The 72,089-nt window shown below is 40.4% G+C and overlaps 3 protein-coding genes across 3 annotated transcripts; 1 reads left to right on the top strand and 2 right to left on the bottom strand.

Moving 5' to 3' along the window:
* Positions 1–10,634: 10,634 nt before the first annotated feature.
* Positions 10,635–11,990, bottom strand: LOC114510243 (olfactory receptor 149-like). Its single transcript, XM_028528903.2, has one exon. The coding sequence runs from the start codon at positions 11,988–11,990 to the stop codon at positions 11,055–11,057; it is 936 nt and encodes a 311-aa protein (XP_028384704.2). The 3' UTR covers positions 10,635–11,054.
* Positions 11,991–21,282: 9,292 nt separating this feature from the next.
* On the bottom strand, positions 21,283–52,484 carry VWA5A (von Willebrand factor A domain containing 5A). Its single transcript, XM_028528744.2, has 18 exons — positions 52,458–52,484; positions 49,826–49,883; positions 49,504–49,718; positions 48,981–49,203; positions 48,690–48,862; positions 48,389–48,503; positions 44,625–44,794; positions 44,282–44,370; positions 43,938–44,082; positions 43,411–43,490; positions 33,868–33,982; positions 32,938–33,102; positions 32,598–32,698; positions 32,029–32,279; positions 28,832–28,960; positions 27,026–27,156; positions 23,146–23,272; positions 21,283–22,614 (listed from the first exon to the last, which is right to left on the bottom strand). Exons 2-18 carry the CDS (start codon positions 49,866–49,868, stop codon positions 22,535–22,537), a joined length of 2,352 nt encoding a protein of 783 aa, XP_028384545.1. The 5' UTR covers positions 49,869–49,883; positions 52,458–52,484; the 3' UTR covers positions 21,283–22,534.
* Positions 52,485–68,050: 15,566 nt separating this feature from the next.
* LOC114510242 (olfactory receptor 148-like) lies at positions 68,051–69,055 on the top strand. The gene has a single exon (XM_028528902.2). It carries the CDS (start codon positions 68,097–68,099, stop codon positions 69,027–69,029), a length of 933 nt encoding a protein of 310 aa, XP_028384703.1. The 5' UTR covers positions 68,051–68,096; the 3' UTR covers positions 69,030–69,055.
* The last annotated feature ends 3,034 nt before the right edge of the window (positions 69,056–72,089 follow it).

The raw sequence follows: 72,089 nt of genomic DNA, 5'->3' as shown, positions 1-72,089 counted from the left end.
AACATACAAGCTCAAATGGAAAAATAAAACCATGTAATTCTAAAACTGTAGCTGAGCTCTGGCTTGTGTAGTTCAGTGTATTAAGTTGTGGCCTGTGAACCAAAGGGTCTCTGGTTGGATTCCCAGCCAGTGCACATGCTTGGGGGGTTGTAGGCCAAGTCCCCAATTGGGGGTGTGCAACAGGCAACCATACATTTATGTTTGTCTCCTCTCTTACTCCTTCCCTTTCCCTCCCTCTAATGAATAAATAAATAAAAGCTTTCAAAAAAACCTGTCATTGATTCCACATTACATAGAAGACAGACTCAAGACTGTTCTTGTTGTTTTTTGTTTTTTGTTTTTTTGTTTTTTGGTTTAGAAATTCCTGAACCCAACCTCAGTCTGGAAGCTAAAGGGTCACAAAAGAAGAGGTAAATGATGTAATAATACTTGCTCTGAATAGTAAATGTAAAGGACTATCTTTTGTGGGCAGAGGGTAGTTCTACACATTTCATAGTCCTGAGGAATCTCTCTTGTCATTACATCAGTGTGGCCTATCAATGTGGTACACTTAGATACAGCCTATTTCGTGAAAAGTCTTCATTTGTATATGCATATACATTATCTGGAGACTTTGTTAAAGTGAACACTTTAACACAGTGGTTTCTGTGGTTGCCTGAAAGCCTGCCTTTCTAAGAAGCCCTATACAGGTCACTCTTAGCCACAGGCAAACTACAAAGAAAGTCCAGGGAGATCAGCCTCCACTATGAAACCTGGGCCAATCTTTCTAATACCAGTTGAGTCTACAATTTCAGAGAACTCAAGTCTTGGCCATCATCTACCTTAGTGAACAAATAGCAAGGTCCTGTCAGAGTTCTTGTGTATTCAAGGTGAAGAGTCACAAGAGTTCTTTTTTTTTTTTCATTTTATCTTAATTTTTGTTGCAGTACAATTTTCTATCTTTTACTCCCATCCCAGCCCACCCACTCAGCTCTCCCCTCCTCCAACCCATTTCCACCCACCTCTAGTTTTTTTTAGCCATGTGTCCTTTATGCTTGTTCCTGTAAACCCTTCCCCTTTCCCCTGTAATTTCCTTTCCTCTCCCCTCTGAACACTGTCTGACTGTTCTCTATTTCAGTGTCTCTGACTATATTTTGCTTGCTTCTTTGTTTTGTTGTTTAGGTTCCTGTAAAAGGTGAGATCATATGGTATTTGTCTTTCAGATGCCTGGCTTATTTCGCTTAGCATAATGCTTTCCAGTTACATCCATGCTGTTGCAAAGGGCAGGAGCTCCTTCCTTCTCTCTGCTGCATAGAATTCCATTGTGTAAATGTACCAGTTTTTAGATCCATTCATTTACTGATGAGCACTGAGGTTCTTTCCAGCACTTGACTATTGTAAATTGTGCTGCTATGAACATTGGGGTCCATAGGTTCTTTTGGATTGGTGTTTCAGGATTCTTAGGATATAATCCTAACAGTGGAATTGCTGGCTCAAAAGGCAGATCTATTTTTAGTTTTCTGAGAAAATTCCATACTGTTTTCCATAGTGGTTGTACCAGTCTGGGATCCCACCAACAGTGCACTAAGGTCCCCTTTTCTCCACAACCTCTTCAACACTTGTTGTTTGTTGCTTTCTTTATGATGGCCATTCTGACTGGTGTAAGGTAGTATCTCACTGTAGTTTTAATTTGCATCTCTCTGATGGCTAGCCATACTGCACATCTTTTCATGTGTCTCTGGATCCTCTGTATGTCCTCCTTGGAGAAGTGTCTGTTCAAGTCCTTTGCGCATTTTTTAGTTGGGTTGCTTGTCTTCTTAGAGTGGAGTCATATGAGTTCTTTATATATTTTGGAGATTAAACCCTTGTCTGAGGTATCATTGGAAAACATGTTTTCTCATACAGTTGGTTCTCTTTTTATTTTAATACTGTTTTTCTTTAGCTGTGAAGAAGCTTTTTATTTTCATGAGATCTAGTTTGTTTCTTCTTTCCTTTATGTCCCTTGCTCTGGGGGACATATAAGTAAAAATGTTGCTGTGTGAAATATTTGAGATTTTCCTGCCTATATTCTCCTCTAGGACTTTAAAAGTGACATGTCTTATATTTAAGTCTTTTATCCACCTTAAATTTATTTTTGTGTATGGTGTAATTTGGTGCTCAGGTTTCATTCTTTTGCACCTGGCTGTCCAGTTCTCCCAACACCATTTGTTGAAGAGACTGTTTTTACTCCATTTTATGTTGCTGTCCCTTTTGTCAAATATTAATTGACTGTAGAGACTTGGATTTATTTCTGGGTTCTCTGTTCTGTTCCATTGGTCCATTTGTCTATTTTTATGCCAATGTCAGGCTGTTTTGATTAGAGTGGTCTTGTAATACAGTTTTATATATGGTATTGTCATCCCTCCTACTTTACTATTCTTTCTAAAAATTGCAGCAACTATTCGAGGTCGTTTATGGTTCCATATAAATTTTTGAAGTGTTTGTTCTATGTCTGTGAAATATGTCATTGGTACTTTAATAGGTATTGCATTGAATGTGTAAATTGCTTTGGGTAGTATGGACATTTTGATGATGTTAATTCTTCCGACCCATAAACACGGTATATGTTCCCATTTGTTTGTGCCTTCCCTGATTTCTTTCTTCAGTGTTGTGTAGTTTTCTGCATACAGGTCTATTTCCTCCTTAGTTAGGTTTATTCCTAGGTATTTTACTTTCCTTTTTGCTATTTCAAATGGGATTTTTTCCTTGATCTCTGCTCCTGCTGATTCATTGTTGGTATACAAAAATGCCTTTGATTTCTGGGTATTGACTTTGTATGCTGCTGTTTTGCCAAATTCATTTATTAGGTGGAGCAGTTTTTTGGTGGGGTCTATAGGATTTTCTATGTACACTATCATGTCATCTGCAAAGAGTGACAGTTTTGTTTCCTCCTTTCTGATTTGGATGCCTTTTATTTCCTTTTCTTGTCTGATTGCTGTGGCTAAACCTTCCAATACTATATTGAATACAAGTGGTGAAAGTGGACAGCCTTGTCTTGTTCCTGATCTTAGTGGAAAAGATTTTAGTTATTGCCCATTGAGTATGATGTTGGCTGTAGGTCTCTCCTCTATGGTCTTTATTATGTTGAGGAATGCTCCCTGTGTTCCCACTTTGCTGAGTGTTTTTATCATAAACAGGTGCTGTACCTATCAAATGCTTTTTCTGCATCTATTGATATGATCATGTGATTTTTGTCTTTGCTTTTTTTATGTGATGTATTACATTTACTGATTTGCGAATATTGAACCATCCTTGCATCCCTGGGGTGAATCCCATTTGGTCATGGTGTATGATCTTTTTAATGTATTGTTGGATGTGGTTTGCCAATATTTTGTTGAGAATTTTAGCATCTATGTTCATCAGTGATATTGGCCTGAAGTTTTCTTTCTTTGTTGTGTCTTTATCTGGTTTTGGGATTGGAACGATGCTGGCTTCATTCTGGATTTTTTGGAATAGTCTGTGAAGGATAAGGGTTAGTTCTTCCTTAAATGCTTTGTACAATTCTCCTGTGAAACCATCTGGTCCAGGGCATTTGTGTGTTGTGAGTGTTTTCATTACTGCTTCAGTTTCTTTTGCTGTTATTGGTCTGTTCAGACTTTTTGCTTCTTTTTTACTGAGTTTTGGAAGACTATATTTTTCTAGATAAATATAATCTATTTCTAGAAATTTGTCCATTTCACCTAGGTTTTCAAATTTCTTGGCATACAGTTCTTCATAGTAATTTCTTACAATCTTTCGTATTTCTGTTGTGTCAGTTGTAATCTTTCCTCTTCCATTTCTGATTGTTTTTATTTGGATCCTTTCTCTTTTTTTCTTGATGAGCCTGCTTAAAGGCTTGTTGATTTTGTATATCTTTTCAAAGAACCATCTCCTGGATTCATTCATCCTTAGAATTTTGCTTCTCTATGTCATTTAATTCTGCTCTGACCTTGGTTATTTCCTTTCTTCTTCTTGCTCTGAGCTGTCTTTGTTGTTGTTCCTCAAGTCCTTGTAGATGTAGGTTTAGGTTGTTTGTTGAAATGTTTCTAACTTTTTTAGGTGGGCCTGTATCATTATGAACTTCCCTCTCAGGACTGCCTTTGCTGTGTCCCATAAGTTTTGGGTTATTTTGAGTTCATATTCATTTGTTTCCAGAAACTTTTTGATTTCTTCCCTAATTTCATTCTTGACCCATTCATTATTTAATGGCATGTTATTCAATCTTTATGATTTTGAGTGTTTCAGGTTTCTTCCCTTGGGGGTTGGTTTCTAGTTTCAGTCCCTTGTGGTTGGAGAAAATGCTTGGTATGATTTTAATTTTCTTAAATTTGTTGAGGCTACCTTTGTGGCCTATCATGTGGTCTACCTTTGAAAATATTCCATGTGCATTTGAAAAGAATCTGTCTTTTTCTTCTTTGGGATGAAGGGCTCTCTCTCTCATATACATATATATATCAGTTAAGTCCACTTACTCTAGGGCGTTGTTGAACACCACAATATTTTCATTGATAATTTGTTTGGAAAAATCTGTCCATTTTTGACAGTGGAGTGTTAAAATCCCCTACTATATTTGTGTTGATGTCAATATCTTTCTTGAAGTCCTCTAAGATTTTCTTTATGTATTTCGGTGCTCCTATGTTGGGTGCATATATATTTACAATGTTTATGTCTTCTTGGTGGATTCTTCCCTTGAGTATTATAAAGTGACATTCTGGGTCTCTTACCATGGTCCCCTTTTTTTTTTTTTTGAAGTCTATTTTGTTTTATATGAGTATTGCTACCCCGGCATTTTTTTTTTCCTCTCCATTTGCTTGGAAAATTTGTTTCCAACCCTTCACTTTGAGTCTGTGTATATCTTTTGTCCTGAGGTGGGTCTCTTGTAGGCAACATATGTGTGGGTCATGCTTTCTTATCCATTCAGCTATTCTATGTCTTTTGATTGGAGCATTTAATCCATTTACATTTAAGGTTATTACTGATAGGCACTTATTCATTGCCATTTTTGTACCTGTGTTCCTTTCTCTCCCCCTCTCTCTCTCTCTCTCTCTCTCTCTCTCTCTCTCTCTCTCTCTTCCTTCCTTTCCTTAAAGCAGGCCCTTTAGCATCTCTTGCAGACCTGGTTTGGTGGGGGTGTATTCTTTTAGACTTCTTTTGTCTGGGAAGTTTCTTATTTGGCCTTCTGTCTTGATTGAGAGCCTTGCTGGATAAAGTAGCCTTGGTTGCAGAGCTCTGGTTCTCATTATTTGCAATATTTCTTGCCATTCTCTTCTGGCTTGAAGTGTTTCCATTGAGAAGTCATCTGCTAACCTTATTGGGGCTCCCTTGTATGTTACTTCCTGTTTTTCCCTTGCTGCATTTAATATTCTCTCTTTGTCTTGAAATTTTGCCATTTTAATTATGATGTGTCTTGAGGTGGACCTCTTTGGGTTCCTCTTGATTGGGACTCTGTGTTTCCTGGATTTGTGTGACTTTTTCTCTCATCAAATTAGGGAAGTTTTCCTTCATTACTTTTTCAACTAGGTTTTCTATCCCTTGCTCTTCTTCTTCTCCCCCTTCTGGTATCCCTATTATACGGATATTATTATGTTTCATATTGTCTTGCATTTCTCTTAATCCTTCTTCATTCTTTCTGAGCCTCTTTTCCTTTTCTTGCCCCTTCTGGGTGTTTTCTTCCACTTTGTCTTCTAGCTCGCTGATCCGATCTTCTGTTTCATTGATCCTGCTTTTCATTCTTTCTACTGTGTTCTTCAGTTCAGAAATTGTATTCTTCATTTCCTCTTGATCCTTGTTGATAGCTTCTATTTCCTTTTTCATGTTCATATAGTTTTCAGTGAGTTCATTGTAGCTTTCCTGTTGTTTCTGGTAGTTCATTGTGAGCTCATTGAGCTTCCTGACAACCATTGCTTTGAACTCAATATCTGATAGTTGAGTTGCCTCTATTTCATTTAGCATTCTTCCTGAGGCTTCCTCCTTCCCTTTCATTTGGGGATTGTTTCTTTGTCTTCCCATTGTTTGTGAGACTCTTCTTGTTAGCCTCAGATTCTTAAATTGATCTATTCTGGCTCCCTGGGTATGATGTGAACTTCTGTGGTAGAATACCAGCGAGTTTCAGTTGTGCAGTTTCCTTGATCTCCCAAGCTCACTGGTCTTGAGCTGTCATTTAAGTTGGCTGTGTGGTTATTTTTGGGTTTTGATTGTTGTTTGGTTTTTCTTTGGTGTTTCCTTCCCACCTGCTGGTTAAATGAGGGTCACTCTGTCCACCACCTCTTGTATTTTGTTGTGCTGGTGAGGACAGGTTGTGTTGACGCTGGTTCTTCCGTGTGTATAAGGTTTTGAGGATTTTCTCTTACTCTTGTTCATTTTTTTGTTCTTTTTTTATGAAGGTTTTTTGTGCAAGTCACTTGACTAATACAATTTTTTTAAGATTTTATTTATTTATTTTTAGAGAGGGGAGGGAAAGAGAGAGAGAAAGAGAAACATCAATGTGCGGTTGCTGGGGGTCATGGCCTGTAACCTAGGCATATGCCCTGACTGGGAATCGAGCCTGTGATGCCTAGTTTGCAGCCCGCACTCAATCCACTGAGCTACGCCAGCCAGGGCTCTTGTTCATTTTTTTTTGTATTGGGTAGTGTCTCTACTGTTTAGTTGTATTTCCAGATAGGTCCTGGATTGAGGTTTGTGAGGTTTCCACCACCTCCTTCACCTTCTTCTGTTGTTATCTGTTAGTGGTTCCTTTGTAGTTGGGTTTCCTCTTCCAGTGGGTATCCTGGTGTTCACCGCTTCCATCTACTCTTTTTTGTGCTCAGTTGCAGGGGAAGGCAAAATGGTTTAAGACAGCAAGAGAGTATTCTATGGTATTTACATTAGCAGCCAGTAGAGAAGAGATAGGAGATCCTTTGGCTATTTATAGTGTTAACTGTGATATTCCACCCAGCTAGCTGGTTTTTAGAAAGGATGGAAAGAAGATAAGACTCTTGTTGGGGAAGGAAGGATTGAGAGTTGGATCTAGAAAGCAGTGTAGTTGTGGGAGGTCAGATTCTGAGGTAAGGTGAGAGTAAAGGATAGTAAATAGGTGTAGCGTGTGAGAGAATAGAGCTATCCACTACAGTAATAGAGTTCAGGAAACTGTGAAGTGGGCTAAGATTTGGGAGGGGTGTTGTGAAGTATTTACAATAGCATGGAACAGCAATTATTTACAATAATATTAGAGCAACAATCATATGACAGAATCTATGAGATCTAGATAACAAGAATAGGGAGTATAGAACCTTGAGTAGGGTGCTAATGGGACACAGGTGAGATGAAGGACAGTAAATTAGCAATACACTGTGAAAGAGACATCAGGGGAAATGTGCTAAGTGATACAATATCACCAGCCTAGCAAAGCAGACTATACAGAAAGAAGAGGAATACAAAAATACTATTAAAAAAGATGTAAGGATAATGGAAAAATAATAATAATACAAATATGCAATAACTTGCAGGTTCTCTGTAATAGCAGAGTGAAATTTGTCTTACTGTCTCAGCTGTTGTGATGCCCCTTCTTTGGGTTCAACTCTGATATTTTCACAGTTCCAGGTTTTTGTCTCACTTGTAGGTATTTAAAAAAAGCAGACGAAGGAAGGAAGAAGAGATAAAATTAGAGGAAAGAAAGGAGGAAGGAATAAAACAAGAAAGCAGGGAAGAGAAGAAAAAGAAATTGAAAGAGAATAAATACAATAAAAATTAAAAATTAAGAATTGTTTTAAAAAGATAGAATAATGTTAAAAAGCCTCTTGGTTTCAAAGTGGCAAAACTGGTTTTTCTGGTCTTGCTGGCTGTAGCAGTCTGAGGGGTGCTTGATACACTTCTCCTTCCCACTCTACACTCAGTCAGCCGAGGGCACTGTCTGGGGAGCTATCATGGCACCTCTCCCCTGCACCCTGGGTGTGGGAACCAGGCCTTTTCCCAGGGTTACCGCTGTGGGCTGGGATGTGGGGGTGCAGTCTGGCACACGCACCCTCAGCCAGACTGCCTCACCCTTCCCAGCGCTATGGGAGTGCACAGGGTCCTCCTCACAAGCACAACCTTTTATGCAACCTCGGGATCACTACCTGACTGGGTGGCAGAGAGGCCAGAGCAATTGCTGTAGGAGAATTCCCCAAACAGTGTCTTTCTTTACACTCCTTCCTTTTGAGTAATTCCTCCTACTCAAGCCTGCCACTCCATACCGTGGCCTGGCTTCTCCTGCAGCCCAATTCTCCAGCCAGACTGTTGACCATGGGGGTCAGAGCCCATATACAGTAGCCTGGCTTCTCCCTCAGCCCAACTCTCAAGCCAGACCAGTGACTGTGGGTGGTCAGGGCCCACTGCAGGACCCAAACCCGCCGGCGTCCACAGACTCCAAGGGTGCCCACAGCCCTTGTGTATTTGCTAGCAACTGGGTTCCTCCCAGTGCCACTCAGACCTTGTTTGGTTGGGGAGGGAGCAGTTGTCCCGGCTCTCTCATGAGGACTCTGTGGCAAACCCGGCAGTGGGCGCTGGGCCTGGGACTGCAGCACCCCTGGACCCTGCGCTGGTCACGGAGACCCTACAGTCTTGCAGCACTGCTCTCACTGCCTGGTTTTTCGGCTCCGCCATAATTCTTCATCCCCTATTTTCATATATATTGAGTCATATTGACTGCTTGCTCCTCCACTCTATAGATCACCCAGAATTTTCTCCCCTGTGTACAGGGAATGAAATCTGCTCCCTCCTACCCTGACACCATCTTCCTTCCTGACAAGAGTTCTAATTTAATCATTTAGTTTCACAAATGGAGACATTAAGTTGCTAAGGCATTGTATCATCTGTTTATTATCCCATAACCATATACGTGTATGGTCAGGATTCTAACAGTGCATTTCTACGTAGGCCCCTTTATCTGCTGCATCTAAGAAAGGAAGAGAACCTACAACAGAAGATATGAGGACAGGACTCCATGTGAAGTGTGGAGGCATCAGAAAAGTTGTGAGGGAACACAAGGAACTCAAAAACCAATGCAGATTCAATGATGACAACATAAAAGATCAGATACAACAAAGTACAGTGTAGAGAGAGTCATTTTATTATTGGCATAATAGTACTTTAGGAAACAATGCATCAAGTAGGGTCATTTCCATTGAAATACAGCATGTGGGACTGAGGTGAAACAGGATATGTAAAACATAAAATAAAGGAATGATAAATGATAGATTATTTCTCACCAATCTTTTCTTGTAATATCACAGTCATTATTTTCTTCAACAAAAAAATGCAAACCAAGTGACTAAAACACTAATTCTGATTAATTATTTATTTCAATTAATTTGATTTGGGACAAATCAGCAGGGTGCCAGGGAGAGCACGAAATGAACAAACAGATGGCTTCAGTGAACATTCCTTGGAAATATTTATCCACACCCCTGCAGTGCAGCTGAGCAGCCGTTAGCTTGGCAACACTTTCAGGTTTTGAGGTCAGCTGCGCTCACCGAACATATCTGTCTGGGGAATGTAGGTAAAACACAACACATGGGTGAACTTCAGCAACTCCACTTGCTGAATGAGAGACGACAGTGGCATGTTGCAGGATGTGCTGGAGGGAGCAGAGAAGCCTTTTAAAGAAATTGGGATCTCTGACTGGCATAGCTCAGTGGGAGTGAAAAAGGATGAGAATTGGATCACAGCTTTCATTCTTACATATTGTTGTGTTCTGACCATCTGAGTAGCCCCTACCAGGACACTGGGGAGTGAGAAGATGTCCTCAAGTGGACTTGGAGAAGCTTCAGCAGGGATGTACTAAATTTGAAATAATCTCAGGTATATTTCCACATTCTTCTGTAAGCTCCTGTTTCCTGGGAAATGAGAAGAATCAGCACAGAGAGGGCTCCTAGGCTTTAAGGGAAGTGACATGAGAGTGTGTCCCCACTGCAGATGCATGTGCTGGCTCAGCTGCATGGCTGGAAGTAGACATGCAATACTGGCTTGGTCTAGCAGGTTCCTTGGTTGCTCTCTTATTCTGAGAAGCACAAACTGGTCTCCACCTCTGACTCTTGCTTTTCCATCATCTTCTTCTCAGTTTCCTTTCCACTCTACTTCACTGTTAGAATAAACTTCATAGTGACTATATGCCCCAACTGCAATAGGATTCTCACTGCATTCAGTCATAAAGCTCACTGCAATGAAATAGCTCATTTTATTCTCCTTAGCTTATTTCAGAAATAAAAAAGGAATGGAGAACAATACCAAACACTTTAAAAGTAATAGACAAACCATAGACACAAAACAGTGACAGTTTGAACCCAGAATCATCCTCTGGCTATACTGAGAAATGAAAAGCCATGTCCAAATTTTCTAATCAGGCATCAGACCAAACTAACCCCTCCATGGATTTTCCAGCTTCCTTTTCTACATTCTCACTCACCTGCTGCATTGATTCCAGGTACAAGACCAGCAGATGGGGTTTGTGAGTGACAACAGTACACCAGTATCTTTGCTTCATTCATAAGAAACCTGCCTCCAGTCCCTGCTATATGTCCTTCTCTTTACAAAACTTCATTTTTAGAGTGTTACTGAAAACCATGGGGATGCACCTCTACCATGTTTCAACAACCTCTGGACCAATACAATGAAGGTTTATGCAATTCAGGCATTTGATGAAGCAATCAATGCAGCCAAGATAAAGAAGCGTCAGGATGAGGGGAAAAGAAAAGGAGAAGGGCATGTAGGTGGGTGAAAAAAATGAAGATTCAGAAGCAGAAAGTGCAGATCCTCCTGCCAACTGTGGCAAACCCCTTTCTTTCCTCAACAGCAACATGATGCCTCCAGAGAGCACAGGTCCCAGCATCAGGAAATCAGCCCTAGGGTCTTCATTCTGCCAGCACTCCTTATGTACCCTTTGAGAAGCCACTTTAGCTATTTGAATCTTAGTCCCTACACTGTGAAATGGAGACAATTATAATAACACCTGCACACTCAAATACAAAAATATTTCTGAGAACCATATAAAAATATTTCATAAGCTACAAAGTGGAAGTAAAATGTGAGCCACTGTTCTCTGTCTACGACTGCTCAGTAAGAAAGCCCAGTTGATGTAAGACTTTCCTCAGAGAGGATTTTACCTCCTTATTCCTGAGGCTGTAGATCAACGGATTCAGCAGAGGGGTGACCAGGTTATGCAGGACCTGAACAGTTGCATCCAGCCAGGGGCTTGGGTTTGGCCTCAAGTAGATGAGAGCCACAGGCATGTAGAACACCAAGATGGCAGTGAGGTGGGCACAGCAAGTGGAGAACGCACGATGTCGGCCCTCTGCAGAGTGGATCTGCAGGACAGAGTAGACAATGCGACTGTAGGAGGTGCAGATGAGAAGAAAGCAGCTGAAGGGCATGAGACCCACACTGATGAACCCCACCATCTCCAGGGCTGAGGTATCTGCACAAGCCAGCTTCAGCATCACGGGGATGTCACAGAAGAAATAGTCTACCTCATTGGGGCCACAGTAGGGCAACTGAAAGGTGAGAGTGGTCAGAAAGGTGGCATGAATACAGCCAAAAAATGAGGTACCCATGGCCAGGATGGCACACACTCTGTGGCTCATGATGACCTTGTAGCGTAGAGGGTGGTATATGGCAACAAAGCGGTCATACGCCATCACTGTATACAGGAAACACTCAGTACAGCCCAGGAAATGGTAGAAGAAGAGCTGGGATGCACAACCTGCATAGGAGATGGCTCGGCTATGCCCTGAGAGGTAGAAGAGCATCTTGGGGGAACTCACAGAAGGGAAGAATATGTCACACACAGACAGTTTACACAAGAAGAAGTACATGGGCGTGTGAAGTTGGGTGGAGGAGATGATTGCCAGTAGGATGAGCAGGTTTCCCACAAGGGTGAAGATGTAGAAGGACAAAAACAGGACAAAGAGCTCAGTCTCCAGGTCCTCTGTGTACGGGATGCCCAGCAGGATAAACTCGCTCACCTCAGAGGAATTGATCATGGCTCTGATGAGATCAGACCTTGCAAGAAGACTCAAGACACCAAAGTCTGAACACCAGTATTGAAGTATCAAGCTCTTTGCAGCTGAGGGTTTGGCTGTGTTTTTAACAAGCCACAACCAGCCCACTCATGAATGGCAACATCTGTATAAAAATATCAGTTACTAAGAAATGCTAATTTGGGAGTACAGTCTATCCAACTCCTAGAAGAAATGGTTTTGTGGAAGCAGGTAATCGTCTTCAATGAGAAGATCAGAAATGTAAAAGTGTATTCAAAACATTCTTATGTTAAGTTAAAAAAAATTTCCACAGTTGTTTAGTTGCTGGATTTACTTTCTTTAGAGAAGTTTATATTTTCAACTCTCATGATATCTTAGAGTAACAAACTCCCACTATGTATTACTCTCTGAAAAACATCAGGAAAAAACATCACATTAGACATTAGGACAGTTAATTTAAGTCCTGATTTTGCCACATATCAGCCATACTAGTTTAAGTAATTTATACAATATTTTTAATAGACATAGTTCCATTATCTACAGAATAAAAACCATAATGATTATAACAACTACAACTTCAACACCTAAAACACCCTAGTACATAGTAAAGTTTATGAAATGTCTGAAATTTGGCAAAAACATAAATCCCAATGAAAAGTGTTCCCTTCCTTTATGTATCTGAAATTTATCTCTTTAAGTGCCTTTCTTTAATGTACCATGTAACTATCTACAAATAAATGTTTCAGTAAACAACATTGTTGAGTAACCTTAGACCATATCCTTTTCAAACTCCATCCTTCTGGACTTGGGAGGCGCAATATCCCCAAATCCCTCAGGAGCTGCTGCTCTGGTTCTTCTGCTCCTTCTAACCTTTCCTATGTGGACTTGAGGCCACTCTGAAATGCTAAGCAAAACAAATGATAATAGCAGCAAGGAAAACATCAAATTCATGTTACTGTGATGAAGAAGGGAATATAGTGACCCATACAGCAGAAGGGCAAAGAACAGCTCTGATGAGGAAGGTTAAACAAGTCAAGAGCAGGACATAGTGTCAGAACAACAGAGACCTCCTTCTCTCATAATGCAGGCTAATTCTAACACTAATACTAACAGTAATACTAACACTAACAAGACATAAGTGCATGCCTACATATGCATTCCATTTAATGAATATTTACTATGTTCTGAAACTGGGCGTAACACTTTAAAACTATGATTAATTTTTCAAATAAAGCTACAAGAAGAAACCCATTACTATGTGCATCTACAGATCAGGAATCTGAAACTTGGAAAAAATAAACAAGTAGCCCAAATTTACAAAGCAAGTTTTTAACCCAGCCAAGGCTCAAACCTTTTTTGGACCATTGCCCATGCCCTTAGCCATGAAGAGAACTTTCCTATATGGCCTCTGCTTTCTGAAGAGAGCCCTTTTCATTCTCAGGCACTGTCCTTTTCCAGATGAGCTCACATCATCATTTTATGCTGAGGTGGGAAAGCATTCTTGTTTTACCTCTTGCTGGTCATTTCCAGTCCTGACTTTAGACTACATCCAGTTAGCATCTAATTTAGCTTAAAAGATCAGACAGCAAGCTTATGCCTTACCTTTGACACTATACCTTAATACAGACTCCATTATAGGAGCTTTGAAGTTATAGAGACCCATTTACCACAGGAATTCAAATCATTAACTGTGGCAAGTGCCACTTAAAAACATACCTAAAGAGAATGGCCACACCAAAATGAGTGATTCACATATCACCCTCGAACTGAACAAGAGTGGAGATGGCAAGGAGAGAAACAGTGACATTATGGGGGAGAAATGCTGCTGATGACTTGCTTCTTGTGACTCATTTTAGCCAAACCTGAGTATCATCTCTGAGCCATGCACATTTCTGTGAGATCTGGATCACCTCTCCCTGGTTGGCAAACACCTAGGATCAGACACCATGATAATGTATGATTCCACAATCCTATTTTATTTTTAAATCTATTTTAGAAAAAGAAACCCACAGGGACCAGAAATGACCCTGTGTGAGGCCTTTCACATGTGAGGAGAAGAGGCTCACAGTGAGACATGAGCAGGAGTTTCAACACTCACACAGTCCACTGAGAGCACAGTCAGGCTTTCCACAGGGTTGTCACGCCACATTAGCTGTTTCTGAGCAGAGCCTGAACTGCTCCACCAAAGGCACCTCCATTCTCCTCCTTATAAAGAATTCAGTCTCCTAGGGTTTGTACAACAGAGACCTGGGCACACTCACTCTCCCTGGATTGCTGCCTTGGAGGCTTTTTCAGGACCCCTTAGGCCCTGCTTTGGATTCACTGATGGCTCTGAGGGAGCAACTAGATGGTCAGACTAATGTATCATCTAGTTATAAAGAAACAGAAATGAGATCATCAGAAAGGGGTGCTGTAAAGTGGGAAATGTCTCCCCAAGATTGTTTGCATAGCAGAAAGAGCTCCAATTCTAAACTTTCATCACATGCATTGGTATGCCTTTTTTTGGTTCATTTGTTGTTTTTTTTTTACATCTTCAAGGCTTCACTTGTGATAGCATGTGTCTCACTGCTTTTCAAATTATCTGTATATCCATATGACTCTACAGCTATTTCTAATAATTATCACTATTTAAAACAGAAACCTAATCATTTAGTAAGTATTCATTATGATCAGCTTTTATTATGTGCATCTTAATTCATTTTTAAAGAGGAGGAGTCACATACTAGGCACATTCATAGGGTTAAGGAGGTGTAAATGACCTCAAAAGAAAAATATGAAAATATAGTTAATAATCAGTTATTTACTGTGAGCCAGGTGTGTCAAACTCATTATCACAGGTGGCCACATCAGCCTCACGGTTGCCTTCAAAGGGCTGAAATAAGTTTAGGACTATATAAATGTAACTACTGCTTAACTGTTAAAGACTTGAAATTACATTTGGCCCTTTACAGCCCCTGCTGTAAGCACTTACCATGTTCCAAGTATTTTGATAAATTTTAAAGTTATTATCTTTAATCTCCAAAAGAAACTTTATAAAATGTGTGGTATTGTTTTACAAAAAAGCTGAAAATAGATTAGATAACTTGATGATGACATAACTAGAAAGTGACTCTTTAATTTCAAACCCAATGCTTTCAAGCTTTATCTGGTAAATTTCAGAGATCTGGTTTTATACTCAAAAAGCAGCAGGGATATATTATGGTCTTGAAATGCCTGAAGGGCTGGTAGAAATTTGATAAGCACTATTCTATGTGGTGCTTTGGAACTATGGGCAGACATGGTAGAAAGACATTTATTTTCAATCTAGACACAAAGTGCTTAATTATTAGATGTACATCTAAATGGATATCAATGAAATGAGCAACCCTGTCAAGTAGTTAGCTCTTTGTCACTGGAAATAGCCAGTGTTTGTATACTGTGTTCATGCACTGGAAGAATTAACATTGTCATAGTTTCCACACTACCCAAAGCAACTAAGAGATTGAATGCAAACATTAAAATACCAATGACATACTTCACAGAAATAGAACAAACATTCCAAAAATTTATATGGAACCATAAATGACCCCAAACACTACAGCAATTCTGAGGAAAAAGAGCAAAATAGGGAGGATCACAATACTTGATAACAAACTGTATTACAAGGTCACTGTAATCAAAACAGCCTGGTACTGACATAAGAACAAACATGTGGACCAATGGAACAGATTAGACAGCCCAGAAATAAAACCAAGTCTCTATGCTCAATTAGTATTCAACAAAGGGGGCAGAAACATAAAAGGGAGTAAAAATAGCCTCTTCAACAAATAGTGTTGGGAGAACTGGACATCTACATACAAAAAAATGAAACTTGATCACCATCTTACACCATACACAAAAATAAATTCAAGGTGGACAAAAGACTTAAATATAAGTTGTGACAGCATAAAAGTCCTAGAGGAGAGCACAGGCAGGAACATCTCAGCTATTCCACGGACCAATATTTTCACCAATATGTCCCCTAGAGCAAGGGACATAAAGGAGGAATAAACAAAAGGGATCTCATCAAAATAAAAAGCTTCTGAATGGCTAAGAAAATAGCCTTAAAATGAAAAAGAACCAACCATATTGGAAAACATTTGCTAATGACATGTTAGACAATGATTTGATCTTCAAAATATATAAAGAACTCACATAACTCCACTCTAGGAAGACAAGGAACCCAATTAAAAAATGGGCAAAGGACTTGCAATGAAGCTTCTCCAAGGAGGATATACAGAGGATTCAGAGACATATGAAAAGATGGCTCACTATGGCTAGCCATGAGAGAGATGCAAATTAAAATCACCATACGGTATCACCTCACACTGTTCACAATGGCCAACATAAACAAAGCAACAAACAACAAGTGTTGAAGAGGTTGTGGAGAAAAGGGAACCCTAATACACTGTTGGTGGGATTGCAGACTGGTACAACCACTATGGAAAACAGGATGGGATTTCCTCAGAAAACTAAAAATGGAACTGCATTTTGATCCCTCAATTCCACTGCTGGGATTATATCCTAAGAACCCTGAAACATTATCCAAAACAATCTATGCACCCCAATATTCCTAGCAGCACAATTTACAATAGTCAAGTGCTGGAAGCAACCTAAGTGCCCATCAGCAAATGAGTGGACCAAAAAACTATGGGACATTTACACAATAGAATTCTATGCAGCAGAAAGAAAGAAGGAACTCCTACCTTTTCTGACAGCATGGATGTAACAACAGCATTATGCTAAGTGGAAAGAGCCAGGCAGTGAGGGACAAATATCATATGATGTCACTTTTCACTGGAACATAATCAACCAAACAAACAGGCAACCAGAATATAACCAAAGACATTGAAATTGAGAATAGGCTGACACTGACCAGAAGAGAGAGGGTAGGGAATAATGAGGGAATAAGGTGAAAGGTTTCTAGGAACAATTATAAGGACACATGGAATAACAAGGGCGGGTGGAAACAAGGGAAGGATGTAGAGAGGGCTGGAGTGGTGGGGAAGAGGGGGAAGGCAGAAAACTATACTTGAACAACAGTAAAATATATAAATAAATAAATACATAATACATAAATAAATAAATTCCAAACCAGCAGATCTATAAAAAACTCATAAATACAGAGAACATTTTGATGATTGCCAGATAAAATAAAGGTTGGGGGTGGGTGAGTGAAGAATGTGGAGGGATTAAGAAGTACAATGTGGCAGTTATAGAATAGTCATGGGGCTATAAGGTACAGCATGGGGAATACAGTCACTGACATTATAACTATATGTGATGTCAGGTGGATACTAGCTTTATCAGGATGTTCACTTCATAAAAGGTATCAATGTCTAACCACTCTCTTGTATGCCTGAAAATAATATAACACGGTATGTCAATTATGATTAAAGTACTTAAAAATTTAAAAATCTAAATGGATGGAGAATTATATACCTTGCTAATGCTAATCAAAGAAAGCTAGAGTGGCTATATTCATTTTAGACAAAGCCGATTTCAGAACAAGGAAAATCATCAGGGTAAACGTGAGTATTACATAACAATAAGTGTCAAATTCTCTAAGCAGATACCAGAATTTTATATTTGTATATCATTAACATGAGAACATCAAAATACTGAGCCAAAAACTGACAGAACAAAACAAAAAACAAACAGAATATAGAGTTAACTCCTTGCATGGGCTTTTTTCTTGGTTTTCATCTGGACAATCAGAATCAGAATCAGATGGACTGTTTGTACAATGGCTGGGAGTTGGGAGAGGAACAGCACCTGCTATTTGATTCACAGTGTGGCTGGGTTGGAATTGGGGAAAACAGGCAATGGGTTTCATTCCTACATGTATGTGATACATGAAACTGGACTGGAAGCCTGGGGCTCAGTTTGGGCAGGAGGACCCTGAGGCAATGCTGTCTGACATTATCCTAGCAGTGAAGCCTGAGGAAGCCAGGAATAACTGCAGGGTGGGGACAGCCAATGGGAGAAATGAAAAAGCTTCTCCTTTCGGCTCCTTGTCCAGATGATTACATAGTTTCCAAAAGCACAGGTGTTGCTTCATGTGTTCTTAACACATGAAGCACCAAGCCCTGAAAGTGGCCTTCAATAAATGCGCCTGTTGATTATGAAGCCTGACACTTGTTTACATTTAAGGAATTTGCAGTTGGTAGATTTTATAAAATAAGGGCTCAAATGGAAAACTAAAACCATGTAATTCTAAAACGGTAGCTGTGCTCATGCTGGTGTAGTTCAGTGGATTGAGTGTGGGCCTGTGAACCAAGGGGTTGCTGGTTCAATTCCCAGCCAGTGCACATGTTTGGTAGGTTGTAGGCCAGCTCCCCAACTGGGGGTGTGCAACAGGCAATCACACATTGATGTTTCTCTTTTCTCTTTCACCTTCCCTTCCCCTCCCTCTAAAAAATAAAATATATAAAAAAAAAAAACTGTCATTTTCATTACATAGAAGACAGAATCAAGACTGTTCTTGATGGTTTTTGTTTGTTTTTGATTTAGAAATCCCCGAACCCAGCCTCAGTCTGGAAGCTGAAGGATAAGAAAAGAGGAGGCAAACAATGTAATAATACTTGCTCTAAATAGTAAATGTAAAGGACTATCTTTTGTGGGCAGAGGGTAGTTCTACACTTTATAGCCCTTAGGAAACTGTCTCTTGTCATTACATCAGTGTGGCCTATCAATGTGGTAGACTTAGATACAGCCTATTTCATGAAAAGTCTTCACTTCAACTCTGATGTGAATATACATTACCTGGAGACTTTGTCAAAGTGAACACATTAACACAGTAGTTCTTGTGGTTGCCTGAAAGCCTGCCTTTCTAACAAGCCCTACACAGGTCACTCTCAGCCACAGGCAAACTATGAAGAAAGTCCAGGGAGATCAGCCTCCACTATGAAAGTTGGGCCAATCTTCCTAATACCAGTTTAGCCCGTAATTTCATGGAACTCGGGCCTTGGCCATCCTCTGCCTTAGAGAACAGATAGCAAGGTCCTGTCGGAGTTCTTGTGTACTCAAGGTGAAGAGTCATAAGAGTTCTAATTTAATCATTTAGTTTCACAAATGGAGACACTAAGTTGCTAAGGGGTTGAATCATCTGTTTATTATCCCATAACCATACACGTGTATGGTCAGGATTCTAATGGTGTGTTTCTAGATAGGGCCCCTTATCTGCTGCATCTAAGACAGGAAGAGAACATGCAACAGAAGGTATGAGGACAGGACTCTATGTGAAGTGTGGTGGCATCAGAAAAATTGGGAGGGAACCGACTTCCGGCAAGATGGCGGAATAGGTGGATGCCCCGTACCTCCTCACACAACCAAGAATAGAACAACAATAATTTACAGACAGAATAACACTCAGAACTGACAGAGGATTTATCTGAATGGAAGTCAGACAGACAAGAAGTTGAAGTAGACCCGTACATCCAGACTGGTAGGGGACGACGAACCGGGCGGGCGCAGGGCTGGCGCGGGTCGGCAGCACATGGAGGTCGGGGAAAATTTGGCGCAAAATCCGTGCCACAGCCATCTGGGACGCAAGAACGCAGCGGTGATCCTTGAGTACGCAAGCTGCGGCTGGCGGACCCAGTGAGGCAGCGATTGTGGACCAGGGCAGAGCTCGCAGCCCAGGATCCCAAAGAAGGGTCTGAGCCCAGGAGAACAGAACTACCGCCATTGTTCCCTCCCGTCCCCGCTCCCGCCCCCGCCCCCACATATAACATCACAATCTAGCAACTGGGGTGCCCAGCCCCAGTGAACACCTAAGGCTCTGCCCCCCACCGTAACAAGAGAGACCAGACCGGGGGAAAAAAAAAAAGGAGAGACAGGGAAAGACATAAGATATGTTTCCAACAGGACAGATCAGTCCCCCAGGACTCATCCTTTTGAGCGACCGAGAAATAGCCAATCTATCAGATGCACAGTTTAAAACACTGGTAATCAGAAAGCTCACGGAATTGGTTGACTTTAGGTGCAATTTAGATGAAAGGATGCAGGTTACCATAAAAGAGATGCAGGAAGATACTCGGAGGAGAGCCAATAGTGAAAAGAAGGAATCTGAGTCTCAAAACAATACAGTGTACCAGAAGGAAGATAGAATCAACCAAGCAGGAAAGCATGATGAAATAAGAATTCAAAAAATCAAGGAAAAGCTTAAGAGCATCCAGGACACCTTTAAACGTTCCAACATCCGAATTATAGGGGTACCAGAAAGGGAGGAGCAACAAATGGAAAAGGAGAACTTCCCCAATCTGGCAAAGGGAACAGTCTTCCAAGAAATCCAAGAAGCTCAGAGGGCCCCAAAGAAGTTGGACCCAAGAAGAAACACACCAAGGCACATCATAATTACATTAGCCAAGGTAAAAACGAAGGAGAGAATCCTAGAAGCAGCAAGAGATAAGGGGACAGTCACCTACAAAGGAGTTCCCATCAGACTGTCAGCTGATTTCTCCAAAGAGACCTTGCAGGCAAGAAGGGGCTGGAAAGAAATATTCCAAGTCATGAAAGACAAGGACCTAGATCCCAGATTGCTCTATCCAGCAAAGCTCTCATTTAGAATGGAAGGGAAGATAAAGTGCTTCTCAGATAAGGTCAAATTTAAGGAGTTCATCATCACCAAGCCCTTATTTTATGAAATGCTAAAGGGACTTATCTAAGAAAAGAAGATAAAGAAAAGATATGTATAGTAAAAGGACAACAAACTCACAATTATTAACAACCACACCTAAAGCAAAACCAAAAGAAACTAAGTAAACAACTAGAACAGGAACAGAACCACAGAAAAGGAGGGCATATGGAGGGTTAGCAACAGGGGAGTGGGAGGAGGAGAGAGGGGGGAAAAGGTACAGAGAATAAGTAGCATAGAATGTAGGTTGAAAATAGATAGGGGAGGGTAAGAATAGTATGGGAAATGTAGAAGCTATAAAAATTATAAGTATGACACATGGACATGACTAAAGGGGGGGATATGGGTAGAAGAGTGTGTACAGGGTGGAGGGGGGTGAAGGGGGAAATGGGACAACTGTAATAGCATAATCAATAAAATATATTAAAAAAAAGAAAAGTTGGGAGGGAACACAAGGAACTCAAAAACCAATGCAGATTCAATGATGAAAACATAAAAGATCAGATACAACAAAGTACAGTATAGAGATAGTCATTTTATTATTGACATAACAGTATTTTCAGAAACAATGCATCAAGTACAGTTCCATTGAAATAGGGTATGTGGGGAAGAATTAGCTCCTTTTTTTCTCTTAGAGTGAGTGATCCAGGCTTCAGGTCTTAGGCAAAGCTGTCATTTAAGCTGCTTTTTTAGTATACCAGATCACAGCCTGACTAGAGCCCTCACGGGTCCATGCTAGGACCGGATTCCATTATTGCACTCTTACTAAAATGTTTCCTATAGGGAACCTATCTGAGTGGCTAGGAGAATGTCACCCAGACCCTGATTCGGAAAACTGACGGGGAGTGAGTCAGCACATAGGAGCCGAGCCCCTGATCGGTTTTCCCATGGGGAATCAGGCCTGCATTGTACCTAGGCTGCTTTGAGGCTTGCTTTTTGCTAAAACTCCCACACCCTGATTTGAGACAGCAAGTGCTTACTGCATATCTTTAAAGTAACTTCCTAAAATCTGTGCTAAACCTCCCAAGTATGGAGTGTAACCAGTTCAACCACTTTTCCCCTTGCACCTGAAACATCTTTTCTTTGAAGTGATTAGCAGCATTCTTAACTTCATTATCTGTAAAGGGTAACCACCTAAAGCAAACCTGTGCATAGTAAATGAGGACCATACTCAGTGTAATGTACCCAGAAAAGCAGTAAAAGCCTGTCCAGGCAGGGGTTGGGGCCTTCTCTCACTTAGAGAGCAGCCATGCTGTCCCTTTTTCTCCACAGGACTTCTGCAGTCCGTGTGGATTTGTTTGTCGCAGCCACAACACACAGACCCTACTGGCTGGAGTCCACATCAGTTCCCTAATCAAGAACATCGGTCTCTATCAAGTATGACTCAACCCTTAGGCATGCAGTAAAGGCTAGTAAAGCCCAAGCAGAATTCATCTGGAAGTTCACCAATAGTGCCCACTCTCACAGTGGACCCTTGCAGTTCTCTCTATCATCCTGAGGTTATAAATCCCAGTGTCGGCTTTCAAACTCCCTCCAACCTCTCATCCTATCTAAGAATAGAAACCTGTATAGCACACCAGTCTTGTCGCATAACTTCGTAAAATCAAAAGCAAATAGACAAAAATGATACAGAATTTTCCAGTTCAGGCATTTCCTAACATCAATGCTGCAACCTTTAGTCTGGAGTCCCTGTTACCTGTTTTTCATGTTGTCACTCTGAGGGCATGAGCTAGGGAAAGGAGAATGACATCCATAGGGAACCTGGGACACAGAGGCCAGGTGGGCTGGGCACCCTTTACTTTTATGACAAGAAATGGCCACATGACAGCAGAAAAAAATAGTAAAGGAAAGGACACTAGCATAAAAGAGGAACTTGTTCTGGTTGGTATCCTCAGAGGGAAAAGACAGCAGGATCAACAGAGGATTTCAGAAGAGCAGTAGCAGCTTCAATGAGCACATGCCGGATGGAGCCTATTAAAAAGAGAAAACAAAAACGAGGACTGAGGGGCAATAATAAGAATGCATGCCTTTCCCCCAGTCCCCCCTAACCTCCCTGCTCATCTCTCGAGTCCTGCTTTTGACTCTTTGCAGTACCCCTGGCTTCTGGTCATCCAGACTCCTATCACTCTCCTCTGGCCCAGAAATAGTCAGCAGTAGTGGGACAATAAACTCTCAGGAGTGCAGTCTCACACTCAGCATAGTACTGACTTGTGAGGAGAGTCAATGCCACTCCATGTCCTTTTCACAATTCACGCTTCCCATCCACAGCCCTTTCCCTCTTCACATACTTCCCCACCGGCCCCAGTGTCACACTGCACCCCCTCCTGCCAAGGGGCGCAGTAGCTGGGAGAACAGAAAAGGCCTGGACCAGGATGGTCAGGGGGATGGACAATGGTGTTTCTCTCCTGGACACATTCTTTCAGACTTGGAGGCCATCTGTCTGGGAAGATGCCCAGCTTCCTAAGGAGGGAAGGAGGTGAGGACTGAGGATTGGGCTCATACCTGCATGGATGTGAATCCAAGTCACAGCTTTCCTTTCCAGAAGTTCCCACTCACATTTCAGATCCTTATAGTTGTCATGGATCCAGATCACTGCCAGGACTGTGGCCCAGCCTGAGGAATCCTCACCCTGCAACAGACAGAGACTCCCCTGAAGCCCCCACTCCCTCCTCACTTTCCATGCCCCCACATTGCTACTAAATGAGACTACCTGGCCTCCCTAAACCTCATTTATGACTTGCAAGGCATAACTCCAGGCCATAAACCTCAGGGCAAGGATACATTGCATCTTAGGATACAAAGGTCTTAAATTTTAAAGCCAGTGTAACCACCAGGACAGTGCTCGAAACTCCTAAACACATTCGTAATGAGAATTAGCCAGCTGTGATCAAAGAAACACATGCAGCCCTGGCTGGGTGGCTCAGTTGGTTGGAGCATCATCCCATACACCAAAAGGTTACATGTTCGGTTCCCAGACAGGGCATGTATGGGAAGCAACCAATCAATGTGTCTTTGCTGGCCCCTCTAAAATTGATCCTGGGGTGAGGACTAAAAAACAAAAAGAAGCACAAGAGTACAGTTACTTTATATTTTCTAAAGCATCTTCAGGCTGTTTTTTTTATTTGAACCCTCACTAAAACAAAAAATGAGGAATCATCAATAGCCAAATTTTTAAGAGAGAAAACTGATTCATACCAAAGTGAAAAGAGTTGCCCAAAGCTTGCCTTCTAAAACATGACGGAGGTGGTACTAGAAACCAAATATTCTGGTTTAAGTCACATTGCTCATAAAACTCAATTTAAGTCTCATGCATAAAAACAGAAAACCGGTTCCTGTGAGTTCTCACACACGACCCTGCAATTTCAGTGTTTAGAGACAACAGATCCTCTTTTATCATGAGCTTTAAAATTTGGAAACAGCTCTCATGTCCTCTGAGTAGTCTTGTTTCACATCAAAATTCTCAGTTCCTTTCATCCTCTCTTAAGAGGATTTATGTCAAAGCAGTAAGAATCCCCATGTTTGTTCTCCTAGCCTAGAAACAAACACAGTGATTTCTAAAGTATATCTCTTTAAGTGGTCACATCTGGAGGTATATGTACTTATAAAATTCTGTGACTCCAGCCCAAACTGTAAAATACACATAGCTTTTCTGGCAACTCTGTTGCCCTCAACAAGTCATGTTTGTAGTCATCTAAGTCTCCAATTTTCACATGCAGCAGCTGTTAAGTTACTTGGCATCTATTCTCTACCTGTAGAGTTGAGAATTTAGAATGAAAAACAGTATGTTTATTTCAGCTAATTTTTTTTTAATTCAAGCCATTGTTCAAGTCTTTTGGGATCCTGGTTTTCTTGTCTAATACTCTATCTCCCAGTTTGGTCACACACAAATAGGAAAGCATTGGTTCACATCTCCATCTAAAGTTCATGGAAAATATGGTCCTCCAGAGAGTTCAGAGCCTGGTGGGTCTAAACATCGGTTTCAAGTTGAATAAATTCATTATTCAGTATTATGGGTTTTCAACTAGTTTGTAATCAGTCCATATACTCATCATTAAAGACTCCCTACCCTTTGCAACAGCTCCAGATGGAACTGGAGAATATTATGCTAAGTGAAATAAGCCAGTTGGTGAAAGACAAATACTATATGATCTTACTTATAAGAGGAATCTAATGAACAAAATAAACTAACAAACAGAATAGAACCACAGGCACTGAAACATATAAGAGACTGACAGCTGCCAGGGGAAAGGGGAAAGAGAGTGGTGGAGAGAAGGGGAAGGGACTAGTCAAAGAACATGTAGGAATGACCTGTGGACAGGGACAATGGTGTGGAGATCGACTGTGGGAGCAGGGGGCGGGTTGGGTAAAGGAGGGAAAAGGGGGAAAAATTTGGAAAACTGTAATGTAATAAATGAGAAAAAAGAAATATAATTTACAAAAAAGAAATATAAATTACAAAAATAAGAGTACCAATGCATAAAAATATATATATTGTCTTTTAAAATTAACATAGTACATAAACATAAAAAAGTAACAAATAATAAAAAGTAAAAATATAACTAGTTAAAATATTTTTTAAAAAGGAAAAAAATCAAATACCTTACTGAAATTATAATATACCAGGGCCCTTTTATTATTTTAAAGATTTTACTTATTTTTAGAGAGAGGGGGAGCAAAAAAGAAAGAGAAGAGAAACAACGATGTGAGAGAGAAACATCAGCCGGTTGCCTCTCATAACCACCCCAACTGGAGACCAAACCCACAACACAGGCATGTGCCCTGACAGAAAATCAAACCACAGCCTTTCACTTTGTGGGATGATGCCCAAAACAGAGTCACGCCAGTCAGGGCCAGGGCCAAGGCTCTTGATTCCCTTGATTTCTTGGCCAAGTTCCCATGTCGAAGAAGGAAATGTTAGTCTAACATGTTTTGTTCTCAGTGAAACCAAGTTAGAACTTCATGATCCTTAAGATTTTCATTTATTTATAAATTAATTATATTATTAATCAAATGTGTGATTGTTCAATATTATCCTTCTTAATTATGTTTTAGAAGAGTACTTTTCAATAGAAATATAGTGCTGGATGCACATACAATTTTAAGTATACTAGAAGCCATTGTAAAAAGGTAAAGATAAAAAGGTACAATTATTTTATTAATATATTTTATTTAACTTAATATATTTAAAATATTCTTGATTGATCAAACTTTTTTTACAGAGGGAGAAAGGGAAGGAGGGAGGGAGAGGGAGATGTCAATTTGTTGTTTCAGTTATCTATGCATTTTTGCTTGATTCTTATATGTACCCTGACCAGGAATCAGATCTGCAACCTTGACATATGGGGACAATGCTCTAACAAACTGAGCTGCCCAGAAAGGGTTTAAAATATCAACTTAACATGTAATCAGTATAAAAATAATTATTGATGAAATACTTTACATTCTTTTTTATATTGTCTTTAAAATGAGAATGTATTTCACAATTATAGCACACCTCAATTCAATTAAAAATGTAGTTCCTCATTTGCATTTGCCCTATTTTAAGAGCTTTATAGCCACATCTGACTAGTAGATGCTGTGTTGGATGTTGTACTTATAGGATATCTGAAGTTTTTTAATCACCTTCACATTTGGCAGATTCAAAGTGACACTTGTCCTTTTCAGGCTTTTGGCATTTGTCTTCTATTTAACAACATCTCAGTTACAAGATTTAGTAAGTTACCCTGAAATCCTGGAGCATAATTTATCCTCATCAGCAGACTTGAACACATTTGAAATATTTGGGCCATCCCTATAAACACTTCACCTTCCTGAACTTCAGTAAAATTCTGCTAATTTCTGGACCACTTCCTTTAGTAAGAACAGGAGCAATAATGTGGGTCCTGAAGATAGACAGTCCCAGAACTGAACCTAACTCTGCCACTAACTGGTTAGGTAACTCAAACAAATTGTTACAGTTCTCTGGGCTTCAGTTTCTTCATCTACAAACAGCAACACGAATAGGATTTATTTTACTTAATTGTTGTGATGAATAAGTAAGATCATGAATGTTAAGTGCTTAGCGCAGTGCTTGGCACAGAGTAATTGCTCAATAAACAGTTGTTATTATAATCACGATGCTTGGCAGAGAATTAAAGTAGAAGAGAATTTTTGCTTTCCCTTTGTCATCCATCAACTCCTACTAACTAGACCATTAGTTCCTTGTTCTTTCTTTTCTAACCTACCCAGAAAAAACCCTTCTACCTCTACTTATTAGAAATTTACCTAGTCTATGGCCTTCTATATTTCCTTCCTCAGGTGACTCACAATTCACCCCAATTCTCTTTTACTGACTCCAACCACTCAAGTACATACACATTCCTTTTTGTTCTCTGAATCTCACCTTGGCAGGGAGTGCAGCCAGAATATCCTCCACACTCATACCTAGGATCTTGGCCAGACCTTCATTCAGATCCCAGGAACCATCTGCCTTTTGGAGGGAAATCAGCTGTACAAGATTATTATCTTCAGAGACTTTGGGAAGAAAAAAAGAAAGAGGGTGAGAAATTAAGAAGCTTCTCACCTGCAGCATACTTGAAAAAGAAGTCTGAACTCAGGCTGTAAAGTGTGCAGAACTCTGCAGAGCCCACCAAGATCCCATTTCTTCCTTCCCTGGGGGACACGCATTCTCTCTGTGACAGGGTAAGGTCACCCCAGGGCTGCACTGCACTTAAAAACTCAGCAAAAAGAGAAATTTATGGGGAACTAAAGGGTCCACATGATGGTGCTATTTAAAGCTTTCTCCAGTCTTGTTTAAATAACCATTAAAATGTTAGGCATATTTTAAAAATTCTAGGCAAGCACAGCTTGAATTTTAATTATCAAAAATTTCAAAAGAAAGCATATTTAAGGAAGCAGTTAGTAGTCCACCTCAAAGAGTAGTCTAGTGTCTAAGCCTAGTGGTATGAAACTTGCTTCAAAACCACAAAATTTTTATAGAAAGTATCTCACATCTAGCTATATGGGATGTATACACTTAGATGGGATATATACACTGGATATATACACTTAGAGCAACTTAAAAATTAGTAGGCAAGAAAAACAGATCTACTCTAATAGGAAAGCAAATCTAAGACTCTGGATTTCAAAAGTCTGAGTTTGATTCTCAGCTCTGCTAACGTACAAAATCTAATAGCTACTTAACCTACAGGAATCTCAGCCTTCTCTGTAAACTGGAGATAATAATGCCTGATTCATGAGAAAAAAGGGAAAGTACCTGGAAGGCCCATAAATGGCTCCCTATAAACAGTAGTTGCCAATTAATTCACAAAAACCAGCAAGACACCACTGGGGAACTTTTCTTTCTACTTTAATAAGAGGACCCATAGTAGAGAAAGCTAGAGTGGAGATAGGACAGCACAGGAAACCAATGCAAACTGGGAATCTGCTCCATGGACAACATAAAGAAAGTTCTCATGACAGCCCTAGGAGATGAACAGTACGACAGCTGAGGAAACCAAGACTCTAAAAAGTGAATTAATTTTCCTAAAACCCCACAGGAACTGCTAGTACAGAGATCAGAATTCACCCAGACCTCCAAGCCCTCTGTTTATAGAAGCCTAAGAAGAATGAATACATAGAGTATGTGGCAAAGATGTTTCAACAATTAAACAATTGCATGCCATAAACCCTAGCTACAAAAATTGGAGAAATGAGACAGAAGTCACCTGTGAGCCTGTTTAAGTAGAATAGGCACCACTTAGCAGCGAACTGTACTTTGACTTGATGTATCAGGTACTTGAGAAGCCTAGCTGCTTGGAACACAAGGCAATGAAATGATTGAGGAACACTGGTGACAGAACATCATCAGACATCATTAGAGAAATCTATCTTCAAATCCAACTTCTAAAAAAAATGACTAATGCAGCTTGGGCCCAGACAGGTCTGCAAGGTTTTCAAGCTGAGATGGCAAAGGGGGTAAGTTTAAGGCTCATCTCAAATGGCACTGGGGTAGGTTTCAGTGTCCTATACTATAGACTACTGAAGCAGGGCTGACCCTGGCAAATACAGGGACTGGACAAATTTTACCATCTGCCTGACACTTTTCGAAGAGATTACCTCCCTGGGAAAGAGAGCCACAAGATAGCAGAGCAACAAGGATTAGTTCCACAGTTCCTACGGATCAGAAGAGACCTGAGGCCCACCTCACCTATGCAGTGACTTTCCACACTAGTCCTCATGGTAGAAGAACAAGCCCTTATCTTCAGAGGGGAAGCCGCTTTGGGAGACATGGCTTTACTCCTTGGTCCGCGATTAAGAACTCGGCCTCTGTCTAGTCCTGTATGTATGACAGACAAACATTGGTGAGAAAAAGTCCCTGGAAAGATGCACACCAAAAGGATACGGGCTCTTATTCATTGTGGACCTATAGGGATCATAACCATTCTTCTGGTATGATACACTTAAATTGAAAAAAGCACTCAGTGGGCTGAGATGCAGGCAGATGGTTAGAAAAAGGAGGCCTTCGTATGAGCTGAGAAATTCCAGCACAGACACCAACACCAAGGCCCCCGTGCTCTCTGCTGTGGGCAACAGGCCCTGATAATTTGAGACACATTCAAGTATGTCCTACCCAATGTCGACCTCAGTTACCTTCTTTTTTTTTCCTCCTAAGATTTTATTTATTTTACATTTTAGAGAGGAGAAGGGAGAAAGAGAGGGAAACATCAATGTGTGGTTTCCTCTCACGTGCCCCCTACTGGGAACCTGTCCCTCAACCCAAGCATGTGCCCTAGACTGGGAATCAAACCAGCAACGCTTTGATTTGCAGGCCGGCGCTCAACCACTGGGCCACACCAGCCAGGGCTCAGTCACCTTCTTTATTGTGCGCTTTTTCTTCTCCCACAAGCCCAGATCCTGCACACACCTGCCCACTCCGATACATGACAATGGCCTTTTATGCATCTTTACTTTCAGTATGGCAGGCTTCCTCCAACTATGTCACTTAAAACTACATTCTCCTTCTAAAAATCTCTTCTCCCTCTCTCCTTCTGAAATGGTAGTGGATCCAGGTACCCAAGCAGCCAGGTTTGAGAGGTGGGATCAGTGCAGTCGGCAACCTCTTCAGTTCCAAATGCCACATCCATATCATTCCTCTTCATCCTCACCTGGATTACCTTCCTCATATCCTCACTGCTGTCAACCTCCAACCTCTCTGGCCTTTTCCATCATTCACTAAAGTATTTGAAAATCAGTCAAAGACTTCCACTTTAGGACAAAGCCTGCCATCATCTTGAGAGATTATGGATCCATGTAGATAATTTATCTGATACCCAAATTTAAAAGCTTCTTACCTTCCTCAAATCAAAAGGCTTCAGCCTCCATTCTACTCCAGCCCGATCCCTCCCAAGTCAGTATCTGATTATCAAACAGAACCGTTCCCACTGTAAAAAAGTAATTAAAAAGAACTCTACTTTTAAGATACAATATCCAATTTTTCCAGCTTTCTAACTCAGAGATTTTTATTTTACCTGGCCTTTGACTTCATCTGGACCTTTAAGTCTTTGTCTCCTCTGTTTGTTGCTACATAAAAATTTCCTTGTATCTTTACTCTCTTTTCCATTTAGCCTAAATCTCAGGTTCAACACTCTTCAACTCTCTTATTACTATCTTCAATTCCTTGTCCCTAACTTTCTTTTTATCACATCCATTGTTCAAAACCCAACCTCATTGAGTGGGTGGGCTGGAATGGGAGTAAAAGGGCAGAAAACTGTACTTGAACAATGATTAAAATAAAAAATTAAAAGAATATAAAAAACAAAATAAAACAAACAACCAAAAAACCCAACCTCAGAATTAAGCCAACACTCTACTCTCTTCATTCTTATACCAAAGTTGTTGCACACTGCTGAACTGAATCACAAAAACGGATTTCCTTTAGTAGTTTGGTACCACTGAAAACGTCAACGTTTCAAAACTAAACCGGACCTTCAACATTCCTTGACAAATGCTCTATTTCTCCTTGAGCATTTCACTCTCTGGATTTCCACAAGGCTATTTCCAACCCTTAGCCCAAATTCTCTGTTCTGCAAACTCCAGTCTCATACTCATTAGGTAACCTTGCTGTTTCTCACTAATGTAACAGAAAATGATCAGACAGAAACTCCAAAAGCTTGCCTCTCAGCCTCTGAACTGAAAGCTAATTCCATCCCTTTTCTTCCACATCCTGGCAATAAGGGAAGAATGTCCTAACACTTGTCCTATTAAAGGCTAACCCCTCCTCTGCTGTTCTAGATCACATCCTCCCTCACTTCCTCAAACACCCTTCTCAATTGGTTACCCTCCCCACACCCAATGATGTCAAGCATCTCTAGGGGCATTTCCCTGTTAGCATTATAACATTCTCAAATCTCTTCCATTCTGAAATCATGAAAAGATGTAACACACACACACACACAACAAATCAACATTTTTATAGGTATCACTCCTTATTCCCTCTCCTTTTCAACATTTATAAAAAGTGCATGTACAAGCTGCTTCTCATTTCCCACCTCTCATTTGCTCTTTAACATTGTGAATATAGATTCTTTCCTCATCTACACCAGTGGAACTGTTCTTGATTAGATTAGCAAGACTTTCTTTGATATTAACACAATATACTACTCTTTTTTTCCCATTAACATTTATCCCTCCTATAACTTCTGCCACCTCCATCCACCCCAATCCTTCTAGCAATCACCATGCTATTGTCCATGTCCATGAGTTCTTTATCTTCTGCTTTTTATTTTTTGGTTCTATCCTTCTTCCCTGCCCCACAACCTCCCTAGACTTTCCAGTTTTACTTTGACTCCTCTGCACTCATTTCTTTTCTTCCTACTTTACTCCTTTTTCACATGGTTTGGGGAATCTATCCCTAGATATTCTTCAGTGTTACAATCTTATCCCCCTTTTCATCTCATTTTATACCTGCCCTCTGAATAATCACATCCATCCCCATGACTTTCGCTATTACCTAGATGGCTTATGGCTGAGACAGTCCCAGCAGTTAGCAGCCCTGTCCAAACACTGCCAGGTTGTTCCTCAGCCATCTGTGTAATCCTTAATCATCTAATTATCAATACAATTGATCAGCTTCAGATTTAGACAGTGCTTAAGTCTGAACACCCAGTGTTTATGTGCACTTTTGTTTAATTTTCCTCATTTTTTCCCTTGGATTGCTTTAAATTTTTTTTGCTAATGGGATATTTTCCAGGTTTCTAGGACAGAAAGGTTTCACACCAGTCTGAAATCCAAGATGTGGAGACATAAGCAGGGAAAAAAGACCTTTCATAGGCATTTACTTTAATTGATGGATCCAGACATCCAGAGCCCCTTGTTTTATATGAGTTTAAATAGAATAAAACTCACCAACTGCAGGAGAGCAAAATGCTGCAAAAGAACACAACAGCATTGGCCTTGGAATGTCACGCTGGGCCAGGGGTCCCTGAACTGGCTTTTCGAGATCCTTGTTAATGGCAATGAAAGCTGTGTGGGAGCTTATCACTCCACACTCAAGGCTGACTTTCAGCACATCTTTCTTATCATTTGCTGGAGTCTCCCCATAGCCCATGTCCTTGGTCTGGAGAAAGGACTTGGCAGCAAGGCGGTGGATGGTGAGACTGAAAGAGAACAATTCCTGTGACACAGGGGAAAGCCTGTGTGCCAGCTCAGAGCCTCAGAAGTCAGGGATGGCCCAGGAGAAAAAAATCAGATGGGGAGAGAGAAAATCTGAGTGGCTTAAAAAAGAAAAGTGGTTTTAGGGAAATAATCGAGCCCAAAATTAAGAGCAGGAAACCAACCCCCCAGAATGGCAAAGACAAGAAGGAAGGGAAGGGAAGAGAAAGAGAAGAGAGGGGAGGGGTGGGGAGGGGAGGGAGGGAGGGAGGAAGGAAGGAAGGAAGGGGAGAAAGAAAATAAAAAGAAAACTAAAATCTCACTTGGCATCAAACTTGGGTTGTAGAGAAAATGTCACTTTATTCTCAAAATTCTTGCTCTGGAGGGTGTACCTGAGGCAAACTTCCCCTGTTGCCTCTGCTGGCTAGAATTAGAGAAGAGCAGAAATGATGGAAGGGAAGATAGCGCCAAGAGAAAGTCTGCATTGGGGCAGCTCCCCAACCCCACACATTAACACTTCTGACTGGAAAGCAGGTGGTGCAGGAAACCGGGGACTCAACATGATGGAGAAGGGGGCAGGCTGAATCTGTCCGGCAAGTGTCCAGAGCAAGTTCAGGGCAGCAGCTACTCTGAATGGAGAAACAAACAGGAATGGACTCTCACCGGCATCATCCCAGTCAACTGGGCATAGATGATTAACCTCTGACCCCTAAAGATGACAGTCTGTTCTGGGGAAAGCATTGTAGCGGACAGACCAGGCGGCAACTCCCAGCGCACAGAAATGTCCTCCACTACAGGCTGCAGAGAACGTTTCAGGGCCCTAAGAACCTGATGGAAGAAAGAGAACAGAATAATAACCCAAAATAATAATGGTAATGAATACTCCTACTAACTGAATGTTCATTGTGCACAGATGCTATGCAACACAATACATATTATGCCTATTCCTTAATATACATTAGGAAATGGGCATTGTTACTTTTGCTTTACACATGAGGAAGCTAAAGCAGAGAAATTTCATAAATGTGAATGAAGGAAATGTCTGGGAAAAGAGACTCTAGAGAAGTAGCCATTAGATAAGAAACAGCATCAACTGGGAAAGAGGAACTTAGAAATATAACCAGAAGTGGAAGATGCCTTCCCTTGTGCATACTAATCAAACGGAGTATCGATGCATCACCTTCTCCAATCTACCAGACATATTATAATTGTCCTTCTTATTTTCTTCATGTCATTAGCATGGAGGATAGAACATAAGACAGAAAAAGGTTCTAACGTGCACACCTGGAATGTCCATCATGACGGTCAGAATTCTTAGTTTCTGTTTCTTGTCTTAAACACAAAGCCCTAACCTTGTCCAGCCTTTTGCTTCTGGGCTTCCAGCTGCTGGGACTAGATGCCATTTCTCCAGAAATTACAGTGGATGCTTTTAACATAAAGCCAAAAGTAGCCCATCAGGTAACTAGCCCAAGGCCTCAGGGACAGAAGGCAAGGAGCTGCAGAGGCAGTGTGTTGCTTCCACTCTTGCAGCAGGGCAGCCCTGCTCCACACTCACTCCAGAGCGCCACCTCTGGATGCCATCCTGTGCCTCACCTTCGGCTGCATCCTCTCCTTGCCTGTGATGAATTCTGCTGTGCCTGCTGCTGCCCGGGCAATGCCTTTTATTAGGCTGGTGGAGGCTCCTTCTCCAATACCAAAGGAGAAACATCTGCAATTGTGAAATAGATAGACATCAGAGACAGGAACTAAATGGTGACATTATAAAATTAATACATGATGGTCGAAAATACATAGAGAGAGTATACCTCCTTGATCAAAGGCATTATAACTACCACTTATTGAGCATATTCTATGTTTTAGAAGGCCAAATGCCTTAAATTAATGATGCAATTTAATCATCCCCAGACTCCTAAGACGCAAGCTAATGTTACATTTTGCAGATAATCTGTGGCCCAAAGGGTTTTAGAACTCTCTCCAGATACAGACCAACTGGTACAGATAGAATTTGAGTACTGATCTGCTTGACTACATGATTCCCCTAGCAAGCCCTTATTATTATACTGATTCTAGAAGCAGAAAAAACAAAGTAATAGGATTATATCATCATCAATTATTTTAATAATTAGGCCACAGAAAATGGGAGAGTTAGGAAAAAATAGACACCGTGCTCAGTGCTGGACTAACATTGTTCTGCGACCATATCTGCCCAAGCGAGGCTAGCCTTGGGTTGGACACTGTACTTCCTGCTCTTCTGCCTAGAGAGCTCCCACCTGCCCTTGCTCCTGGGTAGCTTTTTAATCACAGCATGACTCCCGAACTAGAACTGCCTATAAACAGAGAATATATTGGTAATACTGGTACCAGCAATTTTAGAAGGCATGACAAGTATAGTTCTCATTGTAAATTAATACGCTGCTATTTTGGCTTACGTGTCAGCCTCTTTTGAACTTAGGTAGTGTGAATCATCATCCCCATGTCTAGGGACGTCAGCACCAGGATTAATGCTCTAAACCTGTAAGGCTAACCCAGACTTCTAATTACTGTGACTTAACTGTGACAATGTTCCCTACAGATCACAGCCTGCCAGCATCTTGAAATTATCATCTTTAAATTATCAACAAGCTTTTAAACTGTAGCCTAAACTGTAACCATAAAGAACCTAGGCTACAGGTTCTTTATGGCTTATAAAGTGCTTGAATGTTGAAGTGTTTTTATCTATAAAGCTAAAGCTGAACAGTATTTCTTGATGGCTAACTATATGCCTACAACGGCTTCATGAGATGGTAAAAATAATTACAATAATGGCAAAAATTTATATAGCACTTACTTTGTATCAAGCACAGTTCCTAATGCATTCCTTGGGCATACTGTTTTTCAACCCTTACAGTAAACCTATAAGAACAATTATTATCTGCATTTTCAAGTGAGGAACCTGAGGCTTAGAGAATTTTGCCCAAATAGCTGAGAAACAGGAAAACTGGAACTTAAATATATGGCTTTTGATTTAAAGTATAACACCCTAGGAGAGTTCTGCTCACAGCAGTGCCAGGTGAAGTTGCTCCAAGACAGTAGGGAACCAGAAAGGCTGTACACAATATTTTTAATAATCTCTTTGAAAACTTCAGATGGCTGCCAAGACAATAATAACCTATGCACTGAGAAGAGGGAGGGGAGGGAAGCCAAGAGTCATGAGCTTGGTATCTGCTATTCCTTTACATCCTGAAGTAAGAGCCAAGTTCAAGCTGATAACAGAATGATTAGAAAGCTAAGCAGTTTCAGTTTGGGGCTTTCCAAAAAAGTGCCTTGGTAGACACTGAGTTGTTTTACTATAAGCCTGTAGAACTATATTCTATAGAGAGGTGGATCTAAAATAAACCAGCCATCAATGACTGATGCCCATTCAACTCTATTTAGACTAAGATTATCTGCTTCTGGTCTAGCAACCTGTCAGAAGCAAAGAGTAAATCTTCTTAGAGGAAAGATAACATCATCTAGAGGCCTAAAGTATCTCCAGAATTATATATACATAATATTTGATAGTTAATAAAATTTAAAAAACCCAAATATTGGGAAAGTATATACTATACTTCCAAATAATATAGGACTTAAAAAGAAATCATAACGATAATTAGAAAATATTCTCAAGTGACTACCAATAGAAAATGACATATCAAAATTTAGGATTCAGCTACAGATATGTTTAAATGTGTAGTTCTAAATACATATATTAGAAAAAGAAGTTTAAACTTCAACCACCTGAGTGTCCATCTCCAGATCTTAGGAAAAAAACAACCAGTAAACCAAAAAAATTTAAAGAAAAGAAAATAACAAAGATAGGAGCAAATATTATTCATATAGAACCAATCATATAATAGAGAAGATACAGAAACTCGAAAGTACTATTTTTTTAAATAAGTTTTTTTTAAGATTTTATTTATTTATTTTTAGAGAGGGGAAGGGAGGGAGAAAGAGAGAGAAACATCAATGTGTGGTTGCCTCTCACGTGCTGGCCCCCACTGGGGACGTGGCCTGCAATCCAAGCATGTGCCCTGACTGGGAATTGAACCTGCGACGCTTTGGTTTGTAGCCCGCACTCAACCCACTGAGCTACGCCAGTCAGGGCAAAAGTGCTATTTAAAAAAAAAAAAAAAAAAGATTAGCAGCCCTGGCTGGCGTAGCTCAGTGGATTGAGCACGGGCTGTGAACTAAAGTGTCGCAGGTTCAATTCCCAGTCAGGGCACATGCCTGGGTTGCAGGCCATGGCCCCCAGCAACCGCACATAGATGTTTCTCTCTGTCTCTATCTCCCTCCCTTCCCTCTCTAAAAATATAAATAAAGTCTAAAAAAAATACTTCTAAAACACTAAAAAAAAAAGATTAGCAAAACAGCTGGATACAATGTCAATACTCAGATATCAAAGGCATTTTGGTACACCAGCAATGAAACATCAGAAACAGAAATCAGGAAAAAAAATCCCATTTGATAGAGCAAAAAGAAAAATAAAGTACCTAGGAATAAACCTAACCAAGGAAGTAAAAGATCTGTACTCAGAAAACTACACAACACTGAAGAAAGAAGTTAAGGAAGACACAAACAAATGGAAGCATGTACCAAGCTCATAAATTGAAAGAATTAACATCACCAAAATGGCCATACTACCCAAAGCAATGTATAGATTCAATGCAATCCCTACTAAAGTACCCATGACACATTTAACAGATATAGACCAAATATTTCAGAAATTTATGGAACATAAACGACCCCAATAGCTGCAGCAATTTTGAGAAAGATGAACAAAGCAGGAGGGATCATAATACATGATATCAAACTGTATTACAAGGCCACTATAATCAAAACAGCCTGGTACTAGCATAAAAACAGGCACATAGGCCAGTGGAACAGAACAGAGAGCCCAGAAATAAACCCAAGTCTCTACGGTCAATTAATATTTGACAAAGGGGGAAGAAGCATAAAAGGGAGCAAAAATAGCCTCTTCAACAAATGGTGTTGGGAGATCTGGGCAACTATATGCAAAAAAAAAATGAAACTCGATCACCAACTTACACCATACACAAAAATAAATTCAAGGTGGATAAAAGACTTAAATATAAGGCGTAACACCACAAAAGTCCTAGAGAAAAACATTGGCAGGAAAATCTCAGACATTCCACTTAGCAACATCTTCATGGATATGTTCCCTAAAGCAAGGGACATAAAGAAAAGAATAAACAAATGTGACATCATCAAATTAAAAAGCTTCCACATGGCTAAAGAAAACAGCATTAAAATGAAAAGAGAACCAACTGTATGGGAAAACATATTTGCCAATAACACCTTGGACGAGAGCTTGATCTCCAAAATATATAAAGAACTCACACAACTCCACTCCAGGAGGACAAAAAACCCAATTAAAAAATAGGCAAAAGACTTGAACAGACACTTCTTTAAGGACAGACAAAGGGCCCAGAGACACATGAAAAGAAGTTCAGCATCACTAGCCATCAGAGAGATGCAAATGAAAAGCACCTCACACCAGTCAGAATGGCCATCATAAAGAAATTAACAAACAAGTGTTGGAGAGGATGTAGAGAACGGGGAACCTAGTGCACTGTTGGTGGGAATGCAGACTGGTGCAGCCACTGTGGAAAACAGTATGGAATTTCCTCAGAAAACTAAAAATGGATCTGCCTTTTGACCCAGCAATTCTGCTGCTGGGATTATACCCTAAAAGCCCTGAAATACCAATCCAAAAGCACCTATGCATCCCAATATTCATAGCAGCACAGTTTACAATAGCCAAGAGCTGGAAGCCGCCTAAGTGCTCATCAGCAAATGAGTAGATCAAAAAACTATAGTACATTTACACAATGGAATTCTATGCAGCAGAAAGAAAGGAGCTCCTACCCTTTGTGACAGTGTGGATAGGACTAGAGAACATTTTGCTAAGTGAAATAAGCCAGGTGGTGAGGAACAAATACCATATGATCTCACCTTTAACTGGAACATAACCAACAAAGGAAAAAAGCAAACAAAATGTAACCAGAGTTATTGAAATTAAAAAGAATCTAACAATAGCCAGAGGGGAGCGGGGAGGGGACAGAGAGGAGAAGGGCTTTCAGGAACTATTTACTATAAAGGACACATGGACAAAACCAAGGGGGAGAGTGGAAGCAAGGGAGGGAGACAGGTTTGGAGGGGGTGCAGGGTATAGGTGGGGAGAAAATACAGATAACTGTAATTGAACAACAATAAAATAATTTAAATAAAAAAAGATTATCAAAATTGACAAACATTTAGGGCAAGAAAAAAAATAGAGAAGGCACAAAGAACCAACATAAGAAATGAAAAGAAAACACTACCACTATTTCTGCAAAACTTAGTAACATCATCTGGCAACATCTGAAACAATTTCATGCAAAGAAATTTGAAAATTTAGATAAAATATACAAACTCCCATAAGAATCAACAACATATAAAAATATAAATAACTGTATTTCAATGAGATTTAAAAACCTTTCCACAGAAAAATTCTCCTGGCAACATCTAGTAAGCATGAAAAAAAACCTTTCAGATAATAGAAAAACAGGGAATTATTCTTAGTCCATTATATGATGCCAGTGTAACACTGATATTAAAACCAAACAAGAAATCACACACACAAAAAATCAGTATGTCTCATGAAAATAGATTTGAAAATCCTCAACAATCATTAGCCAACAGAATCAAAAATGTATGATAAATATTAATAGAGTACAACTAATTTGGGATTATTTAAAAAATGCAAGGTTGGTCTAACATTGAACAAAAGTCATTATTATTCACGCACTAAAAGGATAAAGGACAAAATCATGCACTCATCTCACCAGACACATAAAATGCATTTGATTAACTTCAACAACCATTAGTCACTGTTTTCTTAAATGTAAAGAAAGAGATAAAGAATTCTCCTAACAGAAATATAAGGGAAATTCCTTAATCTGATACAGGACATCTACAAAAAGACCTATAACACACAAGCACACTATTAATGCAATGTTAATCATGTTCCTTCTGAAATCCAAAATAAGGTAAGGATATCAGCTATGACCACTGCTACTCAGGTTTGTATTAGAGGTTCTTTCTAGGGCAATACAGGAGGGAAGAAAATTAAAGATATAAGGATTAGAAAGGAAAAACTGAAATTATTTGCAAACATAATAATACAGAAAAATCTAAAAAAATCTATGACTATATCCTATTTTTTGGACTACAAGACGAACCCCCCCGCCAGTTTGGGAGGGATAATGGTTGTTAATGCTGCTGTTGAGTTCTGTTTACATTTACATTGGTAAAATATTATGTTATTAAATATTTTACCACATTTTTTGCTTCGAGATTTTTTTCCCTATTTTCCTCCTCTAAAACCTAGGTGCATCTTATGGTCTGAAAAATATGGTACTATTGAAATGAATATCTCGCTTAGGCAAGGTCATTGAATACAAGGTCAACATAAATTTAAAAAGCCATTGTAATCCATTTCTATGTAGAAATAATCATCCAGTAGATTAAATGTTTTTAAAAATACTATTTAGCCCTGGCCAGTGTAGCTCAGTTGATTGGAGCATTATCCCGTAAACCAAAGGGTTGCAGTTCAATTCTCCAGCAGGGCATGTGCCTAAGTTGCAGGTTTGGTTCTGATTGGGGTGCCTATAAGTGGCAACCAATTCATGTTTCTCTTTTACATCGATGTTTCTCCCTGCCTCTCTCCCTCCCTTCCCCACTCTAAAATCAATAAGCACGTTCTCAGGTGAGGTTAAGAAATATATATACTATTTAAATTAGCACCAAACACCTAGGGAAAAAATCTAATGAAAAACTCATGAAGACCTCTATACAGAGAATTATAAAATATTACAGAGAGATTTTATACACTGTTAAATTAAGGTAATAGGTAAATTTTGTGGGGAACCAGGTTTCTCATTATCGAGAAAAGAAGACACAAATATAGAATGGAAGAAAAAAAGAATGTAATGTTGTTACCTTAGAAGTAGGAGTATTAGTAAAAAATGTGTTTTTCTTAATCATTTGCTAGTTCTGTCTTCTGAAAATGCCTTTATTAAATAACAGGCCAGTGGCAAAGAGTTACACCTAACACTCAATATTGACTTTTGCTTATTGTTTGCACTAAAAGGAACAGGGTCATTCTAGAAATGACTAGCTACACAAATGGAAATATATAGGTGAGTATGAATCATTTTTTAAAGAAAATATGCATAAACCAAAGAGACATGTGAAAAAGGCATGGGAGCAAGAAAAGGGGCTCCCACTGGCCAAATCTGGAAATTTTGAGAATCTAAATGCATGATGAGAGTAATGAATCTTAACAAATTGAAAACTTGTTAGATGCAAGAATTCAAAGTATATGTTGATAACAAAAGGGAGAGGAGAAGGACAAAGCTCTTCTTTACAGTAGGATGACAATTAATAAATATGGAAAAGTCAACAGATTAAACATCACCACTTCATAACCACTGGTAGTAATAATACTTGAGCAATAGCCATCAGCAAATGCTAAAATTGCTGAGAACAGGACGTTTACAAAATGGCAATGTTATCTGTCAGATACTACCTTTAAGTGGTCAAATTTATCACCAGGCACAGTGACTTCTGGAATATTTCTTCTAAAATATTTAATATTAACTTAAACAGGGTTTTAAACAATTGAACATAAATTGAAATTCTATAAAAACCACGAGCTAGAATTCTCAAAATGTCAGTCATGAAAGATAATAGAACGCTGGGAAATTATCCCAGAGGAGACTAAAGAGACATAAAAATAAAATAAAATACTTGCCCAGAGATTTGCTCCTGGAACAAAATGCAAACAAACAAAAATCTATATAGGGCATTATTTAAAAAATCGGCACATATGGCCTATATTTAGATAATGGTGCTATCTCAACATTAAATATCCTGAATGTAGTAGTTTTATTGTGGTTATTTATCAAAATGCCCTGTCCTTAAAAAATCAGTGCATCATTATTTGCATATGAAAGATCATGATACCTGTGGCAAAACAAAACAAAATAAAACAAAACAGTAAGAGGTGAAGCACGGCTGGTAAAATGTTGCTAACTGCAGACCTGGATGAAAGGTATATGAGTGTCTATCATTCTACTTTTATAATTTCTATATAGGTTTAAATTTTTGAAATAAAATATTGGAAACACACATTTAGGAGGATCAAGAAGACCTAAATAAATGGAAATTTATTTACATATACAATTTAAATAAATTGGAAAACTAATAGAGGTAATACTAAATTCTCCCAAGGCTGATCTAAAAAGGCAATGTAATTCTAATCAATGTCCCAAGGCTTTCTTTTTTGGTAAAAATTGACAAGCTAATTCTAAAATACATACACAAAATGTCAAGAAGAGCTAAAACAATCTTGAAAAAGAACAAAGTTGAGGACTTTATTAGAAATTAATATTTGTCAGAAAGCTGCATTAATTTACATGGTGTAGTACCAGCACACGTCTAAATACATAAACCAAGGAAAGGGAACAGAAGCGCCAGAAACAATCCACAGGTGTAAGTGCTTATCTGTGACAAAAGTGGCATTGCAGGTCAGTGAGGAAAGAAAAAACTTTTCAGTAAATGGTACAAAATCAATTCATTTCATGTGCCACATAAAAAAAAGGCAACCTGACCCCACTTCACATACTGCACAAAAATACTTTCAGCTGAACTACAGGCCTAACCATAAAATGAAAAATAACAAAACTTCTAGAAAATAACAAAGGAAAATACCTTCATGATCTTGGGTAGGTAAAGACTTTTTAACAGGACACACCCAAAAAAATAAAGTGTAAAGAAAAAGACTAAAAAATTAAACTATTTTAAATCTAAGAAAAACAATCAATCAAAAGATAACATTTTGAGAGTGAAAAGGAAAGCTATAGAATAGAAAAAATCAGGTCTAAATATATTAACAAAGTACTTATATCTAGAGCACGGAATGAACTAAAAATGAATAGAAAACTATAAAAGAAATTGTAATATACATCACAAAAGAGAACATACAAGTGGTCAATAAAAATATAAAAGGGTGCTCAACTTCATTAGTCATCAGAAAAATGCAAATTAAAATCATAATGAGACTCTACTACAAACCCACAAAATTAGCTAAAATCTAAAAAAAAAAAAAAACCATACCAAATTTTATGTAGAAAATGGGGTGACTGTAACCTCATACAATGCTGGTGTGAATGAAATTAGTATAACTTGGAAAACTGTCATTCCCAATAAATTCCACAACTATGTCAACTCAAAAAAATGTGTGTGTACATATGTGAAAATAAATATGTATACATGTACATATATGTGCACATGCAAGTGCTTTGTGCAAAAAAATACATGTACAATACAAGGATATTCACAAAAGCATTATTTTTAACAGTGAAACTGATGTCCATCAGCAATAGAATAAATTATGGTTTAACCACCCTATTGTATACTGTATGACCATGAAAATTAATTATGTTTCCATGCAAAATATGTGGGAATGTCAATATGCTGCTGATGGAAGAAGCAAAATATACAGAATAAAAACATAGTATATAACATTTATTTTTATTCGAAAACAAGAAAAATAATCCATGATGTTATAACTCAGGAAAGCTATTTCTCTGGAGAAGTAAAAGTGGGTAGTAAACTTAGGACATGATGGAAAAGAAGAGAAAAGGAGAAGCCCCAGTAACGTTCCAGTCCTTGACCTGTGGGATGATTATACGTGTGGCCACTCTGATGACTCATCCAGCTATGTACTTCTGATTTGTGTATCTTTCTATCTGTTTTAATTTGATAAAAATGTTCATATTCTTAAAAGTCTTACTATTCAATACTTTTTTCCATTGTGGTTTAGAGAGAATACGGGACAAAGAAAGCATTGTTACTATGTTATTTAGAAAGCTGTTTTTATTATTTAGTAGAGAGGAAAAAAAATGATGTACAAAAAAATTTTGTCAGCTGGCAAAACTAAAAATCTTGAATCATTCTGTCCTCTAAAAGGAATGTCAACACTGGTATCACAAGGCACTAGATTACTGTAGCACTACTTTGGTCAGTCACCCAGAAATCACATTATCTTCATACCTGTGTTTCAGAGCATTGCTTTTAACTTCTTTAGTGACACTAAATGTGTTGTCAACTTCTCCATCTGTGAAAACAAAAAGCTGAACACAAGAGACATTCATTAAGTCTCTGTGAAGTTTGTATTTAAAAAACAAAAATTTGCCCTTGAAAAACCCAACTATTTCATGCTGGAGGCATTGATGCCTCTAGACAGGTGTGAAATCTCTAATGGGACACTGTCACTTGCACTGTGTTCTTACATGGTTTGTACTGAACCCTGTGCATTTCCATTGCCTCCCACTGCTAGTCTTACCTAAGGCTTCTCCGGCACTCCACAGAAGAATGTCCATCCTCCATAGTTCATAGCACAGTGTTAAGGAAGAGGAATTCTTAAATGCCTCTCATCTTTTCCTCTTTACTACATAACAGACAGCTATGAATTGCATACCATATTTAGATAATCATACAGTGAAACTCAGGGCTAAGTATCCTTGAACAGAAATTTAATTCTCTCTGTCCCCTTATGTTAGCTCTGTTCTGACCCATACCTGTAGAGGATAGCCCGGGATGGAAGGGCCATTGTAAATGCTCTTGAGTGGCTCCAAGATTTCCGTGCCCCCTAGGTCAGCCTGCATGAGTGTGACTCTCTTCAGCGCTTCTTCCATCGTGTGCTGAGTGTACTGCACACTATTCCTGAAAAGATCGCACACTCTCAGTGACATAGCTACTTGACACTGCCCCGTACTGAGTCCCTGCATCGAGATGAGCCCACTGTAAACAACCTCACCTGAAATCCCCAATGCCAAAGTCAACTCTACAGCAATCCCTTTAACAATCTAGTCTTTCCTTAGAGTATCTTTTTGAGCACTGTATGGCTTTTCTAGAAACTTACTGAAAAAATGCTTCAAAAGTAGATCCAAATCTGTAGATGTTGAAATAACAGCCTATAGGCAAACTCTTTAGCAGCAAAATCAGTGTTTCCTGAAGGAAGAGAGTACAGGAGCTGGTGAGAGAGGATCCTCTCAGACACTCAGACCCTGTCAACCCAGCCATGAGGGTGTGGGCCTTCAACCACATTGTGCCTCCAGGCCTTGTATTCCAATGCTAGCCTCAGAGTGCCCCGTTAGCTGTGGTTCAGGTGGAAACAGACCCAAGTTCCAGATGGACTCTAGTTTAACCCTTGAGACTCATCCTCACTTGAACACGTGACCAGAAATAGAAAAGAATAGTTTTACCTTGGCTGCCTCTATGCGCTGCTGAGATTTATCTTGGTTATTCATGGGACACTGCATACTTCCTGAGCAGTCCATGAGGAAGACAAATTCTCTACACGTCATCGGCGGCTGAGCTTCTGGGATATCTGGGTAGAAACTCACCATTGCAGATGGATGTCCCATTAGACAGTCTATTCAGAAAGGAAAAGGACACTGTAAGATGAAAAGGAGCTCAAACATACCTACTAACAACACCAAGAATCGATTGTACCGACATACATCGCAAGTTGAAAAAACCCGAATCTAAATCACTATTTGATCTTTGTACTCTCTTCCAGCAAAGAGTCTGAGGTGAGTTATAAACATGTAAGAGACAGAAGCAGCACAGGTATTAAAGAGAAGAAAAAGGGTAGAGGTTACCAGAAACAGGTAAAAATTAAAATACTATAATTGGATGCAAGTTTCCCAGTAGCTAGGCAAATTAATGAAATATATTAAGTTAAATGTTCCAGTATTTTCCAGAAGAATCAACCTCATTTATTTGCAGGGACATATTCTCTTCAAATCAAATCAATGGGAAATTTATCACATGGGTTCTTGTGGACAAGATGACAAAACAATGGCCATGTGAACAATTCTTTTGTTGACAATGTACAAGAGCTAAGAATATAATGAATGTCTCACGCGCCAAGGAGAGGCCATCTCCAGATCAAAGAGAAGCACTGGGATGTGTGTTGGGACAATAATACCATCACCAAATGTAGTATGGAGGAGACCATGGGAGCTGGCCTGTGTCACCAAGTTGTTGAAGCCATGGCTATGATTTTGTTTTGAGGAGCAAGTGAAAACTGAGGCTAGAATTGAAATGCTAATATTAAGATAGAGATGTACTGTAGTGAGAATGGCTGATTTATATAAACTCTAGTTCAACAGTTTGAAGAATATAAGAAAATATAGCAGCTAGTTCCAGTATCCCATCTTATTAGTCACCCAGGACTAGAGGTCTAGGTTCTCAGCAGCCCGGGGACTCAGTGAGACCACAGGACCTGACTCAGCTCACTCTTATACCCACAGATCACTGAAGTAACCAAACTGCTTCCAAATACAATGGGTGAGGGCCAGCAAATATTTGATAGTGTATTGGTTCAAGAACAACTTTTACATGATCCAGATCTCTGGATATACAGTGACTGAGTGTCTCTTTCTTTATCGGCAAGGTAGACTCCTTGCCATTGGAAGAGACAGCTGGGTCTAGTGGGATGGGCACTGCACCTGACAGGTAGAAAGGCCACCCTGAGAATGAAGTAAGCATCTCTACCCTGTTTAGAACAGTGCCAGGTGCACAGTAACCACTACAGACATGGTATCTACTGGAATATCTTTGGCTTGGCTCAACTGATTTTCACCTCCCCAAGTCTCTGCTTCCTCATTCTTAAATGAGGCGTTTCAAACCCTGGTTCTTCTGCTTGCTAGCTTCAGTTTAATCATCTAAAGAATCAAGGTAGTAATACCTACATCAAGATTATGTTAAGAATTAAGTGACATAATTCACTTTGAGAACCCAATCTAGGGCCCAATTCAGAGTAAGCTCTTAATTTCATAAAATTAAAATTTTTGATACAATTATTTGTATTAAACTGTAAATATAATTTTTAAAAAAATAATGTTCTTACTATGGTTAGTACATTCTAAGTTTAAAAAGCCTATTTTGCAATTTCATCACATAAAGGAATGTTTCATTTGGCAGAACTCTAAGTGGTTTTAGTGGGCCAAGCTGCCAGCTGTCATGTACTTCTCTGTACAGATGAAAATAGCAAGTCATCTTGACCAAACACATGATCTGGAAAGTAAGATTTGAGCGGCCCTGCTGCAGGGGACTTGCAAGACTCATACCATAAAGGCTCCCCCTGATGCCCCCAGGTCTACACAGCTGGTCACAGGAAACAGATGAGAAAATCTGCAAAGGGGCTGACAGTACTTCTTGAAAGGACAGGGACTGAGACCTCAATCCTTACCTTCTAAGATGCAATGTTTTAAAATTTTCTCTGGTGAAACAATTCTGACTGAAAACCAGGTCACTGTTGTGGGAGTATTTCACAGGCCCACAGGGGAGCTCGCCAAAAGGAGAGGACAAAACCAGGTAACCGATGTGTGAAAACAGAGCATGGACTTCATGGGACAGGAGCGGGAGTTCCATGGGAGAGGAGCAGAGCAAACCCAGCTGAGGTTGGGCCCCTCCAATAGATGAGCGTGAACAGCCTGCCCGAGGAAACAATGGGTGAACAAGTGAGAGCAAACTGAGGAGTTCCAGCTTGTGAGCTTGACGATGAAGGTTCACAATGAGACAGAAAAATGGCCTATTGAAGACCAACTATGGGTAATTGTCTTCAGAGCAGCAGTAGTTGTAGGAATACGAGACTAACCCCAGACAGTGTTTTGACTGTGATGGTTCCCGAGGATTCTTCCATGCCCCCAAAGCCAGAAGGGCCGGTATCTCCCCTGCCATTATGCTCCAGGGACTCTGAGATCAGGGATGGCATCCCAGGAGGCCCCAAGAGAGCAACAGACTAGCACATGTTTTACCAGTTATAGTCAAAAGGAAAAGCACAGACATATCAAGGAAAATTTAGGAAATGAGAAAAATTAAAGAAATTTAAAAACTAAACCTATTAAGAAACTAAACTTAGTTTTAGAAACTAAGATGCCAGGGTGAGATGAGAAAGCTCTGAAGGCAGACACAGCTGACGATCACACACAATGTGAGCACACCAAAGGCGACAAACTACACAAGTAAGAACAGGTACAGCAGTAAAGCTGATGCTGTGTACATTTTATAAGTTTCACATTGTATAACTTTATGCTAACTTATTAGTTTTTGCATACTTAAAATTTATGTAACACACATTTTACCACAATAAAAAGAAGACAAAAGAAGAACTCAGGGTGAGATCACATGTTGGTGCAATGAACCAATCAATAAAAGTTATTTATTAGATAAAACAAGGAATCAAGAAAATAAACTTATTCTTAATCTAATCACATTTGCTATTTCCTGGGGTTTTCAATGTTTTTTCTTAATTTGTAGGTTATTTTCTTTTAGTAATCTGTATAACTTACCTTACTTTTACTTAACATACTTTGGAAGCCTTTTTTTTCCATATTATTTCAATCTGTCAATATACATTATTTTGGTAGTGGCATAATAACTCATCGAGTAATTCTAGTATAGTGAATTTAGCTACTGTAAGACATTTTGAGGACATTTTACTTTATATTTTTACTTATATTTAAATTTATTTCTTTAAATGAGATTTTTAAAATTAGAATTACAAAATTGAACATTTATTTTGATACGTATAGCCAAATTTCTCCTCAAAAGTTTGATAGAAAATTATTTTGCTACAAGGGTGCCAAATTTACCTTGCTTTTTAAAGCATGAGGCTTTACCAGATTTGGAAACCTTTAATCATTTGAAAAGTAAAAAGGTCATGTTGTTATTTTTATTGTATTTTAATTTTTACTTGATGAGATTGATTATTGTCACATGTTTGTAACCTAAATGTGCTTCCCTTTGTGGACTCTATTTCATGTCCTTTGTCCAATTACCTAATCATTCACTTAAATTTTCCTATAACACATAGTCACATGATTTTCATTGACCTGAACCATTTTTGAATGCCACAGTGTACTGGATAGAAAGGGGAAAACAGTGAGGTTAATCTGAGGGTAATTCCAAGACAAGAGTTACCCCACAGGAGGCAACTACTAAAGACAAAAGAAAATACCAGGCTTTGCTGTAGGTTCCCCCATCTCCACAGCTACACTGGGGGTATGCACCTCACTGTAGTAAATTAAAAGTTCCACATCTCGATCAAATTTGTGTCCATCAGCCAAGGAAATCTGGATTGGGAACAGGCAAAGAAGCCACGTTAGAACTATCACTGCTTTACAAGAAAGAAGAGGGGGCTCTGAAGGTCAAACAGAGATAAAGAAGGAGCATAGTGTGATTCCCTCTGGGTTACTAGGGAAAAGGAAGGAACGTTTAAGAAAGACTGAGGAAGAAGATCAGGACCCAAGAACAGTTACCTGAGCAGAAGTCTTATCTCCAAGGTACTGAAGGGGACTCAAGGGGCAATTGCTTTGGATCCTCTCAATGCCGTGCTGGGAACTGATGGCGGCGACCACGCTGAGTGTGTAGGGCAGGTCCTCCAGAGGGACTACAGGAATCTTCGTTTTCAGGCAACTGTCCTCAGACCCTTCTACAAAAAGTTGCCTCAGTGGTGGTTTCCCTTCCCACACGTGTCAGCTCCCCCACAACTCTGAGGGGCGTCCCAGTTGTGTCACCCCCCACTAGCATCTGAGGAGGAGGACACTCACTAGAGAGCTGGTACCGAGGATTCAGGATGGCTGGGAGCACATAGCGCAGGGCCCCGTCTGCTTCCAGGGCCAGCTCCTGCACGTACTTCAGGGTGAGTGCTGCCTTTGACCCAGGGGGGAGGTTCCCCACGTTACAAGAGAAGATGTCTCTGGAGTCCTTGTTCTCCTCCAAAAGGAAGGCTTGGTGGCCCTGGCTGATGGCCTCTTCATAACTGGCGTGGGCCTAAGGAGACCAACGAGAGAAAAGTGGTATCGAAAGCTGGTGTGTTTGATGAGATGAGACGCATAGGAAACAGAATCTGGTGGGGTGAAACCAATTAGTCTTGTCAAGCTTGCAGCTGTACTATGAGTGCTCTGATTGGCTTTTCCCTTCATCAGTTTTATGAAAGGCTCAGTTAGAGGGGTGTGGAGGTAAAGCGTTCAATATCAGCACTTTTGTGAAGTTGCATTTGATAGCGATCCTAAAGAGTATGCATCACGGGGAATAAAAAAAGGGAAGCGATAATGTACTCATCCTTAGTACCTTCATCTTGTCCTGTAATTCTGCCACAATTTTCTTCCCATCCACCAGTGCCTCAAAGCTGTAGACAGCTGAGTCTTCATCCATGGGGAAAACAAAGAAGGCCTCCAGTGGAACATTCTCCTTATTCTCATAGTTTAAGGTAGCAGACACACCAGCCACAAACTCACAAATGGACAAGGTCACAGAGATGCTCTTCAGTGGCACTGGAGACAGACCTGAGTTCAAGAGTTCAATAATGTTTAATAGAACATCTTCTGAAGGCCAGGCACTGTGCTAGGTGCCAAAGCTACGATGGCAAGTAAGAGTCACAAATCCTGCTCACCTGGCTCCTCTCGGCGCGTTAGCAGGCCACAGGGGCACGGCATGGTGGCACAGGGTCACTGTGGAAAAGATACATCATGAACAGTGGGGCCATGTTGGGGATTAGCTATTCAAACACCGGTTTCATATGTGCTTCTCTCTGGTGTAAAAATATATTCAGAAGGTTAATGATGGAACTAGGCAGGAGGAAGAAGCTGAGAGGAAGCGGACAAAGTGCCACTACGAAGGCTCCTTTTAAATGCCAGACCCAGGCTGAAAGCAGTAAAAGTCACCAAGTGCCTGCTAAACAAGAAATCTCTGAAATACCCTAAGACTGGTTCGAACACCAGTTCCACTTTTTTGGAAGTGTATGATGATACCACTCCTTTTGTGTATTCAGTAAATGATTGACTTAACCCCGGAATCTCACTATTCTTTCCAAAGTGAAAATCATAATACCTACACATTGTATATGCATATATGAATTAATATATGTGAAGTTTTTAGAAGTGTGCTTGGCCTATAGGAAGCATTTATTCAATGACAACAGACATAAGTATTGTTTTTGTTACTACGTTAATAGACCTTGGCTGTTGCTTTGCATCACACTATTCAGAGACCTGCACAGAAGAAGTTGCCTGACCCAAAATGGACCTATGCAACTTAGATAACTTACCTTGTGCCTTTTTTTTTTTGGGGGGGGGGGGTCTATAATTGAGAACACTGTTTGTTTTCTCTGTCGAAGACACTAATATAGCATATTTCAACATGTCCTCTATCTTAAATCAGGCCATCGTAAACATAGCTTCCAAATTGTATTGTAATCTTAGACAACCATTGCATGCAACACAATACCAAAAATGTATGCATATATATTATAATTTACATTATAATCCTTGTGCCCAAAGAGTCTGCAGGGGGCTCTGGTCCCAGTCCCTGACATGACTGGATGCTGCCCTCCAGTCCTTCTGAACGGAGTCACCTATGAGCTGGCCTCTCCCTGCCTGTCCAAGGCTGACCTGACCTGCCATCTCTAGCACAAATTAAGGGGACTTTTACTGAAAATAAACATTAAGGAGCCAAAATGTAATTGCTGGCACACCGAGAATGCCAAAGTGAAACTAGAGTGTTTATCCAGAGCCCCAGGGGCAGATGGGTCACTGGGTACCCAAATTTTCACTCAGGAACCTGCAGCCAGAAAAACAGGTGGTCTCTGGAGAAAGGTAATTTTCCATCCCAGAAAAATGACACCCTCCCTGCCCCCGCAAGGATTCCGAAGCTTTTGGCAGAACTATCTCCCACCCTCTGTACTCATCAATCACACACAGCACCCCACTCCAACCCAGAGAAAGGCACCACTGCTCACCCATCTGATAGCAATACTGTGTCTTATACACCATGCCCCGCATCTACAGATCAGAGCCAATAAATCAGGCTTTTTGCTTTGTGTCCGTTTTTATTTTGAGGAACTGGATAAAAACGGATTGTGGCAAAGGGCTCACACTGAATTAACAGAGGGAGGACCGCAGTGGCTTGGGCAGAGGAAGGAACGCTCAGGGAAAGGTTTCCCTGTGCACACTTCAAGGGCCAAGTTTCGCTGATTACACTTGCTGCAGGTAGGGGAGGGAGAAAAAGTAGGGACCCCTGAGGGGAGCTGAAAGCAGGAGGAGACAAGGAGAAAGGGTACAAGCTGAAGGAACTGCCCAGCAACCAGATCTCTCATTGGACAGCACTCGCGGGGGTGGCTTCCACGTGAAGAGGCGGAGTAGAGGGCGTGTCTCCTGCTGGACTCCAGCCCCAGCACTGGAGTTCCCCAAGGGGAACTGTGCTATTCTCCACCAGCTCCGCCGCCCCTCCCAGTGCACTCTCTGCTGGGTCACAGTTAGTCCTCCCTCCCTCCCTCCCTCAGTTTGGCATTTCAGAAATGCCTGTAGCTACAGGCAAGCAGACTGGCCACAACAGCGGGGCCAGCTCAGAGCCTTGAATCCGAGGCAACTGCGAGAACAGTAGGCGGCGCCTTGGGCCCGGGGCCTGCCCACGGGTCCGCCAGCTGCTGGCGCTCTGGGAGACAGAGCAGCCACACCCTGCAGCCCGCGGCCGGGCAAGTTCAGAACCCGGGTTGCAGCGCTTGGATAGAAACCTGCAGAGATTTAACTTTTACCTTTTCCGTCCCGGAGTTTCAGCATCCATGTATTAACAGAAGGGATCTAGCCCCCAATAGAATTTCTATACAGAAGGATGTAGGTGCTGCACTCCAATTTGGATGGGGTGGAGGGGGGCTTGGAACTCCATTTCCACAGTGTAAAATTGAAGCAACACCAATTGTCCACGGGACAGAGGGACAGGGAGAGGGACAGAGAGAGAAGACAAATGAGAGAGAAGTTAAAGAGAAGGAAAGTGGGAAAAGGGGTCTTGAGATTATTAGATGACTAAATCCCACTTCCGGTCCCCCCAGATTCCCCTAACCTGCCACACCCGCAGAAACCCCCGGGGGGTGGGAACTGCACACGGGGACTAAATTTTGTGCTCGGTGGGCTTGCAGGCAAAACCATGCCTCGAAGATCTGGAGACAGGGAAGGGAAGTTAGAAGGGGCAGGTCTAGGGCCTCAGGGAGGACCTGGGATCCAGCCCCGGAGCCACAGCTGAACACCTACCTTCCTCCGATGTCCCAGCCCTGAGCTCCGGCGTCAGAGCTTCTGGGTCACTCTGAGCAGGAAACAACTGCAGTCAAAAGTTCCAGGAAACCCCGCCCACTTCTAGGGACCAGTGATAAAGTGGTGACTGCGTGACTAAGGGATCCAGGGGAAGTTCCTAAACAAATATTATAATATTCGCTCTTCTCTGGCTCAAAGGAAAATTCTTCAGCCCTGGGACATTTTTCTTTTTCTTTGCCTGGTCTAGGCTAAGGGATAGAGGACTGGCAAAGGAAAGGGATTTTTTTTTAGGGGAAATGCTGTAATATTAACATCAACAATGACATCAAACACTACATGTTTCTGTAAGACTTAATTACCAAGGGACTGTGTACTAGGCCCTGCTAGTAACACTATGTGCTAGGCCCTGAACTTTATGGACTTTACATCAATACTTAATCTCTAATTTGAGTCATTTGTTCCAAGATTGTATCTTCCCTAGGGCAGGAGGACAGGGGGAGGGGCAGGTGAGGCACCAGCACCTCAGGATAAGTCGCTTTTTTTTTCATTGTTCAGTTATAGTTGTCCCAATTTTTCCCCACTTATGGGTTTTTCATCAGAATCTTAAACCTAGTTTGGGGGTTAACAATGTCAGCAACTGAGAGAATATCTGTGCTCATCTTCCTGGCTCAGGGACTCTTGAAGTGAAGTTTCCTAAGTCTTGTCTGCAAAAATGACCTAGTAAACCTGGGGCTTAAAAAACATCACATCTCTGCTGAGAATCTGCATAGGGAAAAGAATGTATGTATTGATGACTCAGGTTGATTTCGGTCTCTGCAATTTATTCATCGTGGCACATTTACTCGGAGTTTGTTCTCGTGTCTGTAAAATGGGGATAACGACATACCTACACCACCTTGGGCTGTTTTTAAAAATCCAGTGGATCTCAATAGATGTGAAAGTAAACCCCTACCCACAGAGAGAGTAAAGTACAATACAAGCACAAATTCAATTTTATTAGTACAAGGCCCTAGAACCATGTTCTTCAAATGTATCAAACTCATTGTAAAAGGAAATAATCCTTTTATATTGTTGAAAACCGTATCTGCTATTGTTTCTTCGGTTGCAACTTCTTTCTGTTGGCTGAAGATTCTGGGCAACAATAGCAAGAAGTTAGGAAAGTAGGCAGAGTTCATCACCTGATCCAGGTCTACTAAAGAGGTTACAACTAGCAGTCTGTCACAGATCAGACATGGCAGCTTGGTTGGAAAGAACCCATGTGTATGAATCAGAAAACTTTTATATGATGCTGGTTATTGGAAGGGCAATGTAAATTCTCTGAAGCTAACATATAAATATATAATTAAACAGACCTTTATACCTATTAAAAATATGAATGCATTGTACTAGTTATTTACATTTTGTTTAAACATGATAAAGAATTTTATTCTTTTCACATAACCTAATGAATCTAATAATCAAACTTTTGGAAGAGAAACATATATAATAATTCATTTTTTTAGTCAACATGTAATTATCAGATTTCTACTATGTGCAAGGCATTTTTCTATACATTGATATTATGGTAATAACAACACAAAAATTTTTACCCACCTGGAGCTCACAAAGGGAAGGAAATATTCAACAAACAAATAAGAAAATAAGTAAACAAGAAAATATCCAATAGTAAAAGTGCTTAAAGAAAATAAAACAGAGCATAGGCAAAATGGTGGAGGAATGAATAGAAGTCACACTAACCTCCTCCAAGGACCAATCTAGAATTACTACTAAATTATGGAGACATCACCTGGAAAAAACAACTGAAAAATAGCAAGAGAGAAGCTTTATAACCTCAGACAGAAGAATCAGCTTCAGCACAACCTGACTGGTAAGGAGTGTGGTGGAGACTCGAGAAGGCTGGCTGTGTGCCCACAGGTGGCAGCACCAAAGGGATAATTTAGTGGCTGGTTATATCCCCCTGAGACCAGTGGGGTCTAAACCCTAAGCTGGGATCCCCAGCCTAGGGTACCAGAGCCCAAAAGGAGCACAGATAGCAACCAGCAGGGAAAAGCAGAAGGGTTGCTCTCTGCCAGGGACAAACAGCTAGTGACATAAAGAGACATTTAAAGGGCCAATGCACAAGTTTTCATTTGCAGCCACTCACTCTGGGTTCTGGCAAAGGCAGGGGCAGAGTGGTCTAGAGACAAAGAAAAAACAGTGATAAATACTAGAGGCTGCTGAAGTGAAATCCACTATGGTCTCTTCTCCATGATTTGCAATACTTTCTTTCTTGCATAGCTTTTTAACATTCATTTCTTATCCACCAAGACTGTGCATATTAAGTCACTAGATTTTATACCATAGTTTATTTTTCTCCTTTCTTATAATAGTCTTAATCTCTTTATACCCTTATTAGTGCTGCTTCATTTGCTATTGATAGTGGGATTGAGAGGGGGAGTTATTTTTTCAGATGCAGGCTTGTTCCCTGGGATTGTGGTTTTGTTCTGGCAATACCTGCACAATAGCATACAATATGTGGTGGGCAAAGCAACCCTCAGTCAACCAGCAGCAGGGAAGGAACCACCAAAGAATGACCCCAAAACAATCAAGAACCAATTACCCACAGAGAGCCAACATAAACAGCATAAAGGACACCCTAAGAGCATCAAGTTCAGTAGATCAAGGAGACTGAACCATTGAATCTCACAAGTCACCTACCATAGAAGTTCACATCACAAAATTGGGAAGTCAAAACAGATCAATTTAAGAAGCAGAAGCAAACAAGAAGAGTTTCACAAATAATGGGAAGACAAAGAAACAACCCCCAATCTAAAAGAAAGGAGGAATCCTCAGAAAGAGTGCTAAATCAAACAGAGGCAAGTAACTATTAGATATTGAGTTCAAAACAATGGTTATAAGGAAATTCAATGAGCTCAGTGAGAATTACCAAAAACTACAGGGAAGCTATCAGGAAGTTACTGCAAACTATATCAGCATGAAAAGGGACATAGAAAATACCAACAAGAGCCAAGAGGAAATGAAGAACATAATTTCTGAATTGAAAAACACAGTAGAAGGAATCAAAAGTAAGCTAGATGAAGCAGAGGATCAAATCAGTGAGCTGGAGGACAAGGTAGAAAAAACTCCCAGAAAGATCAAAAAAAGGAAAAAAGACTCAGAAAGAACAAAGAGATGTTAAAGGAACTGCAGGACAACATGAAATGTAACAATATCCATGTAAGAGGGATACCAGAAGGAAAAGAAAAAGAGCAATGGATAGAAAACCTGTTTGAAAAAGTAACAATGGAAAAATTCCCTACTTTGATGAGAGAAAAAGTCGCACATCCAGGAAACACAGAGAGTCCCAATCAAGAGGAACCCAAGGAGGCCCACTTCAGACACATAATTAAAATGGCAAAATTCAAAGACAAAAAGGGAATCTTATTTTTTATTAAGATTTTTTTTATTTATTTTTAGAGAGGGGACAGAAAGAGAAAGAGAGAGAGAGAAACATCAATGTGTGGTTGGTTGCCTCTCAAATACCCCCTACTGGGAACATGAACTGCAACCCAAACATGTACCCTGACTAGGAATCAAACCAGCAACCCTTTGGTTCACAGACTGGCACACAATCCACTGAGCCACACCAGCCAGGGCCAAAGAGAGAATCTTAAAGGCACCAAGGAAGAAACAAGAAGTAACATACAAGGGGGCCCCCGATAAGGCTGGTGGCTGACTTCTCAACATAAACACTACAAGCCAGGAGGGAATGGCAAGAAATATTCCAAGTACTGAAAAGCAAAGGTCTGCAACCAAGACTACTCTACCCAGCAAGGCTCTCATTTAAAATGGAAGGTGAAATAAGGAGCTGCCCAGACAAAAGTGGGCTAAAAGAATACACCTCCACCAAACCAGCATTGCGACATATGCTAAAGGGACTGCTTTAAGAGGAGGAAGAAAAAAAGTGCGAGAGAGAGGAACACAGGTACAAAGAGGGTAAAATGACAATGAGTAAGGACCTATCAAAAATAACCCTAAATGTAAATGGATTAAATGCTCCAATCAAAAGACATAGGCTAGCTGAATAGATAAGAACACATGACTCACACATATGCCACCTACAAGAGACCCACCTCAGAACAAAAGACCTAAACAGACTGAAAGGGAAGGGAGGAAAAAAATATTCCAAGTAAATGGACAGGAAAAAAAAAGCCAGGGTAGCAATACTCATATCAGACAAAATAGACTTCAAAACAAAGGTCATCAAAAGAGACATAGAAGTACACTTCATAATACTCAAGGGAAGAATACATCAAGAAGACATAAATATTGTAAACATACATGCACTCAACATAAGAACACCCAAATATATAAGGAATATCCTGGAGGACTTCAAGAAAGAGATAGAGTAACACACGTTTAGTAGGGGATTTTAACACCCCCATGTCAACAATGGATAGATGTTCCAAACAAAGTATCAACAAGAATATTTTGGAATTGAATGACACCTTGGATCAAAGGGACTTAAGAGACATCTATAGAACCTTACATTCCAGAGAAGCAGAATACATATTCTTTTCAAATGCACATGGAACATTTTCAAAGATAGGCCACATGATAAGACACAAAACAAGACTCGACAAATTCAAGAAAATTGAAGTCATATCAAGCATCTTCTCAGACCACAAAGGACTAAAACTAGAAACCAACCTCAAGGAAAAAAAACTCACAAAAACTCAAATTCATGAAGATTGAATAGCATGCTATTAAACAATGAATGGGTTAAGAAGAGATCAAGAAAGGAATCAAAAAGCTTCTGGAAACAAATGAAAATGAATTTACAACAGCCCCAAACTTATGAAATACAGCAAAGGCAGCCCTGAAAGGGAAGATCATAGCAATACAGGCCTACCTAAAAAACATAGAAACATTTCAAATAAACAACCTAACCCTACATCTACAAGAATTGGAGGAACAACAACAAACAAAGCTCAAAGTGAGTAAAAGGAAGGAGATAACAAAAATCAGAGCAGAATTAAATGACATAGAGACTAAGAGAACAATTCTAAGGATCAATAAATCCAGTAGTTGGTTCTTTGAAAAGAAACAAAATTGACAAGCTTTTAAGCAGACTCACCAAGAAAAAAAGAGAGAGGATACAAAAAAAAACAAAATCAGAAATGAAAGAGGGGATAGTACAACTGATACCACAGAAATACAACAGATTGTAAGAAATTACTACAAACAACTACATGCCAAGACTTTTGAAAATCTGGGTGAAATGGCCAAATTTCTAGAAAAATATAATCTCCCAAAACTGAGTCAAGAAGAAGCAGAAAGCCTGAACAGACTGAAAACAGCTGATAAAATTGAAACAGTAATCAAAAAACTCCCAGAACACAAAAGCCCTGGACTAGATGGTTTCACAGGAGAATTTTACAAAACATTTAAGGAAGAGCTAACCACTATCCTTCTCAAACTATTCCTAAAAACCCAAGAAGACAGAAAACTCCCAAACTCTTTTTATGAGGCCAGCATCATCTTAATCCCAAAACCAGACAAAGACACAAAAAAGAAAGAAAAATACAGGCCAATACTGCTGATGAACATAGACACAAAAATCCTCAACAAAATATTAGAAAACCACATCCAGCGATACATTAAAAAGATCACACACCATGACCAAGTGGGATATATCCCAGGGATACAAGACCCTTACACCAGTCAGGATGGCCATCATAAAGAAATCAGCAAACAGTAAGTGCTGATGAGGATGTGGAGAAAAGGGAACGCTAGTGCACTATTGGTGGCAATGGAGACTGGTGCAGCCACCATGGAAAACAGCATAGAATTTCCTCAAAAAACTAAAAATGGAACTGCCTTTGACCCAGCAATTCTACTGCTGGGATTATACCTCAAGAATCCTGAAACATCAATTCAAAAGAACTTATGCATCCCAATGTTCACAGCAGCACAATTTACAACAGCCAAGTGCTGGTAACAACCTAAGGTGCCCACCAGTAAATGCGTAGATCAGAAAACTGTGGTACATTTACACAATGGAACAGTACACAGCAGAAAGAAAGAAGGAACTCCTATCCTTCATGAGAGCATGGATGGAACTGGAGACTATTGTACTAAGTGAAATAAAGGAGACAGTGAAAGACGAATACCATATGATCTCACCTATAAGAGGAACCTAATGAACAAAACAAATGACAAAATAGAACAAGAGCATGGAAACAAGGAACAGACTGACAGCAACCATAGGGGAAGGGCAAGGGAATAACAAGGTGGGGGGGGGGGGAGGATAAGGGTCATCAAGGAACATTTATAAAGGACACATGGACAAAACCAAAGAGGGGAAGGATTGAGGGTGGGAAGTGGAGGTGGGTGGGGAGGGGGAATGTGGTAGTGAGAAAATGGAGACAACTGTATTTGAACAACAATAAAAAATTCAAAAAAAAACCCCAAATTTTAAATATTTAAAAAAAAGAAAAAGGGAAGAGATTTGAGACCATCACTGAGATTCAGAAAAATAGGACAGGGCAACTGATGGTGATTGGGAGAACTGTGTAAGGTTCCAAGGTGCCTATTTTGAAGGGGTCTGAAGGGGTCATTGTCCCATGTTCAATATTTCTTGTATCTTCTTCAATAAATGTCTCTATTTTTCATATTTAAAAAAAGAAAATAAAACATGTACTATAATAAAGAATAAAAAGAGGCTACTTTAGATTATGTATCCCCACCCCAAAATCTGTCCTTGCAACTTAATGTTGCTAACTAGTCTGCAAAATTGGCTCTCAAGTTCAACACAAGTTTAAGCAAGTTTATGGTCATTCAGAATAAAGACATTTCCTAGCCTTCCTTAAAGGTAGGTGTGACTTTGAGCTACATCCTGGCTGATGGGACACAAGAAATCATGTGTCCCATCAGCATGTTATCACAAAAGAGTATGGCCTCCCCTCCACTTCCCCTCTTCCCACTCACTGGAGGGACTGCAGGTGTATTCTGAGCCTTTTCGGGCCATGAGCACTGTGGTGATAACCTGTAGGAATGGAAAAGAAAGAAAATAAAAGGTCCCTCAGTCCCTGAGGCTTATATGGAGTAGAACTGCTGTATTAGTATAGACTTTTACAAAGGACAGTAATAATTTTTTTCTAGAATTTATAACAGTTACTTGGGCTGTGCCACACAATCTTTATCCTGACTATAATAAGTAAAGAGTAGAAAAGTTTAAGGAAACTTCCTTAAGGTTTAAGGAAACCCTCCCTTGAATATGAAAAGTGTATTTGCATAAAATGGAAAAAGATCTGTGCATTATGAGAACAGTCTCCATCTTATTTCAGCACCCACTACTGTAACTCACGTGCCTTAAGTTTTGCCAGTGCACACTGAGCATAGAATGCTGCCTATTTTCATCCAGTCCTTCTGAGAGACATTTCAATTCCTGAAAAGAAAAGCTAATTATGGTACCACATAGAATACTTAGCACTAGTTTGAAACAGGCTTTTAATAAGTTATTTTGCTCATCTTCTCATTTACTGGTCTTCTCTATCAACATGGAGTTTCATTTATTCTTCTGTTCTGCTTATTGTCTCTCCTCTGATGTTTCCATAGCAATTTATCTAAGATTTCCTATTATTCTTATCATATTTGAGCCCTTTATATATCCCTAAAACTTATAAACCTTTAAGTAAAAAAATTCTTAAATGTCTAAAGTTATTTGATTAATAAATAAAAATAAATGCATATAAATATTGATAGTTGTATATATCCATAGGCCTTATGATTGCTATTCACTATAAATATTGTAAGACAGGTTTCAAAAAGAGAAAATGATAAAAATGTACACAAGTCTTATAAGCGTTTTTACATGACCTACCGGTGAAAGCAATTACAACTAATAGTTATCATTTTCATATGATCACTGGTAACTTGCAAATTTTGTTTCAAGAGATCACATGAAAACTGAGTCCAACAGAATTTTATCATAGATGGATAATAGATAAGATGGACTGAAAAAAAAACTACTATACATTAAGTACTATTAGAAACCAGTGCTAACTAGTTTACATGGTAAGATGAGCAGCTTTACTTTCAGACAGAAATAATGGCTCTCATCACAGAGGAATGAGTGAAGACAGGGAGCATGCAAAATGGGGTCACTTTAACCAAGCTGCTAAAATCAGCAGCAGGGTGAAGATTGAGGCATGAGGAAAGACGCCATTCTTATTCTAACTAGCCTGGGAACTTAATTTTTTTTTAGCTTTCCAGTCCTGGATCAATGATTAGATATACAACCCCCTGAAGGACTCACATGTCCCAGCCACCTGATGACTTCACATCCATGATCCAAGCACTGGACGTGACCAAACCTCCTGGCACTTAGCATCCTCACTGCCTGTCATCTGACTGATGACTGTCCCGGACCAATCTTAGAGCTAAGAATGAAGGACTGATAACTCTCAGAAATGTACTTTTTGCTCTAAGAATTTTTAACTTTTCTTTTTTCTTTTTCCTTTTTTTTTGGAACACTCCTAGTTTTTTGCCTAGTTGTGTTTCCAGTTTGCAAACTATAAAGACCCTTGAGTAAATCTCTATCATTTACTGCTACCAAAGTCTCCAGACTTTTCCTGAGTTTGTTCAGCATCACAAAACTGCTTAGCAATTTGGCAGAAATTTTAGAAGATTCTGATTATTGCTTAAAAAGAGCACTTGTCATCAACTACAGCAAATATGTTAGGCAAACCAGAGGCATAAATAAGTGCAAAAGAAAAAAGGCAGGACCAAGCTCAAGTCTAAATTCCTGAGGACTAGTAAAGGGCATACCTTGCTCATCCCAAAGGTCAAAAACTACAGAGAAAACTAGAAACCAGGTAATGATACATTGAAATCAAGCTGATTCTGCCATAGAATTTCATCTGTTTTAGATTCAAAGAATCTGGACCTCAATTTCTACCTCTATCATTTATAAGAGTTGTGTAATCCTGGGACCCATGTCATCATTTTTAAAGTGGACCAATAACACCTACCCAACATACATGTTGAAGAAGTAAATAAAAGAAAAAAATTTAGAGACATCTATCACAAGTAAGCACTCTTTAGGTGTTAGTTCTATCTTCCCTTTCTTAGACTGGCCTGGTTAAACCCCAAGAATCTGGAAATTGCGTGTTTTTTACATTCCATAGAGATTGGATTATTATTATGAGAAGCATTTCTCAGATTTCTTATATTTTTTCTAACTCTAGAAATACTAATTTTGTTTTCAATACTCATCATCTCTTTTCCTATAGTTACTAGTAGTTAAAACAAAACAAAAAAAAACTAAACCAATCAAGCAGGAAAAAAAGGTGGGGAGAAACAACACCTTAAAATTAAGAAGGAAAGGAGTCAGGGAAAGGAGAAATTTTATAGCAATAAAGAGAAATCTATGCTCCAACCAATTTCAATAAAAATCATAGAAGCATATAGTAAGTGTCAGGAAATGTATAAGAATTATTTCACTCAATCCTCACAACCAACCTATGGAATATGATCATAACTCCACTTTATAAATATTAAGGTTCAGTGAAGGCCACTGACCTGCACAAGAATTTACAGCTAATGAGAAACAAGTGTGTTCTTTATACTAGAACCTTCTGGATCCAAGGTAGTAAGTACTGTTTTTATTATGTCACAATTTCTCAATTTCTTTATAGAGGTAAGGGAATATGTAGAAACTGGAAAAATGACAGTTAAGCAGGCCAAAGCCTTGAGGTCTACAGAGAACAAAAGTTTCCATGGGACGTCTGCCCAGAAAAGAAAAGGAGGGTGGCCAAGGCAGACCCAGAAGCTCTTTGATTCCCAATTTCTTTAAATGTTATCTTGATTGTTGTATACAACTTTCTCCTAAACTCTCTCAGCACCCAGAGTTTAATTGCTTATATGCCCAGAAGGCTCCTGCTCGCTGAGTCTTGGGACATACCATAATTCGAGCTCCAGAGGGACTAGGAGGTAATTTAAAATCTTACAAAAGTAAGAGGTGTTTTTACTTCTAACTCTGAGGAAATCCTTCTAGATGACAGGTTGGCCATGAGAGGTATAGTACCCTCTCTCTGTGTGGTTCTGAATGAAAAAGACCATTTGGGGCCTGCAGTTCAAGAACCTGAGCCTGATTCTGTGGCATTTAGGACAGAGAGACATTTGGGATGGGAAGACCCACAACTGTATAGAAGAAACTAAAGATAAAAGGAGGAAAAAATGTTTTGTTTTCCTTACTTGAGCCAGTCATGACCCTTTCTGCCATGTAAGTACTCAGAACATGTCATTTCTCAATTTCTACTTTTAACCACACTCTAGAGTCTGGGTAGCAAGAACTGTTGGAACAAGTGACAAGTAAGGTTTTCTTCTCATTATTTGCATTGTCTAAGGCCCTTTCCTCCATTCATGCTATCAAACAGCATGTAGAAATTCATTCACTTATTTTTTTGTTCATTAACCATTCATTCAGCACCTATCATGCTCTAAGCATGACACAGTTGCTTAGGATTTAAAAAAAAAATTAGGTGGATATATTCCCTGACATACAGAAAATATATTCCTATGGCATGGAGAAAATAATAATTTGTATGATGCAAAGATATTAAAAGACATTCTTTTGGTTCTCTTCCAAATTCTCTGAAAATGTATATATTTCTTCTTATATGGTCCCTTGTCCTTCTCCTTTTCCTAAAATCTATTTCTCAAGGTTTAGCCTCAGTACTATTTTGTCCTTGCTTTACCCTGTCTCTCCTCATTCAGGCTTAAGACAGGTAACTGCTTTCCAAATTCTCTGACATGAGACTTTCTATAGCAAATATAATAATTAACCATTATATAGAATATTATATATCAAATGGATCTTGAGGATATTATGCTAAGCAAAATGAGTCAGACAGAAAAGTTAAGAACCATGTGATTTTATTCATATGTGGGATATAAAACTAAAAGCAACAAATGAACAAATGAGAAAACAAAAACAGAAACTCATAGACACAGAGAAGAGTGTGGTGGTTATCAGGGGGAAGGGGTGGGGGCAGTAAAGGGCAAAAGTGGTCAAACTCAAGCTAAGGAAGAGGGTTTAACTTCAGGTGGTGGGCACACAGTGTGATGTATAGATCGTGTACCATAGGAATGTGCACTTGAAACCTGTATGATCTTATTAACCACTGTAACCCCAATAAATTTAATTTAAAATAAAGAAGTAAAAAAATTTGAATATCACCATACAGTTCATCTTTACAGCAATTCTGTGAGGTATAAAGATCACGTAAGTTAATCAAAAACGTTTAGTGGGCACCCACTACTTACCAACCACAATTACAAGAACACTCCGAATTTTCAAGGAGTACAGTCATGGTGTTACCGAACAAGGGGGGCCAAGGGCAATGTACTATTACCCGAAAGGAACCCCCCAGGTTCGTTATGTCTGCCACCAGAGGAAAGTCATCTCTCAATACCAGAGATTCATGAAAAGGAAAGGAAATGTTTATTTAATGCTATGCAAACTTGAAGTAGTGACCTAATGTCTTCATCAAAATCCCAAAGTCCCTTAAAACACCCACAAACACACATAGTCCTTCCTTCCCCGTTTGCCCAGTCTGGGGTACCATATCTCAGGAAGAAATATTAGTCCTTGGCTCAGGCAGCCCCCAGTTCTTCCCAGTAATCCGTCTTGGCTTGTAGGCCTTCCTCGGTTCCTGGCACCATCAGCTGTGTTGCCGGGATCTCTGCTAAAGCCGGGTGGTGGTTCCCCCTTCTAAAGCTGTGGGGGTCCCCACTCTGGCAAAGCCACATGGTTCTCTCAGTACAATGGCTGCAGGAGCCTCCACTCAGCAAATCTGCATGGTTCTCCCTCCTCAATGGCTGCAAGGAATGGGGTAGCCACTCTACCAAAGCTGAGTAGTGGTTCTCTGTTAAAGCCCCATGGTGATTCTCTCTCACAGGGCCAGGGGAGTCCCCACTCTGCTAAAGACTGAGTGGTTCTCCCACATGTCCACACCTGTGTAGCTTTCCTTTCTAATGGCACAGCCGCAGGGTTCTCTCTTCAATGGCTGCCCCATCTGGGTTTAAATCCCGGAGCCAGTCCTCCTCTGCAGCCCTATTTCTGACTCCTCCCACCATCGGCTACACTTGCTAGCTCTCTCACATCCTTCCAGCTTTACTGGGCTGCCGTTGTGAGTCTGGGTAGAACTGGCCCCATGTCATGGAGCCAGTACTCTCCAAGCTCCCACGAAGGAGCTGTAACCAGGGAGACCTGCCCCCAGTTACGTCTTGGTGGGGAAATTACTTCCATTCCCCTGGTTCAGAGCATGACCACAGCTATTTAACATATCTATGCAACCAGTTAAAGGTTATAGATATGTTAACTGACCACACACCAGAGGTTAGCTGCAAAGCTGTTGCTATGCAAAACACCTCTCAATAGCCCTGCTCCATCTGCCCCTTCCCCCAACCCACACCTGGTGTGTGTGTGTGTGGGGCGGGGGGAGGACATCCTAATATTTCCTGGATACCTTGAGTTCTGGGCCCCATTCCAAATCCCTATTTGGGGTCCCCCCTCTTGGCTGTACCCTGTTACAATGGTGGTGCATGCCAACACACACATGTGCAATACAGTGAGGGCATCACACCAAGGAGACCGGTCAGTGCCGTGGCAGGCACTTTCCTAGTTTACCTCTGTTGTCCTGGCGTAATTACCTATAATGCCCCCTCTCACTGTCAAAAGTCTCCTAGTTGTTACAATATATTAGTGAAGGTTGAGGTTATCGGTACAGGGAATTCTTTCTGCTTCTTTAAATATGAGACACTGAGGCTCAGAGATTTTTAAGTTATTTACCCATCCATAGTCACATGATCAGAAATCACAACTTGTACTTGGGCTTTTATATCCATAATCCAAGTTTGTTTGTTTGTTTAATCCACCATGTTGTCTCTTTCCTAAATAAGTGTTTCAATTTGAGTGAAATCTTCTAGGAACACTGTATCCATTCCTATCATGGATGTGTCCTTGAATTACCGTCTGAATTATTACTCTTACTTCCATGTATGCATGGTACCTACAGACCTGTATGGTTCTGGGTCTTGAAATAGGAGCTTGAATGTTTAAGATTTTTTAAAAAATAGCATTTGAAGTTATAGGACACATTTTTAAAAATAACATGGTAAGTAAAATCTCAGTCTGAGATGGTGTTATGTTAATGAAATATTCCATACAAATTTTGTTTTCAATGCTTTGTCAGTTTTTATCTTACAGGAGATGTTTCTTTTGCTTTAGAACCAACAGAAGTGTCTCCTGTTTCACTGTGTACATTATTGACGTCATGTTGTTGACAGGAGAGACCTGGTTCTTCTTGCTGACACACGTAAAGAATTACATATCAGCAAATCTAGTAGTATGTGATCAGTTTATTAGTGGCTGCTTCCATGGAAGAGAACAGGACTGGGTAGAGTAGGGGGTGAAAGGCAAAGTTTCAAAATAAAGCAGGGTGAGAAAAGCAAGAGAGGCTGGAGACCAGGGTGGCAAGCCCCTGGGCAGCCTAAGACCAGGTGGCCAGAGGCCCTGTGGCCCAAGAGCCAAGTGCCCCCCAGAGAGAAAGAGAGAGAGCGAGCATCCTGAACTCCTGAGAGGGAGAGAGAGAGAGTGAGTCCTTTGTTCTCAGGACTTATATAGTTGGCGGGATAGGAGAGAAAAAGTTTCATATTGATTAATGGGTAAATGTGGAGCCAGCTTTCCTGGGGAAATGTGAATACCCAAATTTAGGGGTGCATGGGGGTCTGTCCACCCAAATTCTTATCTTGCTCCAGACTCCATTTGGTCATCTTATTGTAAAACAAGTACCTGACAGTTAATTAAAATTGGGGCAATTTCCAACGTTATTTTTTGGCTCTTTCTGTGAGCACCAGGGACTTCCTCCTAAAACAGATAGTGACCAGAGGTAGGCAATTAACCAAAGTTATTTATGGGCTCTTTCTTTGGGTCCTGTGACCCTCTCCCACATTCAGACCTTGGGATGAAAGCACAGTTTCAAGGCTTTCTTTCTTGTTAATATAGTGTTTCTTGTGATATTGAAACACCTGGCAATATTATCAGAACAGGCTTAGGACTGCCAAGTTAGCATGTGAGACTTGTCTCCTTCCTCCTCCCTGCCTCGGTTTACTATTTATTCTACCTAATTGGTAAAAGGCATTTCCTGGCAACCAGGGTACTAAATGCTGGTCAGTGACAGTATTGCAGTCTCAGAGTTCTTCCTATGCTGTCTCCTGCTTCAATGTGTGAGCAGGATTCACACTTGACTGTGTTTTGAGTGGTTTAGCCAGGTGGGTGCTTAGGTGTAGGATGTAGGGGATGCCATAGACACTGAAGGCACAGCTTCCAGTCTTTTCCATTACATGTTTTATTTTTGTACCTCAACCTACTTCACAGGTATGGGTACCCAAGGGTATTTTCTGAACACTCCCCGCAAAAGTGGGAGTTATTTAACCTTAGCCATGCTCATGTTCATATTAAGTCATCACTTACAAGAGGATTTTTCCTCTTGCCCAGAGTATAGGAGTTAATAGCAATGGCTTGGTACCCAAACATGATAGGTACCACCTCAGTTGCCTCACACGGCATCATCCCATTTCATCTACCCAACAATTTTTAGAGTGCAATGCTGTGCCTATTGGGGGGATAAGAAAACTGAAACGTAGTAAAGTTACAGAATTAGTAAGCAAAATCCTACATTTAAAACCAAATCTTCCCAGCACAACAATCTTGTCTTTCCTTATCAGAATCTGCCCCCCAGCAGTGATTCTATCAGCCCTCTGGGTTCATTGACTTAAACTGCAATTGTTCAGAAGCCTGCAAAGAGGCCTGTATAAACAATTGGCTTCTGCAGAGCAGGGGGCCTCCTGGGGGCCACATGCTCTTTCTTCAACAACATCAGCACAAGCCCAGAGGGGCTTCAAGTCCAGACGATCTCTAACTGGAAGCTGACTCAAGTAGTCTAGAAAAAGATAAAGAATACTGGCTTTCCTCCATGTGCAGAATCTCTCTCTCTCCAGACTTGGTACTGTAAGACAATAATAACAAAGTAAATCAATTCATTAATATATTATGATAATACTATTCTAGTTCTAATTGTCACATGAAGCAAGATACATGATCTAAGTCCATCAATCTCAGCAAAGGTGTCGATGCCCAGAACAACCTTGGATGGACATTTAGGGCATTTGATTGCTCCCCTGAGCAATGGTAGATATGCCCTGGAAAGGAATCAGAAGGATCAGGCTTCCAACCTGATCCTTCAAGGCATTTATTATTGAATAACTGGTTTTGGACATTCCTTAAATTAAGTTTATCTGTTCAGTATTGAAATATTTGTTTTCTTAGCATGTTCAGTATTTCACTGTGTTAATGCTTTAATTTGCTTTGTATCATTTCATTAAATAATATGATATCTGTAGATATGGAGGCATAAATTTGCTTTACCAGCCCCTAAATGTTTTTGAAAGAATTTCTAATTTTTAACTTCCCACATGTTTAAAAAAAAGATTGGTGACAATAATTATACTGGTGTTGTGTCTGTCACAAATCAGTCTCTACATTCATGCTTTCATGCCTGTTGTCTCTACCCAGACATCCCATGCAGGAACATGAGAAACCACACAGAGCTAACAGAGTTCATCCTACTGGGAATACCCCAGACACAAGGACTGGAGACTGTGCTCTTGGTCATCTTCTCATTCATTTACCTCTTTACCCTGCTCGGCAATTTGCTCATCCTTACAGCAATTGTTTCTTCCTCTAGTCTGCACACCCCCATGTATTTTTTCTTGGGACTCCTATCTAGTTTTGACATGTTGTTCCCGTCTGTAACCTGTCCCAAGATGTTATTCTATCTCTCTGGCCAGAGCCACGCCATTTCTTATAAGGGATGTGCTGCACAGCTCTTCTTCTACCATCTCCTGGGGTCCGCCGAAGGCTGCCTCTACTCTGTGATGGCTTATGATCGCTTTGTTGCCATCTGTCACCCGCTGAGGTATACCCTCATCATGAGACCTGGAGTCTGTGTCAGTCTGGTCACAGGAGCCTGGCTGGTGGGTTGTCTTCATGCCACCATCCTGACCTCCTTCACCTTCCAGTTACCGTACTGTGGCCACAATCGGGTGGACTACTTCTTCTGTGACATTCCTGCCGTCTTACCCCTGGCTTGTGGTGACAGCTCCATGGCCCAGAAAGTGGGTTCTACTAATGTTGGCTTTCTGGCTTTAATTCTTTGGCTCAGTGTTTGCATCTCCTACACATGCATCGGGATTGCCATTTGGCGAATCCAATCATCAGAGGGAAGACAGAAAGCTTTCTCGACGTGCAGTGCACACCTCACTGCAATCCTCTGTGCGTATGGGCCTGTGATCATCATCTACCTGCAGCCCACACCCAACCCCTTTCTTGGTGCCATGGTGCAAATATTAAACAATATTGTCTCACCCATGCTGAACTCATTAATCTATTCTTTAAGGAACAGGGAAGTGAAAAGTTCCCTGAAAAGAGTGTTCCACAATGTAGTACTTACATTCCTGGGATAAGTTAAGGGTTTTGTAATGGATTTTGGAAATTTATTGTGTCCTAACATCATTCTTCTATATGACTATACTCCTCTTAAATAAAAACTACTTTCTCTAAATCATTATATTTTCTTTGCCTAATAAGATTTCTATGTTTATGTGTCTCCCTAACCTGTGGGACCCCATAAATAACTCTAACTAATATTATTAGTGCCTTAATTCTGGGTAAGGAATCCAAGAGGCACAGCATGCAGATTTCTTATTGCGACCAAGGGCAGCCCATGTTGGCTGCTTGAGGGCAATGAGGATCTCTGTCAGTCTGAGAAGTACATTTCAGTGGTCTATCTCTGTGCCAATTCACCCCCATTTCACTTTTCTCACTTCATCTGGAATGTAAGTGTACTTACATTAGTTAGTTAGTACTAACTAATATTTCCAGAGCATGACCTGTTCTCCAGGCACTATGGCAAACATCTCATGGATATGATTGTATTTAATCTCCACATCATGCCCATGAAGTAGATAGTTTCCTTTTCAGAAAAAAAAAAAAAAAAAGCTTTGAGAATTAGAGATTTCAAACCATGGACCCAAGGTTGAACTTGAGGCCCAGACCAGACATCTGACAGACCTGTTAATGCCAAAGACCCTGCTCCTAGTCCCTCTAGGACCTGACAGCCTCAGAGACCTACTGAGCAATTCAGCCATCTTCATCACCCCTCTGCAGAACTTAAAGTCCACTAAAAAACTGGTAAATATGCACTGACATGTCACATTTCTATATTGGCTTTACTGTTACCTTCCTTTGTTCTGTGCCCCTACTCATTGCACTCATCCGATTTGGACCCTGGCTCGTGGGGTCCACATCATTATGGATGAAAATGAGACATTAACATGGACTACGGACTACCAAGTCCAGTGGAGGAAAAGGGACAGCACAGCTTTTTTCGCAAGGGGAGCAAAAGTCTTGGCCCTCACTCCAATGAGCTTTTATTATCTTACTGGGCACATTACAAGAAGGTCCTCATTAACTATGCACAGGCTCCCTTTAGGTGGTTTCCTTATACAGAAAACAAAGGGGAGGATGCTGGTAATCACATCACATAAGGGGGATATTTGCAAATGAAAAGGCAAAAGTAGTTGGACTGGTTACACTCATCCTAGGAAGGTTTAGCATGGTTTTTAGGAAGTTGCTTGGCAGTAAATGTCCTCAATTCAGGGTGAGGGAGTTTCAGCAAAAAGCAAGACTCATAGTGGCCTAGGTACATTGCAGGCCTGATTCCCCACAGGAAAACCTATCCGTGGGTGTGGGTCCTGTGCATCTTCCAGTGGGAGTGTTACAGGGTGCAGCCAAGAGAGGGGACCCCAAATAGGCATTTGAAATGGGGTCCAGAACTCAAGGTGTCCAGGAGATTTTAAGGTGTCTTCACCCCTTCCCCCACAGGTGTGAGTTGGGGGAAGGGGCACCCAGAGCAAGAACATGCAGGGCAGCTTTGCAGCTAATCCATGGCATGATCATTTAGCATACCTATAGCCTTTAGCTGGTCACTTAGATATGCTAAATAGCTATGGCCATGCTCAAGGCCAGGGGGATGGAAAGGGACCTTCCCCCCAAGATGGGACCTGGGAGGCAGGTCCCCTGAGTTACAGCGCCTGCCTGGGAGCTAGGAGAAGATTGGCTCCATGACATGGGGTGACACCTGCCCAGACCCACGATGGCGACCAGAAAAGCTGGAGAAGACAGCAAATTGAGGGCAAGTGTGCCCAAGTGTAGGAGGAGTCGGAAATGGGGCTGCAGAACAAGATTGGCGCGGGGGATTTAAACACGGACACGGCAGCCATTAGGGGAGAAACCACGCGGCCTTGATGGAGTGGAGACTCCTGCAGCCCTGAGAGAGGGAGAACCACGTGGCAGCCCTGGAGGAAAGAACCATGCAGTTTTGGCAGAGTGGGGACTCTCCCTTCCTGCAGCCCTGAGAGATAGGACCATGTGCCTGGCAGAGTGGGGACCCCCACAGCTTTAGAAGGGGGAACCACCACCTGGTTTTAGCAGAGATCCTGGCAACTCAGCTGAGGGTGCCGGGAATCCAGGGAGGTCTCCCAGTCAAGAGGGAGTACTAACTGAGAAGAACCAGAAGACTACCTAAGCCATGGACTTCTATTTCCTTTCCTGAGATACGGTACTCTGGACTGGGCAAAGGGGGAAGGAAGGACTGTGTGTTTGTGTGTTTTAGGGACTTTAGGATTTTTTTGATAAAGACATTAGGTCACTACTTTAAGTTAGTATAGCATTAAATAAACATTTCCTTTCCTTTTCACGAATCTCTGGCGTTGAGAGACATCTTTCCTAGGGCGGCGGACATAACGGACCGGGACCTTCTTTCAATAATAGTATATCGTCCCAGGCCCCCCCTTGTGTTCTGTAACAGGAGCTGGGACCATTACCACACAGAGCAGCCTCCCACACTCATCCACAGATGGGGGCCTGGAATAGAGTGGTGAGCCCTTCATGATACATCTAGTTATGGTGAAGCCAGACACAGTTCCAGACCCCCTTAACTCCTGTGGTCATAGTTTCCTGCTGCACCATGCTGCCAATATCCCAAAAGACTGCTTAGTGCAAAGGACTGTGCAAGCCTTCCTGTCCAGAGCTGTTTGAAAAGAAGATGGCCTACTTACAGGGTTTAATGACTGTGCTCATTTGGATCTCCCACCAAGTGACATTTGCTAGCTTGTCCTTCAGCAATACTGAGTTGATAATTATTTCTCAATTTTCTCCAGAATCCAGGGAGAAAGAATGGGTACCATTTACTAGGTACACAAAGACACACTAGCCCTTAGTTTTCATGACATTTTAGTGACTTCTAGGGTTTTTTTTTTTACTGCTATTCTACTACATTTGTCCCATTTTCCCACTTTGCCCTCCTCCTCCTGTAACCGGAAAAGACACCGGCATTCAGGCTGCTTGTCACTACCAAATCCAATAAGCAATGACAGTGATTGAATCTTTTATAGGCGCTTTATTCAGATGGCCAGTGATCCAGGCAATCCGAGAAGATGGCAGGTTCATACCCTAACAAACCA

Source organism: Phyllostomus discolor, chromosome 13 (genome assembly GCF_004126475.2).
Source record: "Phyllostomus discolor isolate MPI-MPIP mPhyDis1 chromosome 13, mPhyDis1.pri.v3, whole genome shotgun sequence".
Classification (NCBI taxonomy): domain Eukaryota; kingdom Metazoa; phylum Chordata; class Mammalia; order Chiroptera; family Phyllostomidae; genus Phyllostomus; species Phyllostomus discolor.
Note: the sequence above shows the minus strand (reverse complement) of the source record. Positions and strands in the feature narration are given on the sequence as shown.

Coding starts and splice junctions, on each gene's coding strand:
- LOC114510243 (XM_028528903.2), bottom strand. CDS start 11,990: ATGATCAATTCCTCTGAGGTGAGCGAGTTTATCCTGCTGGGCATCCCG.
- VWA5A (XM_028528744.2), bottom strand. CDS start 49,868: ATGCCGTGCCCCTGTGGCCTGCTAACGCGCCGAGAGGAGCCAG. Junction 44,795..48,388: donor GGAACCTACAGCAAAGCCTG/GTATTTTCTTTT, acceptor CTTTCTGAATAG/ACTGTCTAATGGGACATCCA. Junction 33,983..43,410: donor AGCAATGCTCTGAAACACAG/GTATGAAGATAA, acceptor TCACAATTGCAG/ATGTTTCTCCTTTGGTATTG.
- LOC114510242 (XM_028528902.2), top strand. CDS start 68,097: ATGAGAAACCACACAGAGCTAACAGAGTTCATCCTACTGGGAATACCC.